Genomic DNA, 72,089 nt, shown 5'->3' with positions numbered 1-72,089 from the left:
AATTAGAAAGATAAAAATTAAAATACATTTTATAAATATAAATTAATTATAATAATAATAAACTAGCGAAATGGATATATTTAAAAATAATAACAATATATCAAAGTTTCTCTAAAATTAAAATAACTAAGACTTTTTTTATCAAGATGTTACAAAATCCAAAATATATTTTTCTTTTTTTTTTTTGAAAGAAAAAATTTTCCTATTAATCATTATTTGAAAGAAGCAAACACGTATAGTGATTATCAAAATAGAAATATAATAATAACTTTTGAGGAAAATTTATTTTGATTTGGGCAATCATGAATTTAAAATATAATTATATAAATTTTATTTATTTTATATAAATTTTATGATGCATATTATATATTAAATTTATGATAAGCTGGGCACTGTCCATTAATATCAGCTGCACATCGGATTCCACGACAGTCACCGGTAGTGGGGCTGAAATCAATTGGGATGTTAAAGCCATCAACAAGAGATATGTCTAGATAGTCCAAGTTGTTGGCCTGATTGAGTGCAAACTCGGCCAAGGTATTTGGTGGTGAACCCCAGCCTTGGCATTCTAGAGCCTTGTTACAATCACCAGTCTCACATCCGTTGCCATCAAAGTTGCAATTGGTTCGGCCCCAAATTCGAGCCATTGTGGTGCCTGGTGCTACGTCAAATGTCCAGGTCTGGCCTGAATCTAGACGACGCCCACCCCCAGGTGAGGCTGCAGCCCAAACTGTATAGGTACATTGGTTCACAACATCAAAAGTGGCTGCATGGATAGTAGTGAAAAAGAGGGTAAGAGAAAGGAGAATGTGAGGAAGAGTATTGATGAGACTCATCGTTTCAGCTTAAAAATGCTTATGTGATTTGTTGGTGCTAGATTTATAGTTGGGTTTTGTCGTATGAAATTGGAATTTTTACTTGGAATTTTGCTAAAGACTGCCACGATTTCTATGCAAAAGAAAAACATTGACAATCGAGTTTGGGCCACCAAAGCAATGTGGGTTTAATTTTCCATTTTCGACTCGATAAAGAAACGATCCAAGACTTCTGACTTCCAATGGCATTAATTAGCGAGGACTTCACCCTAAGGGGGGGGGGGGGTTGGGGTTGTTGGGGGCGGCCTCCAAATACAGGTTGGTGGAGGTTAAAATAGTATGATTATTATTCTTGTAACAAGGTATTAAGTATTATCGTTAAAACTGTTATTAAAAAAAAAAAAAAATATATATATATATATATATATATATATATATATATTTAAACTATTAATTAGATAATATTAAAAATAATTTGAAATTAAATTTTATATATTTTAATTATAAAAATTAAATAATTTTTTTTTAATTATATTTAAAAATAATTAAAAAAATTTTAACCCTCACCATTGGACTGTAAGATTGAAAAACGAATTACTTAGCATCGGTTGATCTATTACTAGTTGCTATATGTCTACGCTGTTTTATTTTGTATGCAAAGTCTAAAATTTATATATTAATTTATTAATTATAAATTCTTATTATTGCACTTTCTTTTACAAAAAAAAAATAATATTATATATAATTTCTTTTTTTTTATTATCAGAATAGAAATATAATAATTACTTTTGAGGAAAATTTATTTTGATTATATCAATCATGAATTTAAAATATAATTATATAAATATTATTTATTTTATATATAAATCTCATGATATATATTATATATTAAATTTATGATAAATTAAGTATATAAAACAAATTTCTAGCTGAAATGTTCGCATAATCTCAGGAAAAAAAATATTTGTGTAATGTAATTTGATAATTTAAATATTATTAATTTCAAATTCATTAAATATAAATTTGATAGTCCTAAGTGAAAAAATTTTAGTTAAATAAAGCTTATTTTATATATATTAATGCAGTATTATTTAAAAGAAAAAAATTATTAAATTATTTCATTAACTCCGCCCAAGTAGTTTGCGTTTAACCGGTCTCAACCCCAGATAAAAGAAGAGAGTTGACAACCAACGTAAAAATTTTGTCACACCTTATGATTGTAACACCCCAAAATTTTAAATTTTATGAGCATTTTTGGTATTTTAATTTTGTTTAAATTTTAGGAATTTTTTTTGAGATTTTTCGGATTTTAAAAATTGGGTTCGATTTTCCGAAAATATAAACTTTGATGATTTTTAAAAATTAATTTAAAGACCACGTGGCAAAACTAAAAATATATTTGGAGTCTACGTATTTTTCTGAGTTTTCTGGAATTTTTTCGGAATTTTTGGACCTCGTTTTCGGTCTCGAGGCAGAGTAAAAATTCAAAATTTTGTATCTTGAATCGGACCGGCCGAATCGAACAGGACCGGATCGGACCGGTCGAATCGGACCGGCCTTTTTCTTTTTCTTCTTCCCTTCCCCGCGCGCGTCGACCTCTCTTCCTTCTCTCTCTCTTTTCTCTCTCCTCCTGCCCTTGCCGTCAGCCAGCCACCTCCCCCTGCCTCCCCACCTCGCCGGCGCCGACCCCACCTCCCGGCACCGGCCGCCCAAACGGTCGGAACGCGCAACGCCCTCGCGCGCGATGTTTCGACTTCCCCGGCCAAAATCCGGCCGATCCGGCCACCAATTGGACCGGGTCTTGTGTCTAAAATCATCTACTCGACGAGAGCTTTCCATAGACATCAAGAACACCGAAATCCATCGAGCGGTTTGTCCGATTTTTGCTCGGGAATTTTTAGCCCATTTCGATTTTTGGGCTAGATTTCTCGAAAACCGTGAATCCCACGAGAAAACAGAGAGTACCAGAACGCTCCACTCGTCGAGAGCTTCGTGGCGACATAAATTTCAAATTTTTTCGACATCGTTTTTCGGTGGGTCCCACGGAACTTCGCAGTGTTTTTCCGAGCATTTAATGAGCTTAGAAAATTCTGAAAAATTTATGTGCTAACCCCCGTGTTATGGGCTTCGTGTAGGTATCCTCAATTCGAGGAAATTCGACAGTTGTCCGAGTCTGTGAATTTCCGGCCAGACAGACCCGTTACCGGAAAAGTCTCCGAATTGGATCGAGGCTTTGGCTAGCCCCCCATTGTCAGATGTCCCGAGCGCGTTCCCAAAGTCAGAATAGGCAAAGGTAAACCCGAATCTTGCTTTTTCGTAATTTTCTAGCGCTTAAATAAGATTAAAAATCCATAAAATATTCGTGGTAGCTTAGAAAATTATGATTCTTTTTGCAATAGCTTAGTAATATTGCTAAGGACCGCGGGGCAAAATTTTAGAATTTTTAGAGCTTGTTTGGGCAGTTTTGCAAAAATGGTCAATTTTAAGGACTAAATTGAAATTTTACATATTGTGATGAATGACTGATTTGATGGGCCCAGAAGGGGCTGTGTGATGTGATTAAGTTGTGGATATATGGATTGTGAGTATAGAAGTGTGTTTTGAGCCCTTTTGCAGGTTGGGTAGGTCCTAGGTATAGGGGAGACTCTGCCGGATTTTCGGCACGACTTAGGACGTATTTGGTCTTTTCTTTGTTTGTATTGAGTCAAATTTATTAAATGATTGTAATAAAATTGTCGTGAGTGACGACCTTCTTCCTCCGCCTTACCGGTGACCACCATCAAGTCTGTGAGTAAAATATTAATTTTAATTGTAATTTCGATATTATTATATGTTCAGCATGCCCATGCATCACTTATATGCATATATTTATGTAGTTAAACTCTAGGCACGATTTATGTTGCATTCATAACTGTTAACGTGCCATGAGTGTTGTTGTGGTAATTTGGAGCAGTGTGCGTGCGTTGGCGTGCGTGTGATGTGGTGTGGACTATGGATAGGACGGGTAGTCACGGCTTGAGTTCTTCGCTGGGACCCGATCCTTCGGGGGGTAGTCACGGCTTGAGTTCTTCGCTGGGACCCCCGATTTGGTTATTAAGTGGAAGTCCGAGCTGAGTTCTTCGCTGGCACCAGGTTGGATTTAAGAGAGCTGTATAGGGGATCAGCTCCCATATATTATGATTGATGTTACAGGGTGCGTGAGTGCTCCAAATTACCTTTTTGATGTTATGATGTGAAAATGTTGTTGATGTTGCATTTCACTCCACAGGTTGCATTAGTTTTAGATAGTTATAGAGATTATGGTTAAAATTGATATTTTACTCTCTGAGTCGAACGCTCACTCCTGTTCAAAAATTTTTCCAGGCCACAGGAGGATATTTTTGAGGTTAACCTGCTTTCTCCCTCGCAGGTCGATTACTACTGTTTGTATAAACTTGTTAAATCTTAGAATTTCCGCATGTATTAGAAATGTTTATTTGATTTGGGTCTGTAAACTAAATTATTATTTTTGGACCTGTAAACTTAATATTCTATGCATGTTGGATGGATTGGATGAGGGAGCTGAGCTCCCATTTATTTTTATGCTGATGAGTCTGTGGAGGGTGAGCTAAGCTCCCCAATTGAGTATTTATTGTGTTTACAGGTCGGGTGAGTCGAAAACTCCCCGTTGGAAAGTCCATTTTATGGCCGGACTCTGTCTGTTTGTTTTCTTGAATTTGGGCCCAAATGGGCCTTAGAGTTGGGTTAATGAACAGTTAGGCTTACTACGGGCCTCGGGGGCTTTAGGCTGGCCCAGGTCCTAGTGCCGGTCCGGCCCATAGGTTAGGTCGTGACAATGATATTGAATTATTTCATTATATTGTGTTATAAAATAGAAACTCGGATATCAAATTTTATTTCATTAATATTAATTTCATTAAATTTCACATTTTTATTTGCTAAATGAATTAATTATTAGTAGATAACATATATATATATATAAGTTGCTTCCTTGTTTTTATAGAAAGCCTTAAATAATACCATAAGATGTATCTCTTTATTCATCAATTTTGAATCCATATTCAAATCGTTGGACTTTAGAGCACCTGCTTTGAAAGCTAAAGAAGGAACAAAAATGATTTTGCCTTCTTGTAAAAATAATTTGGATAACAAACAATTTGAATACAGACGTGTCAGATATTGAGTTTATTAATTATAAAATTTATTAATAATATAAGTAATATATCCATGTAATAACATATGTGTAACTTAATATGGATACAAATGCATATCCGAGTAAAAGTATCATAAAGATTGATGATTCAATGTATCAATCTCAGCTCCACCGATCGAGTCAAAAGAGCATTCCCGGTCATCATTTTAACATTAAAGGGGAAGCATTTATGGTTGCTTTATAAGATGAAGAACCTAAAAATGTAAATAAAGCTCTTACATGCCTGATTAAAGAAAAGTAGATTAAAGTAATGAAAGAAGAGATGAAGTCTGTGAAATCAAACCAAGTCTAGGGATAGGTACATTTAACAATGGGAGATAAGGCTATTGGGAACAAATGGATTTTCAAAATTAAGCGTGCTAATGAACTTTGAAAAGATTACCAAAAAAAATAGACAAAAAGAAAACTAGATGTGAAAAAAAAAAAAAAAAGAAAGGAAGACCATTCTAACGAGGAGAGAAGAAAAGTCAAGAGCGGGAACTATGGGGAATTGGGTTGCAATTTGCAAATGGACTAGATGGTACTGGTCCTGCACGTCTGTTTTGATTATAGAGCTGAATATTTAATTCAAATCAAATCAAATCGAACCTAATTAAATTAAATTAAATTAAATTATGAAAATTGAAATAATTAAATTATTATATTTTAGAAATCGAATTAAATCATTCTATTTTGATTCGGTTTGATTTAGTTTGAACCAATTGATTTTTAAGTTTGAATGGATTTTTTACTTTAGACTTAATTTTTAAATTATTTAATCTGATTCTGACTTTAATTTGAACCTAATAATTATTAATCAATGAAATTAAATAATTTATACATATAAAATTATATATAATTCACAAATTTATTATAAAAATAAATTAATTTAAAAATTAATAAAATAATTTGATTCGATTTAATTCAATTATTTTTTTTCTTCAAAATCAAATCGAATTAAAATAATTAAAATTTTTAAAATGTAAAATTAAATTATTTTAAAAATTAAATTAAATTATTAAATTAAAGTAATTTAATTTAATTTAATTTATTTAATTCACTCCCATCTGGTTATAGACGGGCCGGAGTAGATCCTTCAAGAGCAGAAGACAACCTCATAATTATTGCTACAGGGCAAGTAAAAGTGCTGGTCTGATTTGTTCATTTCGTTAGCTGAAAGAATTAAATGATCCTACCGTCTAAGTTGACTCCAAGTCAAGCATTTAAAAGTCAGCTTGTTCTTCCGCAAATCATGGCCTTGCCACATAAATATATGGGGTAACATTCGACCGGTATTTTGGGTTTTTTATTATTTAAAATAGAAATTTATTAAATATAAATATTTCTCATAAAAAAGTCTTTATATGTATTGAATTTTATAGTCCTTTAGTATAAAATTTAAACTCTCTGTTTATTTTGCAGAAAAATAGGTTGTCACATTTTTTTTTTTAGTATTTAATATATTGAAAAAAATTAATTAATAGAAAATATTTTTTTTAATAAAAAAGAAAATTATGTTATTTTTAATTAAAAATGATTTTTTTATAAAAAAATTATTTTTAAAATTTTAATAATTTTATTAAAATATAAAAATAATTATATATACATAATATAAATATATATTATTGATTTGATATTACACTTAAATAATAATAAAAAATAAAAAAATATTTGTTTAAAAAAATAAAAACATATTTTCTATCCTCAGAGACTAAGCATAGCAATTTCACCATTTTGGAGTAACGAATTAGGTACATGCGTGGAATTTAAAGAAGGAGAAAAGGCCATGTGTTGTGTCTGCCGGTCTGCCCCATCCTTAGTTTCGTGGACGGATCTTGGATATTTCTCGCTTGATATTTTGGAGAATTTTTTAAATTAAATTTAATATATTTTAATCTTAATTTTTTTTTAATAATTAAATAAAATTTTGAACAGTTTTTTAAATTATATTTATTATTATTTTATTTATTATGTTAAATTAATTTTTTCTTCATGATATTTTTTAAATGAATATTATTTTGTATGTATGTATTATTATTATTATTATTATTAAAGTTATTTAAGATTAAATTATATTATATGTAATAATAATTAAATTTTTTTAATATATTATTATTATTGTCAAAGTTTTATTTAATTTAAATATAATTAAAATAGTTGAACCTATTTGAGGAGAGAAAAAGAACCTAGCGGATAAATTAGAAATGTTAAGGGAGTGATGATGTAATTGAAAGTAAAAAAAAAAAAAAAGGAAAAAAAATCAAAATTTCAAAACTGCAATAGGCCCCTCCCCCTCCCGATGGTCTCTCTCTCCCTCACGTCTTCGTCCCTCTCCCTTTCTTTTTGCTTCGACGAGACCAGCTCTAGCCCTGGCGAGGTTCTAAGCTAATCGTCGTCCCTCCAGCAACCACCGGCGACGCCTTGGTTTGGTGAATGGCGAGCAGCAGCGGCGTGAAAAAAAAGGAATAGCAAGTTAGAGCCAAAACTTCAAATGGTTCCTCCGACCATTTCTGATGGCCAAATGGCCTATCATCGATGGCACTAGGTTCCTGGGTGAGAGGGTTTTCTTTTCCAACAAGAATCACAGAAAATGGAGCTTTGTAGAGAGAGAGAGAGACAGAGAGAGATGAGTTTGGCAGTGGCTCTTCGGCCAATTTCCTGATGATTTGACGTCGGATCAAAGATTCAAGATCATCGTTGATCTCAACACAACAAAACTTTCAAGATGAAACAAACTTTGTTCCGATCAGATACCGTTTAGAAAAGGTGATCATCAGACGATCTAAATCGTTTGGTGAGATTTTTGAGTTTTTTTAATGCCTATATATTAAATATAATTATATGATAATTATTAACAATATATATGCGTTGTTAGGTGCGATCTGATTGACGATAACTCATTAGCATTGGAAATCAAGTTTATGCCTTGTCATGGTGTTTGGTGGACTGTCCTTAAAAGTAGGGGTGGCAATTCGGGTTGATAGGTTGTGTTCGTGTCGTGTCAACACGCGACACGAATACGATTAAAGTCGACATGAACACGATACGATTAACAAATCGTGTCAAAAATTTACACACGAACACGACTATTCTATTATACGAGTTACACGATACGACACGATACGTTTAATATTAAATTGTATTAGGTGTATTCAACACGACACGACCCATTTAACACGAAATAACCCATTTAACACGGTTGTCGCAAGGTATTTTGCGGTCGCCTGGACGAACACTCACCGAAGTGGGAAAGAGTGAGGAGTCGCCACTTTAATTTTGAGGGAAATTAAAGAAAACCATTTGTAAAAATAAATTAAAAGAAACCACTTCGAAAACAGAGATTCCAGGTTCGGGGTCCATATACGGGCGGGGAAGGTGTTAGGCACCCCGCCTCGTCCCTCAATGAGGGTAAACAGATTTAATCTTATGTTCTTTCATAAATTAAAAGGGTAATTAGGGGATTGGGATAATGATGATATTAATCCTTTGCGCGGAATGAAGGACTGTTTGATATTTCACTTATTTTGGGTTGCCCAGGAACACAAGTTCGTGAGATAACCCTTTGGTGAATAAATGTTTGAGTGAATTTGTCTTGTGTATTGGGGTTGCTTTGTTTTAATTTTAGATTTTGTTAAAAGAGCACGGGCAGGGAACTTCTCCCGATCTTTAGATGTATTTTATTAGGAATTGGGAGATTTCGGATAAGAACTTTCCTCCGATCTCCCTGTTTTAATTTAAGTGAGAATCAAGTAAGAACTCTCCCCCGATCTCTTTTGGTTTAAAATTTGGTGAAGGATCTCGGATAAGAACTCTTCTCCGATCTCCGCGTTTTATTTGAATGAGGATCGGGTAAGAACTCTCGCCAGACCTCTTAAAGTATTCGGTTTAGGATTTTAAAGAGGGATCTTGGATAAGAACTCTCCTCCGATCTCCACATATTTAATAAAGTTTTTAGTTGAGAATCGGATGAAAACTCTCCTCCGATCTCTTTAAGTATGTAATTTAGAGTTTAGCATGAGGAATCTCGGATAAGAACTCTCATCCGATCTCCATATATTTATTAAAATTTTTGGTTGAGAATCGGATAAGAACTCTCCTCCGATCTCTTTAAGTATGTAATTTAGATTTTTATGAAGGATCTCGGATAAGAACTCTCCTCCGATCTCCTGTGTTTTTGTTTGAATGAGGATCGGGTAAGAACTCTCCCCCGACCTCTTAAAATATTTATTACGATCGTATATCGCAAGAACCTTAAATTAAGGGTTCTGGCACCTGAAGACGCCAGGAACCCGAGCTAGGCTTCTCTTAACCCATTGATGCCTTATAACTAGGGAGGGGATACCAGACTGAGTTTTTGCCGATCTCCTTTGTGATCACCTTACCAGTACTCTTAGGTAGAAAGCCATAAATAATACCATAAGATGTATCTCTTCATTCGTCAATTTTGAATCCATATTCAAATCGTTGGACTTTAGAGCACCTGCTTTGAAAGCTAAAGAAGGAACAAACAATAATTTTGCCTTCTTGTAAAAATAATTTGGATAATAAATAGTTTGAATGCAGATGTGTCAGATACTGAGTTTATTAATTATAAAATTTATTAATAGTATAAGTAATATATCCATGTAATAACATATGTGTAACTTAACATGGATATAAATGCATATCCGAATGAGAGTATCATAAAGATTGATGATTCAATGTATCAATCTTAACTCCACCGATCGAGTCAAAAGAGCATTCCCCGTCATCATTTTAACATTAAAGGGGAAGCATTTATGGTTGCTTTAGAAGATGAAGAACCTAGAAATGTAAATAAAGCTCTTACATGCCTGATTAAAGAAAAGTAGATTAAAGTAATGGAAGAAGAGATGAAGTCTATGAAATCAAACCAAGTCTAGGAATAGGTACATTTAACAATGGGAGATAAGGCTATTGGGAACAAATGAATTTTCAAAATTAAGCGTACTAATGAACTTTGAAAAGATTACCAAAAAAAATAGACAAAAAGAAAACTAGATGTGAAAAAAAAAAAAAAAAAAAAGGAAGACCATTCTATTGAGGAGAGAAGAAGAGTCAAGAGCGAGAACTATGGGGCATTGGGTTGCAATTTGCAAATGGACTAGATGGTACTGGTCCTGCACGTCTGTTTTGATTATAGAGCTGAATATTCGATTCAAATCAAATTAAATTGAACATAATTAAATTAAATTTAACTTAATTATAAAAATTGAATTAATTGAATTACTATATTTTAGAGATATATATAGTGGTGGGTGATGGCTTTTGGTTTAGTTTAATGATGAGATTGAGATGAGGTGATTGCGTGAAGCAGTTTGATTTGTAGGAAAATTTGATACATGATGATAATGATAATTTTGGTTTGGCTTGACTTGATCGATTACAAGTCTACAAACGGAGTTGTACATCCCATGTTGCCATGATCCATCGAGAAACAAGGTTGAAGACTTGGGAGTGTTTTGTTCAAGAATCCGTCGGTTTTTCTGACCCTTTTGTTTGTGAATTCAAGACCCAGTACACATGATAATAAATAAAATTCATATGATTATATCTTTTTTTTTTTTTTACATGATAAAATTTTCATCAACTATTTATTGGTATTGTAGATAGTAAGATTTGAATCATTTACTATATTTAATTTTTTTTTTAATTTTTATTCAAAATATATTTTTTAGTAAATAATATTTTGATTTAATGATACATATTTTATTTGTTCACTTATGGAAAAGAATTTTTTATTTTTCATATCTAAGATTTCAATTTTTATTTTCTATAGAAAATAAAAGAAAATTATTAAAAATATATTCAAAAATTAAAAAAAAATACTCGTATGCAAATAATAAAAGAATTTCTGATTTAAATTTTTTTTAAAATTATCTATACCTTTATAATTAAAAAAATAAATTATAATTATTGTAAAATATATTTATAAACTTATATTTTTTTAGAGTTAACTGCTCATTAAATTTAAATTAATATTTCAAGAAAACGTTAAGAGGCGTGGAAAATTCTACAAGATATCTCTATGACGCCAATACGCGGTGGCGTTGAAACGAAGGCATATATATAACAAAGAAAAATTGTCCACATTGTTCCTTTCAGATGGTGACATTATTATTATAATAATAATAATAATCTAAATGAATGGACTATAATACATAAACAAAAATATCAAAACTAATCATTCTTAGCATCAATATATACCCCATTAACTAACCTTCATTATCGAAAAATTATTAAATATATTTAAAATAATATTTATTTTATTCATTAAATATGATATTTACTTTTTATAATTTGTATAATAATTTACATATAAAAACCATTAAATTTTTATATATCAAATCCGATTAAATATTTTATTTTAAATTTTAATTATATAAAAAAAATAGTTTTTTTTTTAATTTCTAATAATCTATCATTTATATTAAATTAAGGAAATTGAATTTTATACAATATCTGATTCATGATAATATTGAAATTTCGACATGGGGATAATGGACTTCATTGTCTACTGTTGACTAATGATTTTTTTTTTTATATATATAATTTTAGATATGGTATTGTGAACTTTAATCTTATTAACAGTCCAAATTTTCTGCTGTTTAGCTTATTCATTTGATGAACCGAAAGAATTAAACGATCGTATTTTCTAAGTTGACTCCGAGTCAAGCTTTCAATAGTCAGCTTTTTCTTCCGCCAATCATGGTCTTGCCACATGAATATATGGGGTAACATGCGACTGGTATTTTGGGTTTTTTATTATTTAAAATAGAATTTATATATTTATTAAATATAAATGCTTCTCATAAAAAAGTCTTAAACGTATTGAATAAAAGGTAATTTTTAAAATTTTAATAATTTTATTAAAATATAAAAATATTTATATATACATGATATAAACATATATTATTGATTTGATATTACACTTAAATAATAAAAAAATTTATGAAAAATATTTTTTTTAAAAAAATAATTTTTGTAAAACATATTTTCTATCCTTAGTGACTAAGTATAGCAATTTCACCATTTTGTATATGCGTGGAATTTAAGGAAAGAGATAAGGCCATGTGCCGATGGTCCACACGTCTTCCTCCCTCTTCAAAACAGCAACAGACCCTTTCTTCCCGATGGTCCACACGTCTTCCTCCCTCTTCCTTTCTTTTTGCTCTGGTGCCAGCGAGGTTCCAATTAAATAATATTTATTTAAAATATATTATTTGTTAAATAAATAAAAATTGATAAGAAAATTTTTTTGTTGTTACAATTAATCTATAATAATAAAATTAAGCATCTTAATTTTTTTTTACAAAATTGATTTGTTAAAAATTAAATAAAATTATTGTTAATTTAAAAATATAGTAAATGTTTTATATTATGATTTACTATAATGGCCTAAAATTGAAAATTTTGTTTAATTTATTTCAAATTTATTTTTTTCAAAATAATAATAAAAAGTAAATTTAATTAAAAAAAATATAAAAGTTATTCTAATCATTCTAATTTTAGATATATTTTATCATACTCATATTTGTCTAATGGATCTCTCTCTCCATATATATATAATTTAAAAAGTGAGAAACTACCTTATAATTTAATTATTTCAATTGAAACAGAGATAGGACTAGAAATTTATCATTTCAGGGGAAAATAATAAATAATTTTTATAAAAATATAGGGACTAAAATAAAAATATAAAATATTAAGATTTCAAAATTAAACTATATGAAATTTGCATAAAGATAAAAATATTATAGGGACAAATAATAATTTTGTAAAAAAAAACTAAAATTTTAATTTTAAAAATTATCTAGGGTAAATAGTAATTTAAAAAATATACATTAAATTTATGGATAATTTTTTAATTTTAGAAACTTGTGAGGGATATGATATAAATTATATTATTGATAGATTATAAAGTGAGAAATTAATTTATTTGATTTTCATAATGTATAGATTAAATTATATACTTCATAAAATATTAAATATTAAAATGTAAATTATTTTATAAAATATTTATTTTTAAAAAATTATCACTATACTCATAAAAGTTTTTAAAATTTTAGAGGGCCCTTAGCCCTAACCTCCCTCCGTCCTGACGCCGGTGATAAACAAGCCTTGACTGGGGAAAGTATCCAATTTATCCAAAACGGGTGAAAGTATGATGCAACAGTACTTTACTGGGGAATATTCCATGAAAAACTGTAGAGCTGCGAAGCACGGAGAATTTGTTCTTGTAAAGTCTCATTAAATTAGAAAGATAAAAATTAAAATACATTTTATAAATATAAATTAATTATAATAATAATAAACTAGCGAAATGAATATATTTAAAAAAAATAATAATATATCAAAGTTTCTCTAAAATTAAAATAACTAAGACTTTTTTTTATCAAGATGTTACAAAATCCAAAATATATTTTTCTTTTTTTTTTTTGAAAGAAAAAGATTTTCCTATTAATCATTATTTGAAAGATGCAAACACGTATAGTCATTATCAAAATAGAAATATAATAATAACTTTTGAGGAAAATTTATTTTGATTTTGTTAATTATGAATTTAAAATATAATTATATAAATTTTATTTATTTTATATAAATCTCATGATGCATTTTATATATTAAATTTATGATAAATTAAGTATAAAAAAAAAAATTTCTAGCTGAAATGTTCGCATAATCTAAGGAAAAAAAATATTTGTGTAATGTAATTTGATAATTTAAATATTATTAATTTCAAATTCATTAAATATAAATTTCATAGTCCTCAGTGAAAAAATTTTAGTTAAATAAAGTTCATTTTATATATATTAATGCAGTATTATTTAAAAAAAAATTATTGAATTATTTCATTATATTGTGTTATAAAATAGAAACTCAAACATCAAATTTTATTCCATTAATATTAATTTCATTAAATTTCACTTTTTTATTTGCTAAATGAATTAATTATTAGTATATATATATATATATATATATATATACTTGCTTCTTTGTTTTTATAGAAAGCCATAAATAATACTATAAGATGTATCTCTTCATGCGTCAATTTTGAATCCATATTCAAATCGTTGGACTTCAGAGCACTGCTTTGAAAGCTAAAGAAGGAACAAACAATGATTTTGCCTTGCTGTAAAAATAATTTGGATGGCAAACAGTTTGAATGTAGACGTGCCACATACTAAGTGTATTAATTATAAAATTTATACTTTTTAACTTTTGAATCAAATGATTATGAAAATCGATTATACTGAACGCAATTTCATCTGTTAATACATAAATTAATTATTTGGATGCAACCATGCCTAATTTCCAAATCAAGGAAAAACAATTTATTAATAGCATCAGTAATATATCCATGTAACAATATATGTGTAACTTGTAATTAGCATGGATATAAATGCGTCAACTTATTGGGTTTATGATGGGAGCTCTTAATCTTTTTTATTCTATATCATTAACTAACTCCTATTCTCTTCTCCCATGAAAGAAAGTAGGAATTCATGGACAAAATGTAACCTTGTAATTGGTTCCACTAGGACAAGTAAATGTGCTGGTCTGATCATCTTGAGGGTAACTAAAAGCATCTGGGCACCTATCCTTGAAGAACTTGGAGAAATCGGTTGGGCTACAGCTTCCAGGACCATCAGTGCAGCAATATTGATTGGTTTTAAATACAGTACAAGGATTATTGCAGCCTCCAGGAGCCCGCAACTGGTCTGGGCACTGTCCATTAATATCAGCTGCACATCGGATTCCACGACAGCCACCGGTAGTGGGGCTGAAATCAATTGGGATGTTAAAGCCTTCAACAAGAGATATGTCTAGATAGTCCAAGTTGTTGGGCTGATTGAGTGCAAACTCGGCCAAGGTATTTGGTGGTGAACCGGCCCCTTGGCATTCTAGAGCCTTGTTACAATCACCCGTCTCACATCCGTTGCCATCAAAGTTGCAATTGGTTCGGCCCCAAATTCGAGCCGTATAGGTACATTGGTTTTTACTTGGGTTTTGTCGTATGAAATTGGAATTTTTACTTGGAATTTTGCTAAAGACTGCCACGATTTCTATGCAAAAGAAAAGCATTGACAATCGAGTTTGGACCACCAAAGCAATGTGGGTTTAATTTTTCATTTTCGACTCAATAAAGAAACGATCCAAGACTTCTGACTTCTAATGGCATTAATTAGCGAGGATTCACCCTAAACCTAGAATTAGCCAATTAGAAGAGAGGGGGGTGGGGGGTGGGGCCGGCCTCCAAATACAGGTTCCAAATACGACTATCGATCACTAATACACTTTTTATTAATAAATTTAAAAAAGATATTAATTTATCAAATATAAATCATAAGACTCTATTTAATTCTATTTAAAAATAATCTTTCTTTTTTTTTTTTGCTTTTTTCACTATTTATAATATAAGATTCAAGCAGAAAACGATACCTACCTGGCACGATTTTTTCATGATTACACAAAAAATTATTATTTTTTAATATAACCATTATACATATAATAAATATTTTTTATTTAATCATGATAAAATTCACACATAATATTTATTATAATAAATAATAAAAATATTTTTAAGCAAATGCTATTTTATATTAAAAGTTTAAAAATTTGCTTGGCAATACTATTAAAATTGTTGTTTTAAAAAGTATTTTTTTTAAAATATTAATTAAAAATTAATTTAAAATTAAATTTAATAAATTTTAATTATTAAAATACTAAAATAGTCAAATATTTTTTTAAATTATTTTTTAACAATATTTAAAATAATATTTTTTCCTTAAAAAATAGCGTTAGTCTTAAAATTTTAATGCAAAATAAGTGCGATAGATGTTTATTAGCAATTCAATTACTTTTTATTTTTAGTATATTAAAATTATTTTATATTTCGACTCACTTTTATTTAAAATTTGATAAATAAAAAGCTTAATAGCAGTTGAATTTACACTAATTTCTTACATCAGGTGCATAATATATTTAAATTTATAATAAATTATTTTTTGAGAGATGATAAATTTTTTTCTGCTTTAAATCAATTCTCTGTTCACTCTGACAATAAAAAATAGAATCAAAAAATCTAAATTTCATTTCATAGAGTACTGTTTTTTATCATCATAGATAACTCATCATTTCTTAGGGAATTATCCGCTAGCATGATCACATATATGTCTTTTTCCTTCCATTTTTCGAGAAGAACAGCTCCTCAATATTCATCACTAGTGTCAGTCTATAAGAGAGGTAAATTTTGTAAGATTTTATTCATTATTTAGACAACTGTCATTTGTGCAGTACTTCAATGAAGGGCTTATTTTTTCAGCATTTTTGACGAAAGGAAAGTGTATTTATACATACGTGAAATAAAGTCTCTCAGATAGTTGATAATTACAAGAAGCTGTTGAATTTATTTGATAGTCAAATCATTGTTTGGAAATTTTAATAACTCCTGAGCAATGTGAGGTCACGACTATCGATTACTAATACACTTTTTATTAACAAATTTAACCAAAATATTAATTTATAAAATATAAATCATAAGACTCTATTTAATTCTATTTAAAAATAATCTTTCTTTTTTCTTTGCTTTTTCACTATTTATAATGTAAGATTCAAGCAAAAAATATACCCACCTTGCACGATTTCTTTTTTCTTTGCTTTTTCACTAGTAGTAGCATTAATCCTGTCAGGGATTGCGTGAATTTAAGTTTTTGTTTTAATTAATGAAAATTTTTTTATGAGTTTTAAATAGTTTGTAAATAATGTAATAGGGTTGAGCTGGGCTCCCCTAATCTCAGTTTCTGATAATTACTGGGTTAAGTTGGCCCGAAATGAAATTATAACAGTTTAATTTAAATTATTTTATATGCATATTGGGCCTAAATTGTGGGCCTAGTTATGAATTTGAGAACAGTAAGGCTTACTACGGGCCTCGGGGGCTTTATGCCGGCCCAGGTCCTAGTGCCGGTCCGGCCCATAGGTTGGGTCGTGACAAAGTTAGTATCAGAGCTTAGGCTCTAGATTCATGGGAAATAATATAATTGGGAGTGTAAAAAGGAGTCTTGTTAGGATGTTACATGCGGAGTATAGGATTCTGTTTTGTCTTTTTCTGTAATTCTTTGTTTCTAGATTCTGCGTTATACCTTGGGAAATATAAGAGTACCTCAGTTAGTGTCTTGATTTTCGTGGAGTACATAGAAACGTGAAATAGAGTTAGCAGACATGTTGAGGTTTTTCATGAGGATACGTACTCCTAGAAATACTATATTTTTGTCAGTATGGGTTTAAATGGTGTGCCCATTTTGTGCAAGGCACGAATACATAAAGGTGAGTCTTGAAAGTTCAGTTGCCCTAGATAAGGATGAGGATACCACTGCTGGCAGTCGTCAGTGGATGACCCATTCAGAGTAAGTTTATGATAATATTAGATTCAAGAGAGAAAAGAGATTAGGAGACCTAGTCTGCCAGGACGTATCGTAGTAACTATACAATGTTCTCGATGTCTGCTCTGTAAGCTGCAGATTACAGTACCGACATGAGATTATTGTGTAGAGCTGCGTGCATCCCCGTGGTGCTTCATAATGAGGGTGGTTGCAGATGGCCTCTATTTTGGTACAGTAATACCAGAACAAAGTTCTATATCTGCAGAGGAGTTGAGAACTCCTAGTTAAGCATCTAGAGTTAGAATATTAAAAGGTCACAGTTGGGTGATAACTAGAGTCAGTGACTCAGTTACCCTAGCATGAGCTAGAGTTGCATTAAGAGTTGTCATCAGACCAGAGGTTTCACACTAGTTGCAAAGTAAAGGTGACACCTATAGAGTGAGACTATCTAGTCTTCGGTATGGAATTTTGGATGGTTTTTGCAGAACGATAAACGTTTTGCTTAGAGCTTAGTGAGAATAGAATACATTGTGTGTATTAGCAAGGTGTAAAGTACAACCCTACTACCTAGGGAAGGTCGAAACTATGAATTGATGATTCACAGAGCTATGATATGATAGGAGAGTCATTAATTTAACATGGTTTGGGCAAGGTGGTAAATATAATACCTTTGTTGCAGTAAGTTAGGGTATAGTCCTATCTTTTCAGAAGGGATCAAAGGTTATTACTAATAATGGTGACCAACAAAATAGTGCCCCAGATGGGACTGTAGAGTGTGGTAGAGAGTAGTTGGCTCAGGTATCCTGCAGAGGATACAAGTTCCATTATAGGAATCATATATAATAAGATCACGATAGATGCAAATCCTTTGAATTGGATGACGGGTTTGGGTGCCCGGAATCTTAAGTTTTGGCTAATTGAGTAAACATTGAAAATAATAATAATAATAATAATAATAATAATAATAATAATAATAATAATAATAATAATAATAATAATAATAATAAAATTCCTGTAGAATCAGTTCTTGAGGTAGTAAGGGTATTATGTAAGCTAAAGGATAAGAATAGAAATCATACGATAAAGGTATGACTGCAATTTCCTGAGTTCCTTTCTAACTTCATATTGTTCAAAAAAATAATATAATCTAATTATAATAGTGTTAAGAGTAATAAATTAGCGAAGATAAATCACAGAAGGCCAATGGATAGAGAAAGTGCAGAATGAAAGTTTGGACAATTGATTGCAGATGCAATATAATCTAAATGCTAGTGGAAGTACTAGCCAGAGTGGTCAAAGGACCAAATTTGAGTAGCACAGATATGTGATAACGCGGTAGAGACTCTGAAAGATATAGTTAGCAAGTACAGCTGTCATGTTAGGAAGAAGAATGAAACCAGGGATAGAATAGTCAAGTTCTATTTTGGGTAAGACAAAGGAAATAAATGAAAGGACAACCTGAAGGGCGCGTAATAAAAGGAACAAAGTTAAGATATAGGGTAGGCTAAGTGTTATTACTGGCAAGGTGAATGACAAGGATGGAGAACCCGAAATGGGACCATTAGTGAGAATAGTGATGGAGGTATAGAATCTAGGAATGTGATACTCATAGCATGATGTAGTTGAGATTGTGACAGGGGCTAAAATATAGAGCTTGGAGTTATATGATTGGATCATAATTTATCTATTGCCTATTCCTAAAGTGAAGTGAATAGCAATGGGACAAGATTCTTTTAACTTGTTAACAGTATCAAGAAGATTAGGCGAGGAATACAATAATAATGAGCAAAAGTTAGAAGGTGTGCGATGGTATTGCGGACTATTTAATTAGGCAGAGAAAAAGAAATTAGTAAGTAGTAAGCTGAATAAAAGTCAATCTAAGGGATCAAATAGGTATGATGAGTGGAAAGAATTATAGATAATGACACATAGGCTTTAGGTTAGACTTTTGAGGTAGTGAGAAGGTAGTTAGAGGTTCATTATGAATGTCAAGCAAACATTTTTAGTGTGACCAATAGAATCACTTTGCAGTGAAGCAATAACGACAGAACAACAGTAGGGGTAGAACGAGAAGTGACAAGTATGGGTGGTTATAAATCACTAGAAAGTTCAAGGATCAAATTAATGACCATAGATAAGGGTGGAATTAGTGTTGGAAGAATCTATTAGTAAGAGAAATCTTTCAGGATTCAACAAAAGTTAAGGGCACAATATAAACGATGATAGATATGAATCATAGGTCGAGTATAAATAAAGTTAATAAATTATAAAATATTATGTCAGGAAGGACAATGGTACGGTAAAGTGTTCATGCAGATGATACCTTATAGGTAGAGCACAATTATGCTAGGAGATGATGAAATTTGAAGAGAAAGACCAAGGAACATAGGTTAAACGTTATTATATGGACAATCAGGCGTAGTTGAATATAAGAGAATATTTTTCTTTCTTTTCAAGTTTAGCTCGTGTTTTTTATTCTAGAGCGTTATATAAGGAACAGAAACTGAGTCAAGGAGACCTAGTTATTTAAGAGTTTGGTAGGCACCGATCCATACACAATTTCCTGATATGAGAATGACAGTAAGTGCATACTTAGTGTTAAGTATGAAAGGGCGATCAGAGTAATAACATGAGTTAAATCGAGCTAGTTACTAGGGCTTACAACCCTTTTGAACTATAAGCTGGAGGAAGTGCTAATTGCTAATGAGTTTCAATAGATGAAATTGTTGCTAATGGGAAAAGTGAGGCTGAAGTTTGGAAAGCTATAGGCAGTATATGTGATTATATTAAGGAGAATGAACACATGAAGTATTTTGTTTAGAATTAAGGCATGGCACACATTTCCCACAGTCGTGTTAGTTCAGATGGAACTTATAGTTTCAGGGGCTTCTATCCATCTAGGATGAGCAATTTCCTACTGAGGTTGGTGGGGAATGATAATATTCTGATAGTTAAGTTGGAAAAAGGGGATACAAAAAGAATTTTCTATGGGTAATTATAAGTGTTACATAAGGTGAAGAATGTGCCAGTAGGAGTAAATCGTAAGGTTAGATTCTCAAAGTAATGGAACTAGTAATCAAGATAAGATTAAGAAATAAAAAGAAAGTTAAAGTTGATGATGAGATAGACATCTTTGAAGGAAAAAGGTGTAAGGGTGAAATAGGACTAAGATTAATGAATAAGTATAACAGGTTGAAAAGATATCAACAATACTAGAAATAGGAAAAAGGAAGTGGATAAGATCCAAAGGACAAGAAGAAAGCTCGATAGAGCTAGTTATAATGATGAGGATAAGGAGGAATAGGTATGCTAGGAACACACTAAGAGAAGTTTAAAACAAGTTATTATGAGATGATAGATTAAAGAAGTAGTAGAGCCTCGATCTAAGTGCCAATGTGTCAGAAGTAGGCCACATACTAAGAAGCTTTAGGAAAAAGTCTAGCTATTCTCATTCCAGAGGAGGAGTGAGAATTGATAAAGTCACAGGGATTGAGTTGTCAGGGAGTATAAACACTTTTGTTATATAAGAGAAGAGACCCAGTTCACTTTCCAATGTTGATAAATGATACACTTGGCCCTTGGAGGGGACTCTACCTGACTGGTTACATAAGATGGACAGAGGTTAGTCTAAGTACCTTAGTAATGACACAAAAGAGATTAAAAATTTGAAGTATCATGAGAGTGAAAAGATTTATAGGTATTGACCACTGAGGTCATAAAAAGAGTGAAGATCTCGAACAAGATGCCTAGATTAGGTGCTACAAGAAAGCTACTCATAGAATGCCTTAGGATAAGGAACATAAGTCATGTTTTGGGGAAACCGAGATTATTAAAACAAAGAAATGAGGACTGAAGTCACCAAGAGACACGTGAGGGCGTAATAAAAATGAGGTAAGCGCCAAAGTCGATTAAAGTTATCAGATATCAAGTTGAGAGTAGTGGAGTTATAATGAATACCTGAGATGTCCGAAGAATGGGCAATGAATAGCCAAGAGATAAGAGCATCTCCAGAAAGAGATGATGACAAATAGGACACTATAGTAGAATCAGAGAACAGTAGAATATCATATATAATATACGAAAAGTTTGAAGAATAAATGTTTTACCAATCTCTGCATAACTGGAGGAGTAATATTTTACCAATCTCTAATAATCTTCTTTTCCTTATCTCTTGTTTATTCGAAAATTCGAGGACGAATTTTTCTTAAGGGGGGAAGAATGTAACAACCCAAAAATTTAAAAATAATAATAACAATAAATAAATAAATAAATTAATTAAAAATTAAATTAAACTTTAACATAATAAAATAATTTAGGACCTAGTTGAAAACCTCTAAGAAGTTGAGGGACTAATGGTGTAATTAGAAGTTAAAAAAAAAAAAACTACAGAAACTTAAAAAACGCAGCAGCACCCCCTCCCCCCCCCCCCCATTCTCTCTCCCCGACTCCACTCCCCCCCTCACTTTCTCCCTCCCATTTTCGTCCTGGCCAAAGATCGCCGGTGAGGTACCGCCTTCCCCGTGTCGAGCAAGCACTGCACGGCAAAGACCGAGCAGGAAGCAGCAGAAAGACAGAGAAGGAGAGAGGAAAGAGAGGAGAGAGGGAGAGCGCGCGACAAGGGCTCGACTTCCTGGCGTCGCCCCGGCCAACTCCGGCGGCCATTTCCTGTGATTTCAAGTGCCACGGACTCCCAAGATGATGAACTTTCAAATGAGACCAGTGGCACCCTGTTTGGTGGCCTGAGGAAAGAGAACCGGCGAGGGAAAGTTGGAAGAAAATCATATGGGTTTCTCGGTTTCCGATCACTTTTCTGGCGATCCGACCGTCGGATCTGAAATCCGAGGCCACCGATGGACTCAGGACGACGAGATCTTCGAGATAGGACTGGTCCCACTCCGATCAGATACCGTTTGAAAAAGGCGATAATCGGACGATCCAGATCGCTTGGTGAGATTTTCAAACTTTTTCGATTCCCAAAATTTAAAAATAATTTTAGGATAATTATTAACAAAATTTGAACTTTATTTAGGTGCGATCGGATCGAGGATGGCTCACCGACGCCGGGACCGCATTTTCAGCCAGATCTGGCTGCTCGGTAGCCCGTATCAGAATGTGGTTAATATTACAGTCAATCCTAGCATTTTCAGACGTTCTGGACGCGTTCCAGTTGTCAGAATTGGCACAGGTAAATCCGAATTCTAAGTTGCTCATTTTCGACTAATATCGATTTAGAATAAAATTCATAAAATATTCGTGGATGATCGAAAAATTATAATTCCTTTTGCAATATTCTTGTAATATTATTAAGGACCACGGGGCGAAATTTTAGAATTTTTAGAGCTTGTTTGAGTGGATTTTTGTAAAATGTCAATTATAGGGACTAAAATGTAATTTTTAAGATTTTGAGTATTGTCTGATTTGGATGGCCCAGGAGGGGCCATGTGATGTTGATGAGATGTGATTGTGGAAATTGAGAATTTAGAAGTATTATTTGAATCTTTTTGCAGGTTGGGTAGGTTCCAAGTATAGGGAAAACTCTGCCGGATTTTCGACATGAATTAGGCTGTTTGTTGTCTCTTTAGAGTTTTATTTTGACTTAGTACTAATAAATTTATAATTTAATTATTAGGTGATCGAGATAAGCTATTTTTCTGCATCCAGCAGCCACAATAGTCATCGGTATACTGTGAGTAAAATATTAATTTTAATTGTAATTTCGATATTATTATATGTTCAAGCATGCCCATGCATCACTTATATGTATATATCTATGTAGTTAAACTCTAGGCACGTTTTATGTTGCATTCACAACTGTTAAAGTGCCATGGATGTTGTTGTGGTAATTTGGAGTAGTGTGTATGCGTTGGCGTGCGTGTGATGTGGTGTTGGCTATGGATAGGACAGGTAGACACGGCTTGAGATCTTCGCTGGGACCTCGATTTGGTTATTAAGTGGAAGTCCGAGCTGAGTTCTTCGCTGGCACAGGTTGGATTAAGAGAGCTGTATAGGGGATCAACTCCCATATATATATTGTTTGACATTATTGGGTGTGTGAGTGCTCCAAATTACCTTTTTGCTGTTATGATGTGAAAATATATGACGATATTGCATTTCACTCTACAGGGTGCATTAGCTTTAGATAGCTATAGAGATTATGGTTAAAATTGATATTTTACTCTCTGAGTCGAACGCTCACTCCTGTTCACAATATTTTTCCAGGCTACAGGAGGAGACCTTTTTCAGAATAACCTGTCCCTTTCCTCGCAGGTTATGAAAAGATTACTTAATTGTATTGTTATTCTCTTAATTCGTAATTTAGGACTCCGCATGTACTAGTAGTAGCATTAATCCTGTCAGAGACTACGTGAATTTAAGTTTTTATTTTAATTAATGAAAATTTTTTTATGAGTTTTAAATAGTTTGTAAATAATGTAATAGGGTTGAGCTGGGTTCCCTAATCTCAGTTTCTGATAATTACTGGGTTAAGTTGGCCCGAAATGAAATTATAACAGTTTAATTTAAATTATTTTATAATCATATTGGGCCTAAATTGTGGGCCTAGTTATAGATTTGAGAACAGTAAGGCTTACTACGGGCCTCGGGGGTTTTATGCCGGCCCAGGTCCTAGTGCCGGTCCGGCCCATAGATTGGGTCGTGACCGCAGTTTCAGCTATTAATACATAAATTAATTATTTTGATGCAGCTATGCCTAATTTCTAAATCAAGGAAAAATAATTTATTAATAGCATCAGTAATATATCTATGTAACAACATATATGTAACTTGTAATTGGCATGGATATAAATGCATAAACTTATTGGGTTTATGATTGGAGCTCTTAATTTTTTTTACTCTATATTATTAACTATCTTCTATTCTCTTCTCCCATGAAAGAAAGTAGAAATTCATGGACAAAATGTAACCTTGTAATTGGTTCCACTAGGACAAGTAAACGTGTTGGTCTGATCATCTAGAGGGTAACTATAAGCATCTGAGCACCTATCCTTGAAGAACCTGGAGAAATCGGTTGGGCCACAGCTTCCAGAAATATCAAAGCAACAATATTGATTGGTTTTAAATACAGCACAAGGATTATTGCAGCCTCCAGGAGCCCTCAACTGGTCTGGGCACTGTCCATTAATATCAGCAGCACATCGGATTCCACGACAGCCACCAGTAGTGGGGCTGAAAACAATTGGAATGTTAAACCCATCAACAAGAGATATGTCTAGATAGTCCAAGTTGTCGGCCTGATTGAGTGCAAACTCTTTGGTGGTGAACCGCTGCCTTGGCATTCTACAGCCTTGTTACAATCGCCCGTCTCACATCCGTTGCCATCAAAGTTGCAATTGGTTCGGCCCCAAATTCGAGCCGTTGCGGTGCCTGGTGCTACGTCAAATGTCCAAGTTTGGCCTGAGTCTAGACGACGCCCACCCCCAGGTGAGGCTGCAGCCCAAACTGTATAGGTACATTGGTTCACAACATCAAAAGTGGCTGCATGGATAGCGGTAAAAAGGAGGGTAAGAGAAAGGAGAATGTGAGGAAGAGCATTGATGAGACCCATCGTTTCAGCTTTTAAATGCTTATGTGATTTGTTGGGGCTAGATTAGTCAAGGGTAAGGAGTATTTACCAATGGGTTTTCCGTGTGAAATTGGAATTTTTACTTGGACTTTTGCTAAAGACCTTGCCAAGATTTCTATGCAAAAGAAAAGCTTGGGCCACAAAAGCGACGTGGGTTTAATTTTCCATTTTGGAATTAATTAAGAAACGATCCATCCAAGACTTCTGTCTTCCGATGGCATTAATTAGCGTGGACTTCACGCTAAACTTAGAATTAGCCGATTAGGAGGGAACTACGATTAAAGATTTAGTAAGAGGCTAGTAATGTGTAATTATTATTTTTGTAATAAAGTATTTAATATTGTTGAGAAAAGTATTTTTTTAAAATATATTAATCAACAAAATATTAAAAATAATTTAAAATTAAATTTTATAAATTTTAGTTATAAAAATATTAAAATAAAAGTATTTTTTAATTATTTTTTTAATAATATTTAAAAACTAAAAAGTTTTAGCCCACCACCATTGCACTGTAAGATTAAAAAACAAATTACTCAACTTGGGTTGATCCATTGCTAGTTGCTCTATGTCCACGTTGTTTTATTTTGTATGCAAGGTCTAAAATCTTTATATTAATTTATTAAATATAAATTCTTATTTTGTATGCAAAAGTCTTGCTAGGGATTTTAGAGAGAGACAGAGTCTTCTCATTCTTTCTAGAAATCATTGTCTTTCATTTTTTTTTCTCTCATCTCTTTAATTATTGAATAGTTATAAGTGAGATTTTGTAACAACCAAAAAAATAAATAAATAAATAAAAAGGGGGAAAGGGGGGATGGGACTTGGCGTGTGACAGTGGATTTCCATTGTCACTGTCAGTTAAAAAAAAAATAATAATAATAATTTTTTAAACAAAAAATCAGGCGGAGCCCCCTCCCTCCTCCCCCCCCCCCCCCCCCTCCCCAATTTCTCTCCTCCCCTCTCTTCTTCTTCTTACCTTCTCCGGTGACCGACCAACGACCTCCCAAGCAGCTCCCCACCCAGCCGGTGACCTCCCAAGCGGCGGCAACAGCTCGAAATCCTGTTAATGGTAGAGAGAGAGAAAGAAAAAAAAAGATGGTCCCAAACTTTGAATGCTCGTATCCGGCGATCCCGACGTCCGATTGGAGTGATTCCAGCGGCTATGGACTCCTAAGAGCGAGCCCTTTCAGATGACACCAGCCTCGCCGAATTTGGTAACCGTTTCCGGCGCCGGCGAGGAGAGAGAAAATCAACTTTTTTTTTTACTTTTCGACGAGATTTCCGACGATCCGACCGTTAGATTGACGATCCGAGACCACCTATGGATTGAGGGAGAGGAGAGGAACATGATGATATGATCAGATCCGACAAATGTCGCTGGCGGCCAGCCACTGTGCCCGGTGGTTCCGGTGAGCTTTGGGGATGATTCAACTTCCAGATGCTTCCTCATAAATTTTTAGAATTTTTGAGACACAGATAAGCTTCGGGGAAGATTATTTTCATTATATCTCTATCTGTGGAGCATAAATGCAGTGTCCCTTAAACAGGAAAAATTTGAGAAAAATTTTAAGAAAAATATATGATGAAAGTAAAATTATTTGGAGATATTCTAAGGTGTTTGTTGAATTTTTTAGTGATTGTAGAATATTTTTGAAAAATATAGGTGGATTTTAGTTAGATTTTTTAGCATATGGACATATAAGATTATTTAAAATTAAGATATTTAAATTTATATGATTGGTTGAAACTTGAGGATGAAGATTTAAATATGTAAATATTGAATTGGGTTGAATTAAGAATATGTTAGCTATTGAAAACTTATGAAATTGAGTAATATTCTTGAATAAAATATTCATGGGTGGTTAGAAAATTACAATTCCTTTTACAATAGCCTTATAATATTATTAAGGACCGCAGGGCAAAATTTTAGAATTTTTAGAGCTTGTTTGAGTTGATTTTTATAAAATATCAATTATAGGGACTAAAACGTAATTTTTAAGATTTTGAGTATTGCTTGATTTGGAGGGCCCAGGAGGGGCCATATAATGATGATGAGATATGAGTTGAATTTAGAAGTGTTATTTGAGCCTTTTTGCAGATTGGGTAGGTCTTAGGTATAGGGGAAACTCTGCTGGATTTTCGACATGAATTAGGTTGTCTGTTATCTCTTTAGAGTTTTATTTTGACTTAGTATTAACAAATTTATAATATAATTATTTAAGTGATCGATGTCAGCTATTCTCTTCCATCCACCAGCCACAATAGTCATCGGTGTACTGTGAGTAAAATATTAATTTTAATTGTAATTTCGATATTATTATATGTTCAAGCATGCCCATGCATCACTTATAAATTTGTATTTATGTAGTTAAACACTAGGCATGTTTTATGTTGCATTCATAATTGTTGAAGTGCCATGGATGTTGTTTGTGGTAATTTGGAGCAGTGTGCGTGAGTTGGCGTGCGTGTGGTATGGTGTTGGCTATGGACAGGACGGAGTATACACGGCTTGAGATCTTCGCTGGGACCCGGTCCTTCGGGGCAGACACGGCTTAAGTTCTTTGCTGGGACCCCGATTTGGTTTATTAAGAGAAAGTCCGACTTGAGTTCTTCGCTGGCACAGGTTGGATTAAGAGGGTTGTATAGGGGATTAGCTCCCATATATGTATTGTTTGACCTTATCGGGTGTGTGAGTGCTCCAGATTACCTTTTTACTGTTATGGTGTGAAAATATTGACGATGTTGCATTTCACTCTACAGGGTGCATTAGCTTTAGATAGTTATAGAGATTATAGTTAAAATTGATATTTTACTTTCTGAGTCGAACGCTCACTCCTGTTCACCATATTTTTTCAGGCTACAGGAGGAGACCTTTTTCAGAATAACCTGTTCCTTTCCTCGCAGGTTATGAAAATAAAAATTAATTAACTGTATTATTATTATCTAAATTTGTAATTTAGAAATCCCACATGTACTAGTAGTAGCATTAAGCTTGTCAGGGACTGCATAAATTTAAGTTTTTGTATAAACAAATGAAAAATTTTTATGAGTTTTAAATAGTTTGTAAATGATGTAACAGGGTTGAGCTGGATTCCTCTAATTTTAGTTTCTGATAATTACTGGGCTAAGTTGGCCCGACATAAAATTATAACAGTTTAATTTAAATTATTTTATATGTATATTGGGCCTAAATTGGGAGCCTGGTCATAGGTTGAGGAATAGTTAGCCTTACTACGAGCCTCGGAGGCTTTAAGCTGGTTCAGGTCCTAGTGTCGGTCCGGCCCATAGGTTGGGTCGTGACAAAGTTGCTCTAGATTCATGGAAAAGAATATACTTGGGAGTGTAAAAGGAGTCTTGTTTGGATGTTACATGCGGAGTATGGGATTTTGTTTTGTCTTTTTCTATAAAGTAGTGATAAGTGCATAGAGAATTGGAATATGGTGCTCTGATTTGTTAATATTTTTGCATAAGTTAGCTCCATTTTAAGTAGAACCTTCTCAGCTTTTTTGTTTATAGTTAAATTAGAAAGAAGAAAAAGTGGGAAAAAAATGTATGTGAAATTGTGTGTAAGTGTACGAAAAGGTTGCTGTGATCTGAGAGATCTCATTTTTGAGGAATCATTGATTTTGAGTTAGAATTTCAAATGAGATGAAGTGCCATTATCAGAAGAAAAAAGACATCTCAGTTTTTCTTCCATTGTTTGCTTTAACTGATGAAAAGAACGAAAGATCATAACCTCTCGTGCATGGAGAGAAGAATCTCGATAATATAGTTGGAATTTGGTTTATATTCCAAATCTGTAAAATGCTTTAAAAAGCCATTATAGATACCTTGCTGTTCACTTGCATGTTGAGAAGAATCTTGTAGCAATGCCAGAGTCCAAGCCAACATTACTAGCACATATCTTATACAATATTTTGACTTTTTGTGAAAGCACTTGTAAATTTGTGGATGATTTGTTATGGTAAGTAAAGAAGTAAATGACACTGGTTGTCAAAAAAAGTGAAAAAAAGGGTAGGCTATAGTTTAAGACTTTAAGTGAGTAAAATCTAGTGTCACAATTTTATTGGTAAAGGTAAATGCTATATCTAGTAAAAGAACAGAAGATAGGTGGATAGTTTGTTAATCAAATTACTTGTGTTCATTAGCATTTGTAATATTAAAATAAAAGAAGACACTTGCCTATTTGGTTGTATGAAGTTAACCAGCAAGTTGTTTTCAATATCTGTAGGGTATTAGAGGATTTTCATTAAGAAATTACCAAATTAAATGTATTAGCATATCTGAAAACAGTCAACTGAACTGCCAGAATGCTAAAACTTAGTCTCGATAGTTTTCAAGGACATTATTTTGGAATTTTAATGAGCATAACCAACATAGTCAGCAAAGTGTTGCTAAGGCAATGGGAATTGCAATTTAAGAATTAATGTCAGAGACACAGGTAATTAAAAGTTTAATCACCACAATGAATGGCTTTCTTATCTCTCGCTATATTTTCCTTTGAGTTTGTCACTTTATTGATTTTAATAGTCAGGATTCAGGAATTAACTTGGTTCATATTACATTCGGATCAATGATTTATGGACAGAACAAATATCTAAAACAGTGAATAAGTAATATGGCAAAAGGGGAGGAGCACATAATTTAACATAACAGAATTCTGGGATCAAGTTGTCTGCTTTTACTGCCACTACCATGCTTACGATATATTTGGCCTTTGTAGTATTATGTGAACTCTGGAACTGGTCAAAAATTCTTCTCCAAGGATGATTTTATATGCCATATTAAAGCACAAAGTACTCAACTTAACCAGCCACGACCAACTAAGAGTTCCATCAGAAGGCCAACAATTAATAACCAGATGCATGTGAGTATGAAGGGCATGAGACCTTATAACTATTTATCCTTTTGCTTCCTCCGTTTCTCTTGATTTTCTATTTAATTGGTCATTGTTACCATTAGCAGATTATGGAATATACAAATGAACATCCTGAATGGTTACCTCACGGTTGGATTGTGGAGTTGAGAACCAGACAAAGTGGCTTTGCAAGCGGAAAAATATACAAGGTATTAAATACGTTCATTTAAGAGTCATATATATATATATATATACACATGCACACACATGTGACATCATTGGATGAATCTTTTCTCTTTATGCAATGTGCATGGTCTCGTGGAGGCTTTTAATCATTAACTGGCTTCGGTTTTAGACTCATGATTAACATGTTACATGCATATGATATGTGCATGAGACTTTCCTTATAAATATATATATATAATTTTTTTTTTTTTATATACTCGATTGTAACTTATGCTGGTAAATGGTACTTTGTTTATCTTATCATTGTAAAAGGTAAATCCTTTCTGGATAAAATTTGTACATGAACACTTAACATTTCTTTCCTAGAATGCTCTAGGTGAAGCAACTTTTTGGCCTGCGAACTTTTTCCCTTATGAATCAAACTTTTCTTTTTGATGATTTGACCCAATGCTAAAGTGTATTAAAAAGGAATCTTTGCAGAAGATTTTCGATTATGTTTCAATAATAACATTCTAATACCTTTTTTTCCCCAAAATCAATTTATGGTATTTTAAATGACACTAGCTTGTATGTGACTCATTTTCTGTTGCAGTGTTATGTTGATATTTCTACTGGCTGCAAATTCTATTCCAAGCCAGAGGTGCTTCGATATCTGGAAACTGTGAAGCAGAAAAGTTGCACATTAAAGCAAAAGGAAACACTCATGAGTGTGTTCCCTGAAAACAAAGATTGTCCACGATATCCTTATTTTTATATGCCAAAAACTTATTTTGTGCAGTTATGGTGTTTGCTTCGCTGCCAATTATGTATCGTGCATCAATACAAACCTTTAGTTGTTTGTCCTGCCTGAAATCATTGCGCTATATTAGCAAATAAGGAAGAAGGGATTTAGTTAAAGTAAAGATCCTAATATTAGCATTGATCATGAAGTACAATCAACTCAATTCAACTCAACTAAGCCTTTATCCCAAAAATTTGGGGTCGGCTATATGGATTCGTTTTCTCCACTCTGAACGATTTTGGGTTAAATCCTCAGAAATATGTAATGCTTCTAGGTCATGTTGTACTACTCTCCTCCAAGTCAATTTAGGTCTACCCCTTTTTTTCTTTCTATCCTCTAACCTAATGTACTCTACTTGTCTAACTGGAGCCTCCGTATGTCTACGCTTCACATGACCAAACCACCTCAATCTCCCTTCTCTCAACTTATCTTCAATTGGCACCACTTCTACCTTTTATCTAATACTCTCATTACGGACTTTATCTAGTCTAGTATGGCCACTCATCCACCTTAACATTCTCATCTCTGCAACTCTTATCTTAGATGCATAGGACTCTTTCAGTGCCCAACATTCACTACCATATAATATAGCCGGTCGTATGGCTGTACGGTAAAATTTTCCTTTCAATTTATTGGGAATCTTACAATCACATAAAACTCTCGTGGCACGTCTCCACTTCAACCATCCGGCTTTAATCCTATGACTAACATCCTCCTCACATTCCCCATCTACTTGAAGGACTTAGCCTAGATATTTAAAGTGATTACTTTGGGACAGTATCACTCCATTCAAACTAACTCATTCCCTATCACCAGTTTGGCCTTTACTGAACTTGCAATGCATGAAGTACAATCAAGGGTGAAAAAAATTTGATGCACGCAGCATAATATACATAAGGTATGTGCTATAAATGGAAACTCTATGAATGCTTTAGAATAGGAATATAGTTTCCTACCAGATTCCATAGGAAAAAGGAAAATTAGTACTTCTAAAAGTTTGAGGAGTTTTTAACGCTAGATCAAGAAGACCAAAATTACAAGGCACGCAAATGGAATTAAAAAAGACCCGGTGAGAACTTGTGAGAACACTTATATGTCTTATATTATTTAGTTTTCAAGTGATGAATATTTACAGGGATGGCAATCTTCCCTACCCAGCAGGTGTTTGATGCTTCTTGTTAAGAGATAAGGCCAGTACCATTACCTGCCATGCTATACCCATTGCTTTATACATGCTTTTTTAGTTGAAAAATTTTGTGGGAAAGAACATATTTTTGACATCCCTAATGGAGAAAATAAATTAATGTTGATCAGTACCCTTTTGCCACAGTAGTAGATGGGCATTTTTGCCAAAGAAAAGGCACATCAATGAAAAAACCTTTGAACATTGAAACTAACCTGGTATTCTCGAGTTTAAGTGATATATTACAGTTATTACTGTTGTTGACATCATCATTCTCTTTGGGAATTCACATATACTGTGCCATGAATTTGATAGTTGCATGTTTGCTCTATGGGATTTTTATGTGGAATTAAATGTATACATTGGAATGCTGTGTGCATACTACTACCCTTCGAAATACCGTTTCAGTAAATCCTAAAATTTTGAAGCCTTTAGTTATTGATCTCGTAGACCAAAAATATTGCTTATACAGCAATTGAAATAATTTATAGTCATGCCATGCAAATTGTGCAAATCCTATGTTATAGTAGAAGTGTTTTGCAACTTAATTGAAAGATTTTTTTTTAAATTGAAGGAGATGGTTATGCTCTTGCAACAGTACTAATTCATAATTGTCTCACTGGTAGTTTACGCTTAGATTTTATTTTTGAGGATCAATATTTGACCCATCACATATTTGCAACTTTTCTCTTATGAAGGTGGAAGCTTCTAAACCATTTGTTAAATCAATTTTATTTAAGATATTATTTGATGCAGTGAATTGCTGTTATATGGGACATATTGCAACCGGCCCTGGATGTTTAGGGGATTTTCCTGCATCTGGCAAACTTGAAAACATCTTGACTTGAAATATTAGAGAGCAAGCATTTTAGCAGGATTCAATTTTATTGGTTTTTCTGTCTGTTCATTTTCTGAACAACGCAGCCCATGCCTCCGTGCTGTCAGTCTTGTTTAAGACATCAAAGGATGCCGTTAATTTTTTTTTTTAAAAAAAAAAGGGATTATTATAACTAGCTCATTCCAGAAGGGGCTTGCACCTCCATTGACTGCTGGTCTTTGTCATGTCTTGAGTGGTAATAATCAGCCACTGGTCCCCCTTTCACAGGTTGGTGTGTTTTCCTTTTGTTAGCCATCATCTGAAGCTAAAACGGAGAAACAAAAGCACACTGCTACTGGGCAACAGCTTTGTTCAGGTGCGAAGTTGATTATTTGTACTAATTATTTAAACCAAATGATGATCTATGTCATGAGGAAATAAGCCAATCATACCTAAATTCAACTGCACTGATGTGGACAAACTTACTGATGCAGGTAAGGGGACTTCTGATGTGGGCAGCACTTCATCTTCAGAAGCTGAGTCCTAAAAGAAAAGCGGAGGCAAAACTGTATCCACTGTAACTACACTTACTGCGGTTGCCACAATTGATATACCTTCACAAGAGATTCCAAGAGATAATGTGGAGGGTAATGGAGCTGAATGCAAGGAAAACTATAATAGAAAATGGTCAGCACAAACAAAGGCTGAAGTTTCTGAGAGAAACCAAGACAAAACCATCAGCCCTGTTGGTGGACATGGACTTTTATTTCCTGAAGCTGATAACAAGCAAGAGCAGAACTTGCCTGAGAGTGGGACAAGGAGGGATGAAAGCTACAAAAGAAAAGCTCAGAATAGTTTGAGCAAGTTCAGTAACAAGAAAAGTCTTGACTTGCCTCGTCGGTTTTTGAAGCGACTAGCTGTGATTGAACCTGAGCTGGTAGGCAACGCAAGTTCCATTGTTCAAGCAATTCCTAAAGCTGGTAATAAGCAAGAGCAGAACTCTCCTGAGAGTGGGATAAAAGGGGATAAAATTTACGAAGGAAAAACTCAGAATAGTTTGAGTGAATCCAATAATGATAAATGGCTTAATTTGCTTCATCAGTCTTCAAAGTGTCTTGATGAGATTGAACACAAGCAAGTGGTCAACTTAGTGTCCATTGTGCAAGCTCGTCCAAATCCAAAAACTATTAGGTCTCCGAATGGTGCTATGGGTTTGACTTCAGATGTTTTGGCAGAAAAAACATCTGAGAAAATGGAGGATGAACCCATAACAGAGCTTCTGCATCATGCTGCTGCTAATACTAATAATCCTTTACTTCGAGAGCCATCAAACAAGAGCCAAAAGACTCATTCTGCACTGCCAAAGGCCAGAGTTTCTGACTTAAATCAATGTAAATTGGTTAGTGCTGACAAAGGACCTTTTTTAACTCATGAAGCTGATGTTCAGAGTGGGATGAAAGGGAAGGGCCAAGAAAAAACACAGAATGGTTTGAGCAAACCAAGTGATAAGAAACTAAAGAAAGGGATGAACTTGCCTCGTTGGTCTTCAAAACGAATTGCAGGTCTTGAACCTGAGGTGGTAGCCAACACAGGGTCCAGTGCACGTGCTCCTCAAAATGCAAAAAGATCTTGTAAAATTGAAGCCACCCTAGCTGAGGGTTTGACTTCAGATGCTTTGGCAGACAAAGCATCTCAGCAGCTTGTTGCTGAATCTAGAACTGAGTGAAAAAAACTTGACTGTTTGTGTTGTTGAGTGAGCTGAAAAGGGTTTATATATAATGTACAAGAATAATCTAGAATGAATAAATTTCTCTATTCTACCCTGCCTAGTTTATAGGATCTAAAAACTAATTTTTACAACAAATCTGTTGGGACAAAATGCATGTAATGTTGAGCTGGAATGGGAAACAATCTAGAATAATCTATCTGCTCTCTTTTTTTTCTTTTCCTTCAGCCCATGTCCATACTTCAGCCCAACCCATTGATGGACTATCTATCAGGCCCCTCCTCAAGGTGGAGACTCGTGCGTATCGTGGAGTCCCATCTTGAAGAGATGTCCATTGAATAAGGCAGAAGTTAAGGGTTTCGTGAAGAGATCGGCGAGTTGGTGTCTCGACGGTACATGCATGGTGGTGATGAAGCCCTTGTTCAGCTGATCGCGGACCACATGGCAATCGATCTCTAGGTGCTTGGTCCTCTCATGGAAGACTGGATTAGCCGCGATATGTTCAGCTGCTCTGTTATCGCAGTGGAGTGCGATGGGGAGATGGAGTTTCAAGCTGAAATCTTCAATGAGGTAACTGAGCCATTTTAGTTCACAAACAGTAGTTGCCATGCTTCTATACTCAGCTTCAGCTGAGGATCTGCTTATTGTGGTCTGCTTTTTGGCTTTCCAGGAGATTAACGAAGGTCCCAAGAAAATACAAAATCCTGTAATAGATTTTCTGCTCATAGGACAAGACGCCCAATCTGCATCGCAGAAGGCTCGAAGCTTCAGATCATTTTCTTGAGGGAAGAATAAGCTTTTAGAAGGGCATCCTTTCAAGTATTTGATGATATGGATGGCTGCATCCCAATGTGGTTTGCGAGGAGCTTGCATAAACTGGCTCAGCTTCTGAGTAACGTATGAAAGATCCGGCCTTGTAAGTCCCAGGTATAACAATTTTCCTATAAGCCTTCTATGTTTGTCGGGGTCTGTCATCAATTCTCCATTTTCATTATCTAGCTTCAATCCTTTTGGCATAGGATAGGGGCTTGTTTTGGCATTTTGTAATCCCATGTCTTGGATTATATCAAAGATGTATTTGCGCTGGCTCAGGAACATGCCCTTTTCTGACCTGGCTATTTCAAGACCTAAAAAGTACTTGGCATAGCCTAGGTCTTTGATTGTGAATTGGTCATCTAGGAATTTCTTAACTTTTATAATCTGATTCGCGTCTGCATCTGCAATTAGTAAATCATCTACATAAACAATTAGCGAAATAAAATTGAGACCAGATCCTTTAGTAAACAAGCAATGGTCAAATGCTGACTGATGGAATCCAAATGCTTGTAGCTTCCCTGTTAATTCTTTGTTCCATTGTCTTCCTGCCTGCTTTAGACCATAAAGGCTTCTTACTAATTTGCATACTTGTCCCTGAGCTGCTTTTGTATAACCTTCTGGTGGCTGCATATATACATCTTCATCCAAATAACCATGTAAATATGCATTATTGATATCTAATTGATGAATGGGCCAATTGAATGTAGTAGCTATAGCTAAAAACAATCTCACAGTAACTAATTTAGCTACAGGTGAGAAATTGTCATGATAATCAATTCCAACCAATTGATTGTACCCCTTGGCAACTAACCTTGCCTTGTACTTGTCCACAGTACCATCTGGTTTGTATTTAATTCTGTACACCCATTTTGAAGCTATAGCCTTTTTGCCCCTGGGAAGGGTAGTGAGAACCCATGTGTTGTTCTTCTCTAAAGCCTCCAGTTCAGTTTTCATAGCAAGAGACCAATTACTGTCCTCACTAGCTTGATGGTAATTTTGTGGTTCATGAATAGTAGATACATTTGCCATAAATTGTATGTAATCATGATTATATTGAGGTATGGAGGGAAAATGTGATATGAAAGGTGAGAAAGAGATACCTGCAGATTCTGTGGTAGTACTAGCAAGTGTAATTGCATTAGAACTGTTGGCACTGACTTGAGTTACAAAATCATTTAACCACAAAGGTTTTGTTGTCATCCTTGTGCTTCTTCTGACTGGTGCAGGACTGTGTGATGGCTGAATGTGGTTTGAGGAGGATGGAAGAGGTGAATCTAGTTCTGCAGTAGGTGATGTGTCAATGGTTTCTGAATTATCATTGGATTCATTTAACAAGGTGGGTTCAAAATGTGAGTGAACTGGATCTGTGTCAGGTATGGCTAAAGGAATGACACTTTTGTGTTTGGCATGCTCACTTGCACATGGAAAATAGTTTTCATAAAAAATCACATCTCTGGAGATTATGATTCTTTTATTTTGCAAATCATATAGTTTGTATGCCTTAAAACCTGAAGCATAACCTATGAAGATGCATTTGAAAGCTCTTTCTTCAAACTTGTGTTTTTGTGGCCTAATGTTAGTGGCATAACATAGGCAACCAAAAATTTTGAGGTAATTGTAATCAGGTTTTTTGTCAAACAAAATCTCATAAGGGGTTTTCCAATTTAAAACTTTGCTAGGCATTCTATTTATGAGGTATGTGGCAGTTAAAATGCTTTCCCCCCAAAAATATTTTGGCACTTTGGATGCAAACATTAAAGCCCTTGCCACTTGTAGTAAATGCTTGTGTTTCCTCTCCACAACTCCATTTTGTTGTGGAGTGTATGGGCAAGTTCTTTGATGTAAAATCCCTTTTGCTTTGAAAACTGTTGTAAGTTGCTGATTGATAAATTCAGTGCCATTATCTGACCTTACTGCCTTGACTTGTTTTTGAAATTGATTTTGAACCATATTTAAAAATTCCAATAAGTTATTGTAAACCCTGGTTTTGTCAGGCAGTAAATATATCCATGTGACTCTTGAAAAATCATCAACAATAGTGAGAACATATTTTGAATGTGAAATTGAGTATTCTTGGTAAGGTCCCCATAAATCAATGTGAATTAAATTAAAAAGTTCTTTTGTAGCAATTTTGCTTTTTTGAAAACTAAGTCTTTGTTGTTTAGCAAGTGGGCATACCTCACACATTTTATGGTTTTTAATTTCTGGTGTGATGACTGTGATATGAGATAACTTGGTATCTGAAATGTGTCCAAGTCTGTAATGCCATGATTCATAAGAATTGGGAGAAATAGAAGATTGTATGACTTCATTTGCTTGAAGTTTTGGCTGAACATGACTGAATTTAGGAGCAGAATTACAGTTACCCTTAAAGATCTCATGATTACTTTTGTTTGCTCTTATTACATATAGCCCTCCTTGCAATTCTCCTCTTGCTAGTACTGCCTCAGTCACTGGGTCCTGCAGGAGGCAATGGTCAGAGAAAAATTGGATTGAAATATGTGAGGTTTTAGTAAGTGCACTCACTGATAGTAAATTATATTTGAAACTTGGTGTGTATAGTGTATTGTGGAGATACAGGTATGGGTTTATCATGATGTTTCCACTGTATTTGACTGGTTTGGTGTTTCCATCAGGCAAGGTAACAAAACAGTGATTGTTTAATTTCACAGGTTTTTGGAAAAGGGAAAAATCATGACACATATGAGTTGATGCTCCTGAATCTACTATCCATATACCACTATTCTTACCATGTCTGCTAGTAGAGTAGTAAGTTGGATTCTTACCTGCAAAGCCTGTGAAATTAACACAGCTTGCCTCATTTGTTACAGGATTCTGATTCTGCATGTATTTGGCAATTTCAAGCTGGACTATGCTTGCCCAATCAACTCCTGTTACTTCATTCTTGTGATCTGTCTTGCCTTTGCATTCAGGTATCTCCTCATACACATTAGCTACTATGTTTTGCTTAGCCTTGCCCTTTTTCTGTTTTAATTCAGTAAACCATTCTGGATACCCATGTAGCTTGAAGCATGTGTCTCTGGTATGACCACTGGCATTGCAATGATCACATGTTCTGGTTTCTTTCTTCCCAAACTCCTTTTTCTTGCCTTGAAATTTATCTTTCTGAAATTGCCCCTTGACTGCCATTGCTGTATTAAAATTCTCAGCATCAACATGAATTTCCCTCTGCTTTTCTACTCTAAGTATCATAGAATAGGCCTTGTTTACACTTGGCAAGGGATCCATTAGAAGGATCTGGTTTCTGACATGGTCGTAAGTCTCATTTAATCCCATTAAAAATTGCATAAGTTTATCTTCACTATTTATTTCTTCCATTTGTTTGGCTGCACCACATTCACATACTGGCAAAGGCTTAAGACAAGCCAATTCATCCCATAATTTTTTAAGTTTAGTGAAATATACTAAAACAGATGCATTATCTTGAGTTAGAGTACTTATCTCTTTTTTAAGCTGGTATAGGAGAGGTCCATTACTTTCTCCAAATCTCTCTTTAATCTCTTCCCACAGGTTTTTAGAAGAGGTTGCATAGATGAAGGCATCCACCAATTCTTTTGAGAGTGAGTTGAGTATCCATGAGGTGACCATGCTATCTACTTTCTTCCATTTATCCAGAGTTGTAGCATCTGTAGCAGGAACTTCATAGCTCCCATCTACAAAACCTAGCTTATCTTTGGCTCTCAAAGCCAGTGCCATGGATCTACTCCATGACAAGTAATTTCTTCCTGTGAGAGGTGAACTTACAAGCATCATGCCCGGATGGTCAGAGTTGTGCAAATGGAAGATATCATTTCCACCATTATCGATCTGCATTCCAGTGGTATTTCTGATAGCAGTACCAATACCAGTAGTATTTTCTGCAGTTGGTGTTTCAGCCATGGAAAAGCTTGCTGAATTGTATTGGATTTTAGAGAAGAACAATATATCAGTAGCACAGGTTGTGCTCTGATACCATGAAAAAAACTTGACTGTTTGTGTTGTTGAGTGAGCTGAAAAGGGTTTATATACAATGTACAAGAATAATCTAGAATGAATAAATTTCTCTATTCTACCCTACCTAGTTTATAGGATCTAAAAACTAATTTTTACAACAAATCTGTTGGGACAAAATGCATGTAATGTTGAGCTGGAATGGGAAACAATCTAGAATAATCTATCTGCTCTATTTTTTTTTCTTTTCCTTCAGCCCATGTCCATACTTCAGCCCAACCCATTGATGGACTATCTATCACTGAGTTTCCAAATCATGCTTTGACTGATGTCAAGAACCAAGTGTCTTTTCAGGACACAGCTGTTTCCAAGCACCAATCGCAAGTGCAGGAAACTGACAAAACTAATGATGAGAATTCAGAACCACAGCTTATCCGTCCATTTTGGGAGTTCTGGTCGGACCCTTGCCTTGAATTTGCATTCAAGACTCTTACAGGTGAAATACCTGTTGAGATTACTGCTGAAAATGAGCTGGTTTCAACGCCTGCTTCTGATATCATACATGAGAGGAACTCGCTCACGAAAACAATTGATAGAAGTAGCAATGGAAAAACGCTGATCAACTCAGGCAAATGCAAAAATAGTACAAAGCTTCATTTGCCTCGTCAATCTCCCGAACAATTTTCAGAGCTTGAAAGTGAACCAATGGGCAGCTTAATCTCCAATGTGCGTGCTTTTAAAATGACAGGTAGAACAGCAAAAAAATCGAGTAAAGATGAAGGTGTTCTGGATGTGGTTTCTCTGGGACAAGTTTGCAGTGGGAGCTTCTCAGCAGCTCAAGGCTGGGCCAGAAGTGGCACATGCACATTATTGTTCCCCAGACGTAACAACTACACCTCAAATTGAGCCATCAAATAAGAGGATAAAGCACCTTGATGACTGCACTGCAACTGAAGAGCATTCACAGAAGTTGGAAATTGAGAAGAATGGCAACATGCCAGAGTTACAGTCAAACTTTTCCTTTGGGGATTATTGGTCAGACCCATGCTTTGAATTTGCATTCAAGACTCTTACAGGTTCATTACCAATAGATGATAATTTGCCAGTTCAGAGTTACTTCCAGCAACAAGTAGACACTTCTCAAACCCAGAAGGGGGTTTACTTCCAGCAACAAGTTGACGCTCCTCAAACCCAGAGGGAGGATTACTTCCAGCAACAAGTTGACACTTCTCAAACCCTGAGGGAAAGTTACTTTCAGCAACCAGTTGACACTTCTCAGACCCTGAAGGATGGTAGTTTGGCACTTCCTGATTTTGGCTTACCCAGCTTTTTCCAAACTGATATATCAGTTCACTTTGATGCTCCGGAGAAGCAACTTGCATCCCAGACACAAGTACCCTTGAATAATCCTTCCTTCCTGCCGTCAGGAAGTGTGAGCTTACCAAGTTGCAGTAGCATTGGTTCTCAACAACCGCCACACTTAGGGAGAATAGGGGACTGCGTGGGAGGGTGAACTCCTAGAGTCAAGGTAATTGTTACCAGTTTAGGTATTATAATTATCTGTGATAATACGTAGCCTTTTTCAACAATAACCTTTGTGGTTGTATTTTAGCTTTTGTAATATGATATTGAATACAATTTGAACCGTTGTAAAATAGTCTTTCAACTTTGGTAGTTTGTTCAGAAGATGTAGGGGCGAGAACCGTGCGAAAGTTTTCCCAAATGCAATATGTTCATGTCGTACTTTCTTCCATTTTCACAGCAATGAATAGAAAACGAAGTTCTTTTTTTTTTTTTTTTTTTTTTGCTTTTCTTAAAGTGAAGCATCAAGGATCCAAACGATTTATTTTCCCAATGTGTGTAATGAACAGAGGATTCATGATTTTGCAGGAAGCATTTGACCATAATTTTCTTAATCTATTAGTCTTGTAGTTTATATAGTTTTGTATTGTTTAGTGTTTTCAAACATTTGTACAAGTCTTCATGAAAATGGAGGACTCCTATGCCTTTGTCTCGCTTAAGTATTCCATATTGTTCAATATAGCCAGCAGCAAGGCTTGCACTGAAAACGATTTCGTAGACCATATTATTTTGAAGGGAAAACATGACATGGGAATGAAAAATAAAATTATTTTATTATTTTAGAGTTTTTATAATTAAAATATGATTTAAATTTTTTAACACTTTCTAATTAAAATTGTTGAGACATATAAAAAAAAAAAACAATTACTATTATTAATGCCAAACACAAATCCAAATCAATCAACACCAAAAGGTTCTTAAAACACATCGGTATTATTTGCAACATCAAAACAAGTTCTCACAACACATCGACGTTAAAAACAGAGTCTCTTTGCCATCTCCAAACCAAAAGCAGTCCTTGCCATTTCCACACCAAGATGCTAGTTAATATTATAACCGAAAATCGTATCCATCCACTCCGACGTTGTCCATCTCTACCTGGAAACCACGGTTTTCACAATACTAGAATGAGGAATAAGAAACAACACTATTATCATTACGGCCTGGAAAAACTAGAAAAACTATATTTATCTATCGATTCAATGTTTGTCCACGAAGACATAAACTAAGAAGAAGTGACTTAACATGATTTGCTAACTTGGAGTAAAGTAATCGACAACTGAATCATCTTCAATAATCCTACACTCTTCCCCTTTTCCTTATGCTTAGGTAGAAACACAGTAATTACCTCTGGGGTGAAGGTGAGGCCCACTCTAATCTCTCCCTTGTATTCTTGTTCTTTGACAACATTGTATGCCGTAGATGGGAGGTTTCCTTCCAAAAACAATGGCTCAAGGGGAATGCTGAATGGATCACAGAACCCGTAATCAATATTTTATATTTTCAGTGTTGCATAGAAAATTCAACCGAATTTATGAAGATTCTAATTTGGTACATATAGATAGGGAACTTGCACTCACGTTGCTTCTCCAACAAAATCATCTGCAGTACCAACATCACTGTCCATGATTTTCAATGTGAGTTCTGTGACACCATCTGATACCGTAAATAAGAAATTCTCATTCCATTCTGGTTCACTCCCTTTCCCTGTAGGATTTTATATTTGTCAATATTGCACAAAATTGTATAACTTTTCTTTTGCACAACAGAAATTTTAAGGAGAAGGGTATGATCTCCATCTTGGGTACAAACGCTCCACTTGACTGCAAGGCCAATTGCATACATATTGAAGGCATAGTTTTGCCAATAATCTCTTGTGCTTACCGCACCAAAGCAAGTATTAACATATTACTTGATCTTTTCTAATCTAATCTGATAAGTAAAAATTAGAAATGCAGCTAAGAATTCAGAGCGATTAGAGACATAAATACCTGAAGCAACACTGCTTTTCTGCTCCTGGGTACGGCAAGTGAGGACGACATAAGGGTCGATGCCATCTGCTCACATAAGAATTTTAACTTCGTCAAAAATCAATCCAGAATTATTATTATTAGGGGGGGAAAAACACCTAAACAACATTCCACTGGTAGACCAAAGCGATTGATTCAGCTACAAGGAAAATGGTCGATGTAAAGAAAATTACAGATCAAGAACAACACACAAAAAGGTAGATCAAATAAAAGAGAGAGAGGCTTATGAATATCTATTAACATCACTCATTATGGACATAATGATCTTATTATTGAAAACCCACATCTCAATTTTATAATCAACAAACAAATAAACAACGAAAAATTTTTTCGAGATATATTTGAACTTACTGAGAAAATCAGTGTTTTCAAGACCCTTAGCACCAACAAGTAGGACTTCAAGAGTTCCTAGAGGCATTTTTGGACCAGAATTGAATCCAAAAAGCGAAAAAGAAAAGACTTAAAACTCACAGGAATTTAGATTGAAATGAGTTCTTGGATCTCTGCCCTTTCGGTGTCTGTGCATCTTAAAGGGAGAGTGAATGATTAACGAGGAAGGCTAATAATGTTTTTAAAAATTAAGTTTAGAGTTAAATAAGTAATTATAATTTTTGATAAGATCGAATAAATTCATATTTAATAAAATATAATTTTTAATAATAAAATATTATTTTTTAAAATAAAATAAAAATTATTTAATGTTAAAATTGTTATTTTTAATAAAAAAATTATTATTTTATTAAGTATAAATTTATTTAGACTTAATTAGGAAAGTATAAGGGCTTATGTGATGAAAAATTGATTTTAAGCTTAATGAGACTTTTTTTTTTTCAATATTTGTTTGTAGGAAAATTTATAAAAAAAAATTATTTTATATTTCGACTCACTTTTATTTAACTTTTGATAAATAAAAAGTTTAATTACAGTTGAATTTACATTAATTTCTTAAATCAGATGCATAATATATTTAAATTTATAATAAATTATTTTTTGAGAGATGATAAATTTTTTTTACTTTAAATCAATTCTCTGTTCACTCTGACAATAAAAAATAGAATAAAAAATCTAAATTTCATTTCATAGAGTACTATTTTTTATCATCATAAATAACTCATCATTTCTTAGGGAATTATCCGCTAGCATGATCATATATATGTCTTTTTTCCTTTTATTTTTTTGAGAAGAATAGCTCCTCAATATTCATCACTAGTATCAGTCTATAAGGGGTGTGAATTTTGTGAGATTTTCTTCATTATTTAGACAGCTGTCGTTTGTGCAGTACTCCAATGAAGGGCTTATTTTTTTAGCATTTTTGACGAAAGGAAAGTGTATGTATACATACGTTGAATAAAGTCTCTCAGATAGTTGATAATTACAAGAAGCTGTGGAATTTATTTGATAGTCAAATCCTTATCTGGAAATTTTAATAACTCCTGAACAATGTGGGGTCACGGCTATCGATTACTAATACACTTTTTATTAACAAATTTAACCAAAATATTAATTTATCAAATATAAATCATAAGACTCTATTTAATTCTATTTAAAAATAATCTTTCTTTCTTTTTGCTTTTTCACTATTTATAATGTAAGATTCAAGTAGAAAATGATACCCACCTTGCACGATTTTTTTCATGATTACATAAAAAATTATTTTTTTTAATATAACCATTATATATATAATAAATATTTTTTATTTTTAATCATGATAAAATTCACACATAATATTTATTATAATTAATAATAAAAATATTTTAAGCAAATGCTATTTTATATTGAAAGTTTAAAGATTTGTTTGGCAATACTATTAAAATTGTTGTTTTAAAAAGTATTTTTTTTTAATATTAATTAAAAATAAATTTAAAAATAAATTTAATAAATTTTAATTATTAAAATACTAAAATAATAAAATATTTTTTAAAATTATTTTTTTAACAATATTTAAAATAATATTTTTTTCCTTAAAAAATAGCTTTAGTCTTAAAATTTTAATGCAAAATAAGTGCGATAGATGTTTATTAGCAATTCAATTACTTTTTATTTTTAGAACTTTAAAATTATTTTATATTTCGACTCACTTTTATTTAAAATTTTATAAATAAAAAGCTTAATTGCAGTTAAATTTACACTAATTTCTTAGATTAGATGCATAATATTTTTAATTTTATAATAAATTATTTTTTGAGAGATGATAAATTTTTTTCTGCTTTAAATCAATTCTCTGTTCACTCTGACAATAAAAAATAGAATCAAAAAATCTAAATTTCATTTCATAGAGCACTGTTTTTTATCATCACAGATAACTCATCATTTCTTAGGAAATTATCCATTAGCATGACCACATATATGTCTTTTTCCTTCTATTTTTTTGAGAAGAATAGCTCCTCAATATTCATCACTAGTATCAGTCTATAAGAGAGGTCAATTTTGCGAAATTTTCTTCATTATTTAGACGGTTGTCGTTTGTGCAGTACTCCAATGAATGGCTTATTTTTTCAGCATTTTTGACGAAAGGAAAGTGTATTTATACATACATTGAATAAAGTCTCTCAGATAGTTGATAATTACAAGAAGCTGTTGAATTTATTTGATAGTCAAATCCTTGTCTGGAAATTTTAATAACTCCTGAGCAACGTGAGGTCACGACTATCGATTACTAATACACTTTTTATTAACAAATTTAAAAAAGATATTAATTTATCAAATATAAATCATAAGACTCTATTTAATTCTATTTAAAAATAATCTTTCTTTTTTTTTTGCTTTTTCACTATTTATAATGTAAGATTCAAGCAGAAAATGATACCCACCTTGCATGATTTTTTCATGATTACACAAAAAAACTTTTTTTTTTAATATAACCATTATACATATAATAAATATTTTTTATTTTTAATCATGATAAAATTCACACATAATATTTATTATAATTAATAATAAAAATATTTTAAACAAATGCTATTTTATATTGAAAGTTTAAAGATTTGTTTGGCAATACTATTAAAATTATTGTTTTAAAAATTATTTTTTTTAAAATATTAATTAAAAATTAATTTAAAATTAAATTTAATAAATTTTAATTATTAAAATATTAAAATAGTAAAATATTTTTTTAAAATTATTTTTTTAACAATATTTAAAATACTATTTTTTCCTTAAAAAACAGCTTTAGTCTTAAAATTTTAATGCAAAATAAGTGCGATAGATGTTTATTAGCAATTCAATTACTTTTTATTTTTAGAACATTAAAATAAAAAATTTATCATTTTTGGTAAATTTATATAAATTATACATAATAAAATTAATCTAGTCGATAAAAATAAAATTCCTTCTAATTATTAATCAGAGATTATCTTGTTAAAAAATACTTTAAAAAATTTATCCTAAATATAAATATATAAGAATACATGTAATTAATATATTTAAAAATATATATTTTTTAATTATAATATCAAAAAGACTCTAAATGGTTGAGCATGAGATGTATTGATATAATATTCAACTGTTAATTTTCTTTTTCCTGCAAACTGTTTTCTGCATCTCCTTTCCCCAAAATTTCAAAAAAAAAAAAAAATTACCCAATCCAAAAATAATCACAAATTAAATTTTACAAGATAAAGTATTATATATATACTCGGTTTTATTTTATATGTATGGAATATAATCTCTATATTTTTATTTATTATATATAATAATTATTACTTGATTAATTATCAATGGAGCCCATGTAAAATTTCACATAGACATTATTTTATATCTTAATAATGATTTTCTCTTTTTAGTCCAAGATTTCATTTATATAATCTGAGTACAGATAGAGATAAATACTATAAAATAAAAAATATCAACCTGCTCATATATCTACACTCATTTTAAAGTTTGAAGAATAAAATAGATACGTCTTACAAAGAAAATAAATTAAAAAAAAAATCATTTATATATCTTTCATATATAAATGCCGTAAATGAGTAAAAATCTCAATAATCTTTTGCTCCATTTGTTTCACGAAAAATATATTTTTTTTAAATATTTTTCATATTTTTTGTTTTTTCGAACACTAAAAAAAATTAATTAACAGAAAATATTTTTCTAATCAAAGAGAAAATTAAGTCATATTTAAGGAAAATGACTTCTATTTTTAAATAGAGAAAATCATTTTTCATTTTCTAAATTTTGATAATTTTATTAAAATATAGACATACTTATATGTATATATAAAATAAATACACATCATTAATTTAATATTACAATAAAATAATAAAAAATATTTTCATAGTAAAAAATATTTTTCATATAAAAATTATTTTTTATGAAACAAACAAAAGTTTTAAATAAATCGTTCAAAAAGTTCTTTACCATATGAAAATTGGTATAACATAAACTCAATTTAATATTCATAATTACTTAAAAATTATCTTATACATTAAATACGTTAAAATAAAAATTTTCAAGAAACCATAAAAAGTGCGAAATGTTATTGTGAGAACATGAACAAAAGTTACACCAGACCAAAATTTTCATCAAAGAAAATAAAAAATAATCAAATCTATGAAAAAATCAATTAATTTAAAAGAACTACCATTATTAACTTAAAAAAAAAAAAACCAGAAAAAGGCAATGAAAATGATTACTATCCGTTAAAGGAGAAAATTAGAGACAAAAAAATAGGGAAAAAGTCGTTTACTTCTCATCAATGATATGGGAAATCAAATTTTAACTTTATATATCTCATTTAAATTAAAAGCGACTTTAAATTTTTTATATACTGATATGATAAAATCTAAATAGTTTAGAAAGACATGGGGATAGAAAAAAGTAAGAAAATGAAAGTGGGAACAGTTGGAAGACATAAAATAAATAAATAAATAAATAAATTACTATTAGGTTTATAATTGGCTAAGATCAACTATTTAGTTATTTTTTTAAAATTCAATTAAAATAGTTTTATCTATTTATCCTTAGATATTTATACTATTTAATTTCCATAGTTTTAATTATTTATATTATTTAATCACTTAATTTTAACTGTCTTTATGATTTAGATTAAAATAAATTGATTAATATTTTCTTTATTAAAAATATAATAAAAAAATTAAAGAGTTTTTATTTTACAAAATACATTGGCATTTTAATTCAATTTTAAAAAAGTAGTGATTAAATAATTAAATTTAATAAAATATGAGAATCTAATGGGGAATATTCTAAGAAAAACTGTAGAGCTACGAAGCATGGAGAATTTGTTTTTGTAAAGTCTCTTTGAATTAGAAAGATAAAAATTAAAATACATTTTATAAATATAAATTAATTATTATAATGATAATAAATTAGCAAAATTGATATATTTTAAAAAAAATAATAATATATTAAAGTTTCTCTAAAATTAAAATAACTAAGACTTTTTTATCAGGATGCCACAAAATTTAAAATATATTTTTCTTTTTTTTTTTTTTTAAGAAAAAGATTTTACGGTTAGTCATTATTTGAAAGACCCACACTCTTATAGTCATTATCAGAATTGAAATATAATAATAACTTTTGAGGAAAATTTATTTTAATTTGATCAATTATGAATTTGAAATATAATTATATAAAATTTATTTATTTTTATATAAATCTCATGATATTTATTATTTATTAAATTCATGATAAATTAAGTATATATAAAAATTTTCTAACTAAAATGTTTGCAAAATCTCAGAAAAAAAATATTTACTTCATTTAATTTGATAATTTAAATATTATTAATTTCAAATTCATTAAATATAAATTTGATAGTCCTAAGTGAAAAAATTTTAGTTAAATAAAGTTTATTTTTTTTATATTAATGCAGTATTATTTAAAAGAAAATATTATTTAATTATTTCATTATATTGTGTTATAAAATAGAAACTCAAACATCAAAATTTATTTCATTAATATTAATTTCATTAAATGTCACTTTTTTATTTGCTAAATGAATTAATTATTAGTAGATAACATATATATATATATATATATATATATATATATATATATATATATATATATATATATATATAAGTTGCTTCCTTGTTTTTATAGAAAGCCATAAATAATACTATAAGATGTATCCCTTCATTCGTCAATTTTGAATTCATATTCAAATCGTTGGACTTTAGAGCACTGCTTTGAAAGCCAAAGAAGAAACAACCAATGATTTTGCCTTGCTGTAAAAACAATTTGGATGGCAAACAGACGTGCCACGTACTAAGTGTATTAATTATAGAATTCGTACTTTTTAACTTTTTAACTTTTGAATCAAATGATTGTGAAAATCGATTATACTAAGCGCAATTTCATCTGTTAATACATAAATTAATTATTTTAATGCAACCATGCCTAATTTTCAAATCAAGAAAAAACAATTTATTAATAGCATCAGTAATATATCCATGCAACAATATATGTGTAACTTGTAATTAGCATGGATATAAATGCGTCAACTTATTGGGTTTATGATGGGAGCTCTTAATCTTTTTTATTCTATATCATTAACTATCTTCTATTCTCTTCTCCCATGAAAGAAAGTAGGAATTCATGGACAAAATGTAACCTTGTAATTGGTTCCACTAGGACAAGTAAATGTGCTGGTCTGATCATCAAAAGGGTAACTATAAGCATCTGGGCATCTATCTTTGAAGAACTTGGAGAAATCGGTTGGGCCACAGCTTCCAGAACCATCAAAGCAACAATATTGATTGGTTTTAAATACAGCACAAGGATTATTGCAGCCTCCAGGAGCCTGCAACTGGTCTGGGCACTGTCCATTAATATCAGCAGCACATCGGATTCCACGACAGCCACCAGTAGTGGGGCTGAAATCAATTGGAATGTTAAACCCATCAACAAGAGATATGTCTAGATAGTCCAAGTTGTTGGGCTGATTGAGTGCAAACTCGGCCAAGGTATTTGGTGGTGAACCGCCCCCTTGGCATTCTAGAGCCTTGTTACAATCGCCCGTCTCGCATCCGTTGCCATCAAAGTTGCAATTGGTTCGGCCCCAAATTCGAGCCCCTGCGGTGCCTGGTGCTACGTCAAATATCCAAGTTTGGCCTGAGTCTAGACGACGCCCACCCCCAGTTGAGGCTGCAGCCCAAACTGTATAGTTACATTGGTTCACAACATCAAAAGTGGCTGCATGGATAGCGGTAAAAAAGAGGGTAAGAGAAAGGAGAATGTGAGGAAGAGCATTGATGAGACCCATCGTTTCAGCTTTTAAATGCTTATTTGATTTGTTGGGGCTAGATTAGTCAAGGGTAAGGGGTATTTACAAATGGGTTTTCCGTGTGAAATTGAAATTTTTACTTAGACTTTTGCTAAAGACCTTGCCAAGATTTCTATGCAAAAGCAAAGCTTGGGCCACAAAAGCGATGTGGGTTTAATTTTCCATTTTGGAATTAATTAAGAAACGATCCATCCAAGACTTCTGACTTCCGATGGCATTAATTAGCGTGGACTTCACGCTGAACTTGGACTTCACGCTAATTATTATTTTTGTAATAAAGTATTTAATATTGTTGAGAAAAGTATTTTTTTTTAATATATTAATTAAAAATATTAAAAATAATTTAAAATTAAATTTTATAAATATTAGTTATAAAAATATTAAAATAAAAATATTTTTTAATTATTTTTTTAATAATATTTAAAAAATAATTTAAAAACCAAAAAGTTGTAGCCCACCACCATTGCACTGTAAGATTAAAAAACAAATTACTCAACTTGGGTTGATCCATTGCTAGTTGCCCTATGTCCACGCTGTTTTATTTTGTATGCAAGGTCTAAAATCTTTATATTAATTTATTAAATATAAAATCTTATTTTGTACGCAAAAGTCTTGCTAGGGATTTTAAAGAGAGATCTTTCTAGAAATCATTCTCGTTCATTTTTTTTCCCTCATCTCTTTAATTATTGAATAGTTATAAGTGAGATTTTCTCTCTCATAATAACTCCCTCTCATTTTTTTTTCTTTACTTTTTTACCAATAATTATTAACGGTTTGATTTTAAATTAAAATCGAATTGCTGGTAATCCTAATTTTGGCCTTGGTCTCCTTTCTTATTAAGTCTAATGGTTAATTTTCTAAAAATTCTTATTTTTAATAAAAAAAATTAGTATATTTTGATTTGAAATCAAACCAAACTTAATCAGTCCAATTTTAATTGAATTATGATTTTATTCAATTCAATTTTAATTAATTTAGAATTCGGATGGATCATCTTAGTTTCAAACCAGATGTAACAATCTCTACTCAAATCTATTATTTTTTTAAAGTAAATATTTATTTTTGAGAATCATGTGCTCCTAATTTCTTGTGATTTTATGTATATCGCTGCTAACAAGTTTTTTTTTTAAAATATTATTTTGATAATTAATAAATCAAACTCGTAAAAATATCATAAAGTAAAATCAGTGATTAAAAATTATCACTAAATAAAGTGTGCGTCGTATCATTTACTCAATTCAAATATTTCATCATCTAAACTTGCATCTTCAAATCAAATCAATTACATAGCTATTCATAAATTTAGCTTTAAAAGTTTATATAAAACTTTTCTAAAATAAAATTTAATATTATAAAAAGATATTATATCATTTAATTTCATTATTTTTCATTCAATGAAAACCTTTACTTTTCCTTCTGAAAAAAAGACAAGTATAAGATATATATGCATAAACACCAGCCAATAAAACAAAAATGAAAAAGAATTAAAGAGATGCAAAGTTAATTTGTAAATTAATTTATTATTATAATAGTCACTCGTACTCAACATTTATTGATGCTCAAAAGTATACAAACATTTGCACAATGCTACATGTGCTCAAGAAGCTAGCCATATTGAGCTCCCGTATTACTAAATTATGGTATAACTATAAAATACTTCCATTAATTAATACTCCAATTTGCTTCAAGGGCAGAATATAACCTTATAGTTAGTGCCAGTAGGGCAAGTAAACAGACTTGTAGGGTCATCCTTCGGGTAACTATAAGCATCTGGGCACCTTTCCTTGAAATACTTGGAGAAATTTGTAGGGCTACATGTGCCAGAATTGCAACAATGCTCCTCAGTCTTGAAGACGGGGCATGGACCATTGCACCCTCCAGGGACCTTCAATTCATGAGGACATTGCCCAATAATATCAGCAGTGCATTTGATCACTCTGGTGCAGCTTCCTGAAGCTGAACTAAACTCCATAGGAACGTTAAACCCATCAATCACAGAGATATCGATAAAATCTTGGTGTTCAAACTGGTCTAGTGCGTATTCGGCTAAGGTGTGAGGGGCTGCACCGTAGTCTTGACAAACAAGAAGCCCATTGCAATCACCAGTCTCGCAGTTGCCTTTCCCAGAAGCATCAAATTGACAGTTGGTACGAGCCCAAATGCGAGCTTGGGTAGTTCCAGGATATGCACTAATGGTCCATGTCTCACCGGTTTTGAGTTCCTTGCCACCGCCGGGAGAGGCAGCTCCCCAGACTGTGTAAGGGCATTTGTTGGTTATGTCAAATGTGGCTGCATGGGCAAAGGTGATGTTCTTATAAGGGCAGAATATAACCTTATAGTTAGTGCCAGTAGGGCAAGTAAACAGACTTGTAGGGTCATCCTTCGGGTAACTATAAGCATCTGGGCACCTTTCCTTGAAATACTTGGAGAAATTTGTAGGGCTACATGTGCCAGATTTGCAACAATGCTCCTCAGTCTTGAAGACGGGGCATGGACCATTGCACCCTCCAGGGACCTTCAATTCATTAGGACATTGCCCAATAATATCAGCAGTGCATTTGATCACTCTGGTGCAGCTTCCTGAAGCTGAACTAAACTCCATAGGAACGTTAAACCCATCAATCACAGAGATATCGATAAAATCTTGGTGTTCAAACTGGTCTAGTGCGTATTCGGCTAAGGTGTGAGGGGCTGCACCGTAGTCTTGACAAACAAGAAGCCCATTGCAATCACCAGTCTCGCACTTGCCTTTCCCAGAAGCATCAAATTGACATTTGGTACGAGCCCAAATGCGACCTTGGGTAGTTCCAGGATTAGCACTAATGGTCCATGTCTCACCGGTTTTAAGTTCCTTGCCACCGCCGGGATAGGCAGCTCCCCAGACTGTGTAAGGGCATTTGTTGGTTATGTCAAATGTGGCTGCATGGTCAAAGGTGAAGTTCTTATAAGGGCAGAATATAACCTTATAGTTAGTGCCAGTAGGGCAAGTAAACAGACTTGTAAGGTCATCCTTCGGGTAACTATAAGCATCTGGGCACATTTCCTTGAAATACTTGGAGAAATTTGTAGGGCTACATTTGCCAGAATTGCAACAATGCTCCTCAGTCTTGAAGACGGGGCATGGACCATTGCACCCTCCACGGACCTTCAATTCATTAGGACATTGCCCAATAATATCAGCTGCACATCGGATTCCACGACAGCCGCCAGTAGTGGGGCTGAAATCAATTGGAATGTTAAACCCATCAACAAGAGATATGTCTAGATATTCCAAGTTGAAGGCCTGATTGAGTGCAAATTCGGCCAAGGTATTTGGTGGTGAACCGCTGCCTTGGCATTCTAGAGCCTTGTTACAATCGCCCGTCTCACATCCGTTGCCATCAAAGTTGCAATTGGTTCGGCCCCAAATTCGAGCCGTTACAGTGCCTGGTGCTACGTCAAATGTCCAAGTTTGGCCTGAGTCTAGACGACGCCCACCCCCAGGTGAGGCTGCAGCCCAAACTGTATCGGTACATTGGTTCACAACATCAAAAGTGGCTGCATGGATAGCGGTAAAAATGAGGGTAAGAGAAAGGAGAATGTGAGGAAGAGCATTGATGAGACTCATCGTTTCAGCTTTTAAATGCTTATGTGATTTGTTGGGGCTAGATTAGTCAGGGGCAAGGGGTATTTTCAAATGGGTTTTCCGTGTGAAATTGGAATGTTTACTTAGACTTTTGCTAAAGACCTTGCCAAGATTTCTATGCAAAAGCAAAGCTTGGGCCACAAAAGCGATGTGGGTTTAATTTTCCATTTTGGAATTAATTAAGAAACGATTCATCCAAGACTTCTGACGTCCGATGGCATTAATTAGCGTGGACTTCACGCTGAACTTGGACTTCACGCTAATTATTATTTTTGTAATAAAGTATTTAATATTGTTGAGAAAAGTATTTTTTTTTTAATATATTAATTAAAAATAATTTAAAATTAAATTTTATAAATATTAGTTATAAAAATATTAAAATAAAAATATTTTTAAATTATTTTTTTAATAATATTTAAAAAATAATTTAAAAACCAAAAAGTTTTAGCCCACCACCATTGCACTGTAAGATTAAAAAACAAATTACTCAACTTGGGTTGATCCATTGCTAGTTGCCCTATGTCCACGCTGTTTTATTTTGTATGCAAGGTCTAAAATCTTTATATTAATTTATTAAATATAAATTCTTATTTTGTATGCAAAAGTCTAGTATTTTAGATAGAGAGAGAGTCTTCTCATTCTTTCTAGAAATCATTCTCTTTCATTTTTTTTTCCTCATCTCTTTAATTATTGAGTAGTTATAAGTGAGATTTTCTCTCTCCTAATAACTCCCTCTCATTTTATTTTCTTTATTTTTTCACCAATAATTATTAACGGTTTAATTTTAAATTAAAATCGAATTGATGGTAATCCTAATTAATATATATATATATATATATATATATATATTTTTTTTTTTTACATGTTAAAATTTTCATCAACTATTTATTGGTATTGTAGATAGTAAGATTTGAATCATTTACTATATTTAATTTTTTTAATTTTTATTCAAAATATATTTTTTAGTAAATAATATTTTGATTTAATGATACATATTTTATTTGTTTACTTATGGAAAATAATTTTTTATTTTTCATATCTAAGATTTCAATTTTTATTTTCTATAGAAAATAAAAGAAAATTATTAAAAATATATTTAAAAATTTAAAAAAAATACTCGTATGCAAATAATAAAAGAATTTCTGATTTAAATTTTTTTTTAAATTATCTATACCTTTATAATTAAAAAAAAATTATAATTATTGTAAAATATATTTATAAACTTATATTTTTTAAGACAACGTTCAGAAGCGTGGAAAATTCTAAAGATATCTCTATGACATATAACGCCAATACGCGGTGGCATTGATACGCCAATGGCCTATCATCGAAGGCATATATATGACATATTAACTAACCTTCATTATCGAAAATTTATTAAATATATTTAAAATAATATTTATTTTATTCATTAAATATGATATTTACATTTTATAATTTGTATAATAATTTACATATAAAAACCATTAAATTTTTATATATCAAATCCGATTAAATATTTTATTTTAAATTTTAATTATATAAAAAATAGTATTTTTTTTAAATTTCTAATAATCGAATATTTATATTAAATTAAGGAAATTGAATTTTATACAATATCTGATTCATGATAATATTGAAATTTCGACATGGGGATAATGGACCTCATTGTCTACTGTTGACTAATGATTTTTTTTATATATAATTTTAGGTATGGTATTGTGAACTTTAATCTTATTAACGGTCCAAATTTTCTGCTGTTTAGCCTATTCATTTGATGAACCGAAAGAATTAAACGATCGTATTTTCTAAGTTGACTCCGAGTCAAGCTTTCAGTAGTCAGCTTTTTCTTCCGCCAATCATGGTCTTGCCACATGAATATATGAAGGAAAGAGATAAGGCCATGTGTTGTGTCTGCCCCATCATTTTCTTTCTAAGTTTCGTGGACGGATCTTGGCTAGTGACTACTTATTTCTTGCTTGATATTTTGAAAAGTTTTTATAATTAAATTAAAAATTTTTAAGTAATTATGTAATTTTTTTAAACAGTTTTTAAATTATGTTAAAAATAATAATATTTAAACAGTGTATTTTGATATATCTCAATCTTGATCCCAAATAGAGTATTAATCATTTTCTTTTTTGACGAAAATGAAAAGCAAGTGGCGTTCTAAAAGCCACCCTTAGAACATTAATGTAACTACCTAATTTTTTTTATAAAATATTTTTAATTAAATTATTAATTTATTATCATTTTATTCATTATATTAAATTAATATTTTAATAATGATATTTTTTAAATGAATATTATTTTAAATGTATTATTATTATTATTTAATTGTTATTTGTATTATTAAATTCAGTTAGAGTTGTTTAAAATTAAATTATATTATATGTAAAAATAATTAAATTTTTTTAGTGTATTATTATTATTATTATTACCAAAATTTATTTAATTTAAATATAATAAAAGTAATTTCGGCCAATTTAAATAGAGAAAAAGGACCTAAGTGAATAAATTATAAAAATTTAGGAAGTTATGGTGTAATTAAAAGTAAAAAAAAAAAAGGGGAAAAAAATTAGTTTTTCAAAACAGCAACAGACCCTTTCTTCCCGATGGTCCTTCTCTCCCTCACGTCTTCCTTCCTCTCCCTTTCTTTTTGCTCTGGTGCCAGCGAGGTTCCAATTAAATAATATTTATTTAAAATATATTATTTGTTAAATAAATAAAAATTGATAAGAAAATTTTTTTGTTGTTACAATTAATCTATAACAACAAAATTAAGCATCTTAATTTTTTTTTACAAAATTGATTTGCTAAAAATTAAATAAAATTATTGTTAATTTAAAAAAACAGTAAATGTTTTATATTATGATTTACTATAATGGCCTAAAATTGAAAATTTTTTTTAATTTATCTCAAATTTATTTTTTTTAAAAACAATAATGAAAAGTAAATTTAATTAAAAAAAATATAAAAAGTTATTCTATCCATCTTAATTTTAAATATGTTTTATCACACTCATATTTGTCTAATAAATCTCTCTCTGTATATATATAATTTAAAAAGTGAGAAACTACCTTATAATTTAATTATTTCAATTGAAACAGATGTAGAACTAGAAATCTATCATTTGAGGGGAGAGAATAAATAATTTTTATAAAAATATAGGGACTAAAATAAAAATATAAAATATTAAGATTTCAAAATTAAACTATATGAAATTTGCACAAAGATAAAAATATTGGACAAATAATAATTTTGTAAAAAAAACTAAAATTTTAATTTTAAAAATTGTCTAGGGTAAATAGTAATTTAAAAAAAATACATTAAATTTATGGATAATTTTTTAATTTTAGAAACTTATGGGGGATATGATATAAATTATATTATTGATAGATTATAAAGTGAGAAATTAATTTATTTGATTTTGAGAATATATAAATTAAATTATATACTTCATAAAATATTAAGTATTAAAATGTAAATTATTTTATAAAATATTTATTTTTAAAAAATTATCACTATACTCATAAAAGTTTTTAAAATTTTAGAGGGCCCTTAGCCCTAACCTCCCTCCGTCCCTGGCGCCGGTGATAAACAAGTTTGACGGGTGGACTGGGGAGGACATGGAAGATGGAATCACTTCACAATTTATCCAAAACGGGTGAAAGTATGATGCAACAGTACTTTACTGGGGAATATTCCAAGAAAAACTGTAGAGCTACGAAGAACGGAGAATTTGTTCTTGTAAATTAGAAAGATAAAAATTAAAATACATTTTATAAATATAAATTAATTATAATAATAATAAACTAGCGAAATGGATATATTTAAAAATAATAATAATATATCAAAGTTTCTCTAAAATTAAAATAACTAAGACTTTTTTTATCAAGATGTTACAAAATCCAAAATATATTTTTCTTTTTTTTTTTTTGAAAGAAAAAGATTTTCCTATTAATCATTATTTGAAAGATGCAAACACGTATAGTCATTATCAAAATAGAAATATAATAATAACTTTTGAGGAAAATTTAATAATAATAAACTAGCGAAATGGATATATTTAAAAATAATAATAATATATCAAAGTTTCTCTAAAATTAAAATAACTAAGACTTTTTTTATCAAGATGTTACAAAATCCAAAATATATTTTTCTTTTTTTTTTTTGAAAGAAAAAGATTTTCCTATTAATCATTATTTGAAAGATGCAAACACGTATAGTCATTATCAAAATAGAAATATAATAATTACTTTTGAGGAAAATTTAATAATAATAAACTAGCGAAATGGATATATTTAAAAATAATAATAATATATCAAAGTTTCTCTAAAATTAAAATAACTAAGACTTTTTTTATCAAGATGTTACAAAATCCAAAATATATTTTTCTTTTTTTTTTTGAAAGAAAAAGATTTTCCTATTAATCATTATTTGAAAGATGCAAACACGTATAGTCATTATCAAAATAGAAATATAATAATAACTTTTGAGGAAAATTTAATAATAATAAACTAGCGAAATGGATATATTTAAAAATAATAATAATATATCAAAGTTTCTCTAAAATTAAAATAACTAAGACTTTTTTTATCAAGATGTTAAAAATCCAAAATATATTTTTCTTTTTTTTTTGAAAGAAAAGATTTTCCTATTAATCATTATTTGAAAGATGCAAACACGTATAGTCATTATCAAAATAGAAATATAATAATAACTTTTGAGGAAAATTTAATAATAATAAACTAGCGAAATGGATATATTTAATAATAATAATAATAATATATCAAAGTTTCTCTAAAATTAAAATAACTAAGACTTTTTTTATCAAGATGTTACAAAATCCAAAATATATTTTTCTTTTTTTTTTTGAAAGAAAAAGATTTTCCTATTAATCATTATTTGAAAGATGCAAACACGTATAGTCATTATCAAAATAGAAATATAATAATAACTTTTGAGGAAAATTTAATAATAATAAACTAGCGAAATGGATATATTTAATAATAATAATAATAATATATCAAAGTTTCTCTAAAATTAAAATAACTAAGACTTTTTTTATCAAGATGTTACAAAATCCAAAATATATTTTTCTTTTTTTTTTTTGAAAGAAAAAGATTTTCCTATTAATCATTATTTGAAAGATGCAAACACGTATAATCATTATCAAAATAGAAATATAATAATAACTTTTGAGGAAAATTTAATAATAATAAACTAGCGAAATGGATATATTTAAAAATAATAATAATATATCAAAGTTTTTCTAAAATTAAAATAACTAAGACTTTTTTTATCAAGATGTTACAAAATCCAAAATATATTTTTCTTTTTTTTTTTTGAAAGAAAAAGATTTTCCTATTAATCATTATTTGAAAGATGCAAACACGTATAGTCATTATCAAAATAGAAATATAATAATAACTTTTGAGGAAAATTTAATAATAATAAACTAGAGAAATGGATATATTTAAAAATAATAATAATATATCAAAGTTTCTCTAAAATTAAAATAACTAAGACTTTTTTTATCAAGATGTTACAAAATCCAAAATATATTTTTTGTAACACCCCAAAAATTTTAAATTTATTATTTTATGAGTAATATTGATATTTTAATTTTATTTAAATTTTAAGAAATTATTTGAGATTTTTTGGATTTTAAAAATCGAGTTCGATTTTCCGAAAATATAAACTTTGATGATTTTTAAAAATTTATTTAAAAACCACGTGGCAAAACTAAAAATATATTTGGAGTGTACAAATTTTTCTGAGTTTTCTAGAATTTTTTTGAAATTTTTGGACCTCGTTTTCGGTCCCAAGGCAGCGTAAAAATTCAAAATTTTGTATTATGAATAGAACCGGCCGAATCGAACCAGACCAGATCGGACCGATCGAATCGGACCGGCCTTTTCTTTTTCTTCCTTCTTCTTCCTGCGCGTCCCGACCCTCCTCTCTTCCTCTCCCGTTTTCTCTCCCCTCTCTCCTCCCCTTGCAGCGCCACCACCTCCCCTGCCACCCCAGCTCGCAGGCGCCAATCCCCAGCCGTCCCAGCTCACCGGCCGCCGCCTGGAACGCCGGAAAACGGCGCCGGAAGCGACGCGACGCGCAAGCGCACCATTTCGTCTTCCCGGCCGAAATCCGGCCGATCCGACCACCAATCGGACCGTGTCTTGTGTCTAAACTCATCTACTCGTCGAGAGCTTTCCATAGACACCAAGAACACCGAAATCCATCGAGCGCTTTGTCCAATTTTTGCCCGGGAAGTTTTAGCCCATTTTGACTTTTGGGCTAGATTTTTCACAAACCGTACACCCCACTAGAAAACCGAGAGTACCAGAGCGCTCCACTCGTCGAGAGCTTCGCGGGGATATAAATTTCAAAATTTTCCAACACCGTTTTTCGGTGGGTCCCACGAAACTTCGCAGTATTTTTCCGAGCATTTAATGAGCTTAGAAAATTCTGAAAAATTTATGTACTAACCCCTGTGTTATGGGCTTCGTGTAGGTATCTTCAATTCGCGGAAATTCGACAGTTGTCCGGGTCTGTGAATTTCCGACCAGACAGACCGGCTACCGGAAAAAGTCTCCGAATTGAATCGAGGTTTTGGCTACCCCCCATTGTCAGACATCCCGAGCGCGTTCCCGAAGTCGGAATCGGCAAAGGTAAACCTGAACCTTGCTTTTTCGTAATTTTCTTGTGCTTAAATAGGATTAAAATTCATAAAATATTCGTGGTAGCTCAGAAAATTATGATTCTTTTTGCAATAGCCTAGTAATATTGCTAAGGACCGCAGGGCAAAGTTTTAGAATTTTTAGAGCTTATTTGGGCAGTTTTTGCAAAAATGATCAATTATAAGGACTAAATTGAAATTTTACGTATAATTTTACATATTTTGATGGATGACTGATTTGATGAGCCCAGGTGGGGCTGTGTGATGTGATTGAGTTGTGGATATATGGATTGTGAATATAGAAGTGTGTTTTGAGTCCTTTTGCAGGTTGGGTAGGTCCTAGGTATAGGGGAGACTCTGCCGGATTTTCGGCACGACTTAGGACGTATTTGGTCTTTTCATGATTTATATTGAGTCAATTGTGTTAAATAATTGTAATGTAATTGTCAGGTGAGCCGGGACAGCCTTCTTCCTCCCCCCAGCCGCCACAGTGACCGTTGTCCAGTCTGTGAGTAAAATATTAATTTTAATTGTAATTTCACTATTATTAAATGTTCAAGCATGCCCATGCATCACTTATATGCATATATCTATGTAGATAAACTTTAGGCACGATTTATGTTGCATTCATAACTGTGAAAGTGCCATGTATGTTGTTGTGGTAATTTGGAGCAGTGTGCGTGCGTTGGCGTGCGTGTGATGTGATGTGGACTATGGATAGACCGGGTAGTCACGGCTTGAGATCTTCGCTGGGACCTGATCCTTCGGGGGTAGTCACGGCTTGAGTTCTTCGCTGGGACCCCGATTTGGTTTATTAAGTGAAAGTCCGGGTTGAGTTCTTCGCTGGCACCAGGTTGGATTTAAGAGAGCTGTATAGGGGATCAGCTCCTATATATTATGATTGATATTACTGGGTGTGTGAGTGCTCCAAATTACCTTTTTGATGTTATGATGTGAAATTATTGCTGGTGTTGCATTTCACTCTACAGGGTGCATTAGTTTTAGATAGTTATAGAGATTATGGTTAAAATTGATATTTTACTCTCTGAGTCGAACGCTCACTCCTGTTCAACATTTTTCCAGGCCACAGGAGGATATTTTTTAAGTTAACCTGCTTTTCTCCCTCGCAGGTCATTATCTCATGTTTGTGTAATTCTATAAACTTCTAGAATTTCCGCATGTGTTAGAAATATTTAATTGATTCGAGTCTGTAATATAAATTGTTATGTGGACCTGTAAAATTATTATATGCATGTTGATGGATTGGATGAGGGAGTTGAGCTCCCATTTATCTTTATGTTGATATGAGTATGTGGAGGGTGAGCTGAGCTCCCCAATTGATGATACATTTTGTTTTCAAGTCGAGTGAGTCAAAAACTCCCTATTGAAAGGTCAACTTTATGGCCGGACTCTGTCTAGTTGATTTCTTGAAATTGGGCCCAAATGGGCCTTAGAGTTGAATTAATGAATAGTTAGGCTTACTACGGGCCTCGGGGGCTTTAGGCTGGCCCAGGTCCTAGTGCCGGTCCGGCCCATAGGTTGGGTCGTGACAAATGTGGTATCAGAGCTTAGGCTCCAGATTCATAGGGAAAAATTGTCTAAGTGTTGGGAAGAGTCTACTAGGAGTCACATGTAGAAAATAGGGTCCACATTCGTCTTGCATTGTCATCTTTGCTTCTAGTTTCTGCTTCATATATTGTGTGTAAATATGAGTCCATAGAGTTGTGTAATGTGTAGTTTTGAATTTTGTGGGCTAATGCTGCTGAATTTCAGGAAAATGCGTAAGCGGAGAGCCGCCTTGCACGAGAACGGATGTGCCTGACGAGGTGTCAGCACAAGATGAGGCGCCTGCCCCGAGGAGGCAGGGTAGGAGGCCTAGAGCTGCTCAAGTAGAAGAGCAGCTACCACCAGTTCAGGATCAGTCTTTTATGGCACAGGGTCCCATGGACCCCATGGCAACTACTCTAGCTGGGTTACAGAGAACCATCGACATGATGGCACAGTATATGGTCCACCCTCCACAGCAGCAGCAGTCCACCGCACCAAGAGGGGAACCTTACAAACAGATCATCAATTTCAGGAAGTTAGTGCCTGGTACTTATGATGTGTCAGATGATGCATATCGGTTTTTGGATTCCTACAGACAGGCAGGAACAGAATTACAGTTGACTGATAGAAAACTTATAGAGTGTGTGCAGCATGTCATGGGGCCTATGCCTAGACAATGGATGAATGACTACATATTACCTCGGATGGACAGTTTGTCGTGGACTCAGTTTGTGGAACTGTTCATCAATCGGTTTGTGCCAGAAAGCTTCAGAGATCAAAAGCAGTGGACCTTTGAGGCCTTAAGACAGAATGGCAGGCCTGTAGATGAATATACTACAGAATTTCTGGAATTGAGCAGGTATGCCCCTACAGCAGTAGCTACAGAAACTATGAAGGTGAAGAGGTTCCTAAAGGGGCTTGATAGGAGGTATGCAAACCTGGCCATGATGTCTGATCAATCTTTTGATGTGGTAGTTGATCGAGCCAAACAGATTGAGATTAGCTATGCTGTGGATGACAGCGGAAGAGCAAAGAAAAACAGAGCAGAGGGTTCTTCAGGTGTTCCCCACATGGGTACTCCGGACAGTGGTGGCCAGAGTAATTACAGAGGAAAAAGTAGAAACAAGAAGAGTGGTTTTAGACACAAACCTCGAGGGTTCAGGCCAGGGTATGGATCCAGCAGTGGTCATAGTTCGGGGTGCAGCAGTTCTGGGTCTGGTTCAGGATCCTCCTTTGCACCTTGTGCACAGTGTGGAAGAGGACATTCAGGACCTTGTCTGATGGGTTCAGGAGTATGCTTCAGGTGTGGCCAACCAGGTCACTTTGCTAGGGAATGCCCCGTGTTCAGTGAGCCACAGATGGGGTCACAAGGTTCTGTTGCAAATGTTCCTCGTCAGTTGTATCCGGTGCTTCGGCATGGCAGTGATCGATTCGATGGCCAACAGGGCCGAGGACAAGGGGGGCGTGGATTTAGAGGCAGATCAGGAGGTAGAAGTCGATGTCGAGTTACGCCACTCGGGGTAGAGTCAAGCTCGGGTTTTCACCCTGACCCACTAGGATGCTCAGGCTTCCAATGCAGTTGTGGCAGGTATTCTTCTAGTCTATTCCTATGAGGCTCATTTTTTGATAGATTCGGGTGCTACGCACTCATTTGTCTCCCCTGTGTTTGCCATGAGATTGGGTAGAAACCCTACCACTTTAGAATGCCCTTTGTCTGTAGCTACCCCACTTAGTGGCAACATAGAGGTAGACATGGTTTTTCCGGGTAGCCCAGTAGTAGTGGATGGAAGGATCCTCCCAGCCGACTTGGTTCTTCTACTGGTAATGGATTTTGATGTAATTTTGGGGATGGATTGGTTGATAACTCATTATGCCACTTTAGACTGCAGGAACAAAAAGGTGTATTTCCACATACCTGGTGTGGAAGAGTTTGGCTTTGATGGTGACAGGAGCGTGGCTCCATATAACTTGGTGTCAGCAATTAATGCTAGAAAAATATTGAAGCGTGGATGCCAAGGGTATTTGGCATTGGTGAGAGATACATCTGTAGAAGGTGTCAACATGGAAAATGTTCCTGTTGTCAGAGAATTCATGGATGTCTTCCCTGAAGAGCTTCCAGGGTTGCCACCGGAAAGGGAAATAGAGTTCTGCATTGATGTTGTTCAGGGTACAAATCCCATATCCATGCCACCTTACAGGATGGCACCAGCAGAATTGAAAGAGCTAAAGGAGCAACTACAAGAGCTTTTGGACAAGGGTTTTGTACGTCCGAGCACTTCACCCTGGGGTGCTCCTGTTCTATTTGTGAGAAAGAAGGATGGGTCATTGAGGTTGTGTATTGACTACAGACAGTTGAACAAGGTGACTGTGAAGAACAAGTATCCACTTCCTCGGATCGATGATCTGTTTGATCAGCTCCAAGGGGCTAGATTCTTTTCCAAGATAGACCTACGATCAGGCTACCATCAGTTGAGAATCAGGAATGAGGACGTGTCCAAAACGGCATTCAGGACAAGATATGGTCATTATGAGTTTTTGGTGATGTCTTTTAGACTCACTAATGCACGAGCAGCCTTCATGGACTTGATGAACAGGGTGTTCAAGCCATTTTTGGACTGTTTTGTCATCGTATTCATAGATGACATTTTGGTATACTCTCGGACCGAGGAAGAACACGTGTGGCACTTGAGGATGGTGTTGCAGACTTTGAGGGAGCACCAGCTATATGCCAAATTTTCAAAATGTGAATTTTGGCTATAAAGCATCTCATTCTTGGGACATGTGGTTTCTAATGAAGGTATTCAAGTGGATCCCAAGAAAATTGAAGCTGTAACTGAATGGCTCAGGCCTACTACAGTCACTAAGGTGCGAAGTTTTCTGGGTCTAGCTGGCTACTATAGGCGTTTTGTGCAAGATTTCTCCAGGATAGCGGCTCCCCTAACTAAGTTAACTCGGAAGAATGTTCTATTCATTTCGACAGATGACTGTGAGGAGAGTTTTCAGAAGCTTAAGGAGTGTCTAACCACCGCCCCGGTGTTGACACTACCTACGAGCGGTGAAGGATACACCGTATATTGTGACGCCTCCAGAGTTGGCTTAGGGTGTGTTTTGATGCAGAATGGAAAAGTAGTGGCTTATGCTTCAAGGCAGCTGAAGAGGCATGAGCAGAACTACCCCACCCATGATTTGGAAATGGCGGCTGTAGTCTTTCCACTAAAAATCTGGAGACACTACCTGTATGATGAAGTGTGCGAGATATACACCGATCACAAGAGTTTGAAGTACATCTTCCAATAGAGGGACTTAAACTTGAGACAGAGGAGATGGATGGAGCTTCTGAAAGACTATGATTGCACCATCCAGTACCACCCTGGGAAGGCCAATGTAGTAGCAGATGCTTTGAGCAGAAAATCTTCTAGCAGTTTGGCGCACATCTCAGCAGAGAAAAGACCATTGATTCAGGAAGTACATGAGTTGATGGATCAAGGTTTAATCCTAGATCTTTCGGATGAGGGGGTAGTGTTGGCTCATTTTTCAGTGAGGCCAGACTTGCGAGATAGAGTTAGAGTTTCCCAGCACAGAGACCAACAATTGATGAAGATCATAGAAAGAGTACAACAAGGTGAAGATGGTGAGTTTGGATTTGCCAATGATGGCGCCCTAGTGCAAGGTTCTAGGATATGTGTGCCCGATGTGGACAATCTCAGAAATGAAATCATGCGAGAGGCACACTATACACTGTACAGTGTCCACCCAGGCTCCACCAAGATGTACCATAATGTGAAAGATAGCTATTGGTGGAATGGCATGAAGAGAGACATAGCAGACTTCGTGTCCAAGTGCTTGACTTGTCAGAAGGTGAAGTTTGAACACCAGAGACTGTCAGGGAAGCTGCAAGAACTCCCTATCCCAGAATGGAAATGGGAAATGATTACCATAGATTTTGTGACTGGGTTGCCTCGTACTACGCGGGGATATGATTCGATATGGGTAATTGTAGACCGCCTAACCAAATCAGCCCACTTCTTGCCTGTGAAGACTACATATTCTGTGGCACAGTACGCCCACCTCTACATTCGAGAAATAGTCAGATTGTATGGAATTCCTGCTTCTATAATATCTGACAGAGGGCCCCAGTTCACTTCTTGGTTTTGGAGAAAGTTGCAGGAGGCACTTGGCACACAGTTGAACTTTAGTACTGCTTTCCACCCTCAGACAGACGGACAGTCCGAAAGGACAATCCAAACACTGGAAGACATGCTTCGCATGAGTGTTTTGGATTTTGGAGGTCAATGGGATGATCAGCTGGCTTTGGTGGAGTTTGCCTACAACAACAGTTACCATTCCAGCATAGGGATGGCACCCTATGAGGCACTATATGGAAGAAAGTGTAGGTCTCCTCTGTGTTGGACGGAAATGGGAGAAGCGAAGGTGCATGATATAGACCTAGTGCAGTACACTTCAGAGATAGTTCCTTTAATCAGGGAACGATTGAAAACAGCTTTCAGTAGGCAGAAGAGTTATGCGGACCCCAGACGGAGGGATGTGGAGTTTGCAGTAGGCGACTATGTGTTCTTGAAGGTTTCTCCAATGAAGGGAGTCATGAGATTTGGAAAGAAGGGCAAGTTGGCACCTCGGCATATTAGACCTTTTGAGGTTACTGATAGAGTTGGAGCAGTTGCCTACCGGTTGGAGCTACCACCCAACCTTTCTCACGTTCATCCCGTATTTCACATCTCCATGCTCAGGAAATACATTCCTGATCCTTCTCATGTACTACAGCCGGATGTAATAGAGGTAAAATAAAACTTGACATTTGAGGAGTAACCTGTAGCCATAGTGGACTATCAAGTGAGACAGCTAAGATCAAAACAGATCCCTATGGTTAAGGTTTTGTGGAGGAGCCAGTCAGTGGAAGAGTGCACCTGGGAGTCAGAACGGGACATGCGTAGCAAGTACCTTTATCTGTTCAATGTGTAATCATGTAACTTATTCTGCCTTGTGTAAAATTCGAGGACGAATTTTCTGTAAGGGGGGAAGAATGTAACACCCCAAAAATTTTAAATTTATTATTTTATGAGTACTATTGATATTTTAATTTTATTTAAATTTTAAGAAATTATTTGAGATTTTTCGGATTTTAAAAATCGGGTTCGATTTTTCGAAAATATAAACTTTGATGATTTTTAAAAATTTATTTAAAAATCACGTGGCAAAACTAAAAATATATTTGGAGTCTACAAATTTTTCTGAGTTTTCTAGAATTTTTTCGAAAATTTTGGACCTCATTTTCGGTCCCAAGGCAGAGTAAAATTTCAAAATTTTGTATCCTGAATCGAACCGGCCAAATCGAACCGGACCGGATCGGACCGATCGAATCGGACAGGCCTTTTCTTTTTCTTCCTTCTTTTTCCCGCGCGTCCCGACCCTCCTCTCTGCCTCTCCCGTTTTCTCTCTCCTCCCTCCTCCCCTTGCCGCGCCACCACCTCCCCTGCCACCCCAGCTCGCGGCGCCATCCCAGCCGTCGGCCCAGCGCCTCCTGGAGCAGCGGAGCGGCACCGGCGACGCGACGTGCAGGCGTGCCGCTTCATCTTCCCGGCCGATCCGGCCACCAATCGGACCGTGTCTTGTGTCTAAACTCATCTACTCGTCGAGAGCTTTCCATAGACACCAAGAACACCGAAATCCATCGAGCGGTTTGTCCAATTTTTGCCCGGGAAGTTTTAGCCCATTTTGACTTTTGGGCTAGATTTTTCACAAACCGTAAACCCCACGAGAAAACCGAGAGTACCAGAACGCTCCACTCATCGAGAGCTTCGCGGGGATATAAATTTCAAAATTTTTCGACACCGTTTTTTGGTGGGTCCCATGAAACTTTGCAGTGTTTTTCCGAGTATTTAATGAGCTTAGAAAATTCTGAAAAATTTATGTACTAACCCCTGTGTTATGGGCTTCGTGTAGGTATCTTCAATTCGCGGAAATTCGACAATTGTCCGGGTTTGTGAATTTCCGACCAGACAGACCGGCTACCGGAAAAAGTCTCCGAATTGAATCGAGGTTTTGGTTATCCCCCATTGTCAAACATCCCGAGCGCGTTCCCGAAGTCGGAATCGGCAAAGGTAAACCGGAACCTTGCTTTTTCGTAATTTTCTAGTGCTTAAATAGGATTAAAAATTCATAAAATATTCGTGGTAGCTCAGAAAATTATGATTCTTTTTGCAATAGCCTAGTAATATTGCTAAGGACCGCGGGGCAAAATTTTAGAATTTTTAGAGCTTATTTGGACAGTTTTTGCAAAAATGATCAATTATAAGGACTAAATTGAAATTTTACATATTTTGATGGATGGCTGATTTGATGGGCCCAGGAGGGGCTGTGTGATGTGATTGAGTTGTGGATATATGGATTGTGAATATAGAAGTGTGTTTTGAGCCCTTTTGCAAGTTGGGTAGGTCCTAGGTATAGGGGAGACTCTGCCAGATTTTCGGCACGACTTAGGACGTATTTGGTCTTTTCATGATTTATATTGAGTCAATTGTGTTAAATAATTATAATGTAATTGTCAGGTGAGCCGGGACAGCCTTCTTCCTCCGCCCAGCCGCCACAGTGACCGTTGTCCAGTCTGTGAGTAAATATTAATTTTAATTGTAATTTCACTATTATTAAATGTTCAAACATGCCCATGCATCACTTATATGCATATATCTATGTAGATAAACTTTAGGCACGATTTATGTTGCATTCATAACTGTGAAAGTGCCATGTTTGTTGCTGTGGTAATTTGGAGCAGTGTGCGTGCGTTGGCGTGCATGTGATGTGATGTGGACTATGGATAGGACGGGTAGTCACGGCTTGAGATCTTCGCTGGGACTCGATCCTTCGGGGGTAGTTACGGCTTGAGTTCTTCACTGGGACCCCGATTTGGTTTATTAAGCGAAAGTCCGGCTTGAGTTCTTCGCTGGCACCAGGTTGGATTTAAGAGAGCTGTATAGGGGATCAGCTCCCATATATTATGATTGATATTACTGGGTGTGTGAGTGCTCCAAATTACCTTTTTGATGTTATGATGTGAAATTATTGTTGGTGTTGCATTTCACTCTACAGGGTGCATTAGTTTTAGATAGTTATAGAGATTATGGTTAAAATTGATATTTTACTCTCTGAGTCGAACGCTCACTCCTGTTCAACATTTTTCCATGCCACAGGAGGATATTTTTGAAGTTAACCTGCTTTTCTCCCTCGCAGGTCATTATCTCATGTTTGTGTAATTCTATAAACTTCTAGAATTTTCGCATGTGTTAGAAATATTTAATTGATTCGGGTCTGTAATATAAATTGTTATGTGGACCTGTAAAATTATTATATGCATATTGATGGACTGGATGAGGGAGTTGAGCTCCCATTTATCTTTATGTTGATATGAGTATGTGAAGGGTGAGCTGAGCTCTCCAATTGATGATACATTTTGTTTACAGGTCGAGTGAGTCAAAAACTCCCTGTTGAAAGGTCCACTTTATGGCCGGACTCTGTCCGATTGATTTCTTGAAATTGGGCCCAAATAGGCCTTAGAGTTGAATTAATGAATAGTTAAGCTTACTACAGGTATCGGTGGCTTTAGGCTAGCCCAGGTCCTTGTGCCGGTCCGGCCCATAGGTTGGGTCGTGACATTTTTCTTTTTTTTTTTGAAAGAAAAAGATTTTCCTATTAATCATTATTTGAAATATGCAAACACGTATAGTCATTATCAAAATAGAAATATAATAATAACTTTTGAGGAAAATTTAATAATAATAAACTAGCGAAATGGATATATTTAAAAATAATAATAATATATCAAAGTTTCTCTAAAATTAAAATAACTAAGACTTTTTTTATCAAGATGTTACAAAATCCAAAATATATTTTTCTTTTTTTTTTTGAAAGAAAAAGATTTTCCTATTAATCATTATTTGAAAGATGCAAACACGTATAGTCATTATCAAAATAGAAATATAATAATAACTTTTGAGGAAAATTTAATAATAATAAACTAGCGAAATGGATATATTTAAAAATAATAATAATATATCAAAGTTTCTCTAAAGTTAAAATAACTAAGACTTTTTTTATCAAGATGTTACAAAATCCAAAATATATTTTTCTTTTTTTTTTTGAAAGAAAAAGATTTTCCTATTAATCATTATTTGAAAGACGCAAACACGTATAGTCATTATCAAAATAGAAATATAATAATAACTTTTGAGGAAAATTTATTTTGATTTGGGCAATCATGAATTTAAAATATAATTATATAAATTTTATTTATTTTATATAAATTTTATGATGCATATTATATATTAAATTTATGATAAATTAAGTATAAAAAAAAATTTCTAGCTGAAATGTTCGCATAATCTAAGGAAAAAAAATATTTGTGTAATGTAATTTGATAATTTAAATATTATTAATTTCAAATTCATTAAATATAAATTGGATAGTCCTCAGTGAAAAAATTTTAGTTAAATAAAGTTCATTTTATATATATTAATGCAGTATTATTTAAAAAAAATTATTGAATTATTTCATTATATTGTGTTATAAAATAGAAACTCAAACATCAAATTTTATTTCATTAATATTAACTTCATTAAATGTCACTTTTTTATGGCTTCCTTGTTTTTATAGAAAGCCATAAATAATACTATAAGATGTATCCCTTCATTCGTCAATTTTGAATCCATATTCAAATCGTTGGACTTTAGAGTACTGCTTTGAAAGCTAAAGAAGAAACAAACAATGATTTTGCCTTGCTGTAAAAACAATTTGGATGGCAAACAGACGTGCCACGTACTAGTGTATTAATTATAGAATTTGTACTTTTTAACTTTTGAATCAAATGATTGTGAAAATCGATTATACTAAGCGCAATTTCATCTGTTAATACATAAATTAATTATTTTGATGCAACCATGCCTAATTTTCAAATCAAGGAAAAACAATTTATTAATAGCATCAGTAATATATCCCTGTAACAATATATGTGTAACTTGTAATTAGCATGGATATAAATGCGTCAACTTATTGGGTTTATGATGGGAGCTCTTAATCTTTTTTATTCTATATCATTAACTAACTCCTATTCTCTTCTCCCATGAAAGAAAGTAGGAATTCATGGACAAAATGTAACCTTGTAATTGGTTCCACTAGGACAAGTAAATGTGCTGGTCTGATCATCTTGAGGGTAACTATAAGCATCTGGGCACCTATCCTTGAAGAACTTGGAGAAATCGGTTGGGCCACAGCTTCCAGGACCATCAGTGCAGCAATATTGATTGGTTTTAAATACAGTACAAGGATTATTGCAGCCTCCAGGAGCCCGCAACTGGTCTGGGCACTGTCCATTAATATCAGCTGCACATCGGATTCCACGACAGTCACCGGTAGTGGGGCTGAAATCAATTGGGATGTTAAAGCCATCAACAAGAGATATGTCTAGATAGTCCAAGTTGTTGGCCTGATTGAGTGCAAACTCGGCCAAGGTATTTGGTGGTGAACCCCAGCCTTGGCATTCTAGAGCCTTGTTACAATCACCAGTCTCACATCCGTTGCCATCAAAGTTGCAATTGGTTCGGCCCCAAATTCGAGCCATTGTGGTGCCTGGTGCTACGTCAAATGTCCAGGTCTGGCCTGAATCTAGACGACGCCCACCCCCAGGTGAGGCTGCAGCCCAAACTGTATAGGTACATTGATTCACAACATCAAAAGTGGCTGCATGGATAGTAGTAAAAAAGAGGGTAAGAGAAAGGAGAATGTGAGGAAGAGTATTGATGAGACTCATCGTTTCAGCTTAAAAATGCTTATGTGATTTGTTGGTGCTAGATTAGTGAAGGTTAAGGGGTATTTATAGTTGGGTTTTGTCGTATGAAATTGGAATTTTTACTTGGAATTTTGCTAAAGACTGCCACGATTTCTATGCAAAAGAAAAACATTGACAATCGAGTTTGGGCCACCAAAGCAATGTGGGTTTAATTTTCCATTTTCGACTCGATAAAGAAACGATCCAAGACTTCTGACTTCTAATGGCATTAATTAGCGAGGACTTCAGGGGGGGGTGGGGTGTGGTTGGTGTGGGTGTGGGGGCGGCCTCCAAATACAGGTTGGTGTGAGGTTAAAATAGTATGATTATTATTCTTGTAACAAGGTATTAAGTATTATCGTTAAAACTGTTATTAAAAAAAATATATATATATATATATGTATATTTAAAAATATTATCGTTAAAACTGTTATTAAAAAAAATATATATATATATATATGTATATTTAAAAAT

General features: G+C 33.2%; 5 protein-coding genes and 2 pseudogenes across 6 annotated transcripts; 1 reads left to right on the top strand and 6 right to left on the bottom strand.

Moving 5' to 3' along the window:
- Positions 1-362: 362 nt before the first annotated feature.
- LOC131174707 (thaumatin-like protein) lies at positions 363-854 on the bottom strand. The gene has a single exon (XM_058138488.1). The coding sequence runs from the start codon at positions 834-836 to the stop codon at positions 363-365; it is 474 nt and encodes a 157-aa protein (XP_057994471.1). The 5' UTR covers positions 837-854.
- Positions 855-14,337: 13,483 nt separating this feature from the next.
- On the bottom strand, positions 14,338-15,111 carry LOC131174706 (thaumatin-like protein 1). Its single transcript, XM_058138487.1, has one exon. The coding sequence runs from the start codon at positions 15,109-15,111 to the stop codon at positions 14,530-14,532; it is 582 nt and encodes a 193-aa protein (XP_057994470.1). The 3' UTR covers positions 14,338-14,529.
- Positions 15,112-24,316: 9,205 nt separating this feature from the next.
- LOC131174790 (thaumatin-like protein 1) lies at positions 24,317-25,050 on the bottom strand (annotated as a pseudogene).
- A 4,670-nt stretch (positions 25,051-29,720) lies between these two features.
- Positions 29,721-40,824, top strand: LOC110666307 (uncharacterized; annotated as a pseudogene).
- A 697-nt stretch (positions 40,825-41,521) lies between these two features.
- Positions 41,522-43,330, bottom strand: LOC131174581 (elicitor-responsive protein 3-like). 2 transcript variants are annotated; one of them, XM_058138337.1, is made up of 5 exons: positions 43,175-43,330; positions 42,665-42,730; positions 42,254-42,380; positions 42,022-42,136; positions 41,522-41,771 (listed from the first exon to the last, which is right to left on the bottom strand). In XM_058138337.1, the coding sequence occupies exons 1-5, from the start codon at positions 43,227-43,229 to the stop codon at positions 41,724-41,726; spliced, it is 411 nt and encodes a 136-aa protein (XP_057994320.1). In that variant the 5' UTR covers positions 43,230-43,330; the 3' UTR covers positions 41,522-41,723. The 2 variants fall into 2 exon arrangements, with proteins under 2 accessions (XP_057994320.1, XP_057994319.1); XM_058138336.1 differs by having other exon boundaries at positions 43,055-43,263.
- Positions 43,331-49,256: 5,926 nt separating this feature from the next.
- LOC110657211 (uncharacterized) lies at positions 49,257-53,553 on the bottom strand. The gene is made up of 2 exons (XM_058138486.1): positions 51,639-53,553; positions 49,257-49,858 (listed from the first exon to the last, which is right to left on the bottom strand). Exons 1-2 carry the CDS (start codon positions 53,551-53,553, stop codon positions 49,257-49,259), a joined length of 2,517 nt encoding a protein of 838 aa, XP_057994469.1.
- Positions 53,554-70,733: 17,180 nt separating this feature from the next.
- Positions 70,734-71,617, bottom strand: LOC131174515 (thaumatin-like protein 1). The gene has a single exon (XM_058138083.1). The coding sequence runs from the start codon at positions 71,595-71,597 to the stop codon at positions 70,929-70,931; it is 669 nt and encodes a 222-aa protein (XP_057994066.1). The 5' UTR covers positions 71,598-71,617; the 3' UTR covers positions 70,734-70,928.
- Between the last annotated feature and the right edge of the window lie 472 nt (positions 71,618-72,089).

This window comes from Hevea brasiliensis, chromosome 16 (assembly GCF_030052815.1).
Source record: "Hevea brasiliensis isolate MT/VB/25A 57/8 chromosome 16, ASM3005281v1, whole genome shotgun sequence".
Classification (NCBI taxonomy): domain Eukaryota; kingdom Viridiplantae; phylum Streptophyta; class Magnoliopsida; order Malpighiales; family Euphorbiaceae; genus Hevea; species Hevea brasiliensis.
This window is presented reverse-complemented; position numbering and strand designations above follow the sequence as displayed.

What these genes read in the sequence shown, in the direction of transcription:
- LOC131174707 (XM_058138488.1), bottom strand. Translation starts at nt 836, where the DNA reads ATGAGTCTCATCAATACTCTTCCTCACATTCTCCTTTCTCTTACCCTC.
- LOC131174706 (XM_058138487.1), bottom strand. Translation starts at nt 15,111, where the DNA reads ATGCTTTTCTTTTGCATAGAAATCGTGGCAGTCTTTAGCAAAATTCCA.
- LOC131174581 (XM_058138336.1), bottom strand. Translation starts at nt 43,121, where the DNA reads ATGCCTCTAGGAACTCTTGAAGTCCTACTTGTTGGTGCTAAGGGTCTT. An exon ending in GAAAAGCAGTGTTGCTTCAG is followed by an intron (nt 42,381 to 42,664) that starts GTATTTATGTCT and finishes AAAATCCTACAG; the next exon opens with GGAAAGGGAGTGAACCAGAA. An exon ending in GCCTCACCTTCACCCCAGAG is followed by an intron (nt 41,772 to 42,021) that starts GTAATTACTGTG and finishes CGTGGTTTCCAG; the next exon opens with GTAGAGATGGACAACGTCGG.
- LOC110657211 (XM_058138486.1), bottom strand. Translation starts at nt 53,553, where the DNA reads ATGAGTCTCATCAATGCTCTTCCTCACATTCTCCTTTCTCTTACCCTC. An exon ending in TAACTATAAGGTTATATTCT is followed by an intron (nt 49,859 to 51,638) that starts GCCCTTGAAGCA and finishes CCGCTATCCATG; the next exon opens with CAGCCACTTTTGATGTTGTG.
- LOC131174515 (XM_058138083.1), bottom strand. Translation starts at nt 71,597, where the DNA reads ATGAGTCTCATCAATACTCTTCCTCACATTCTCCTTTCTCTTACCCTC.